The following is a 72,089-nucleotide window of genomic DNA, read 5'->3' as shown; positions in this document are numbered from 1 at the left end:
GGGAAAGCAGGACCCAGATGGAGATAGCACTGAGTTTGTACCCAATGGGTCTCCGGATTACCAGAAACTTGGTTTTAAATTTCAAAATCTGCTCTCAAATCTCCTAATGAAATTACTATTGACAATCAAATGGTGATGTACACAATTTTAAAATATCTTTAATCCAAGTAATCATGTTAGAAATGAGGAAACTGAGGTACAAAAGGCTAATGAATTCAGCTAATATCCAACTTCTAGGTAGTAGCAGAACTTAGACTAGAACCTAAGTTCTATGACTGAGAAAATATATTCTTTCCTCCACACCACACAGCTTTTATCCAGGTAATAAATGTAAAAGGAGGAGAAAAAAAATGAAGCTTGAGAAACGAGTTGAGTCTCTCTTTAGTTCTGTATTTTCTGAAGACTTGAACCTACCATACTTCAGCACACATATACAGCTTATACCAAGTTATAAAAAATGTGGTATGAGGCAAGCTTGAAAATATATGCAAAATCAGGACAAGATAACAGAAACTTTAGAGATTGAATGAGAGATACATATAAAGCACTTCACATAGACTATGGCACCTTTGCAGAGCTTCATAAATGCAAACAGTACCTGGAACATCTAGGCACACAATAAATACTTGTTTTATCAATGAAAATTTATCTCTCTTCTTATTAAAAACTCATTCTGGAATATATCACAGCTATCTATCCTACCTAATAAAATAGTAATATGCAAATTGACCGCACTTTCGCTACGCCCACCAGCCCAAGCCACACCCACCAGCCAATAAGGGCGAGTATGCAAATTACCCAACAAAGATGGCGGTTAATTTGCATACGATGAGGGAGGGAGGAGTGAAGACTGAAGACAACTTAGAAGGAAGAGGGAGGAAAAGTGGAAAGCAAGGTGGCTGCCAGAGGGAAGGGCGGGGCGAGGTGGGGTGGAGCAGGGTGGAGCAGGGCGAACGGCAGTGGCGGCACGTGGGTGCAGGCGTGGCGGCCGCAACGGTGGCGGCGGCAGCAGCAGCGCACGAGGCCGCAGCGGCCCCTTGCAGGATTCTTCCTGCAAATGGGCTACTAGTATATATATAAAAGCCAAGCGACCAGAACAACAGGAACGATTGGTCGCTATAATGCGCACTGCAGCAGCCAACCGGCCTGATTGGGGCCCTGATCAGCCACCATCCCCTCAACCTCTTGCAACCCCTCCCCGTAGCCGGCCCAGCCCAATCGGCCCCCATCAGGGTGGAACAGTGGGACCCCGCCTGTACATGAATTCGTGCACCAGGCCTCTAGTGTTGAAAATAAAGGAAGCTGTCTCCCAGTGTGAGTTTGTGTCTATGGGGAAAAATGTGTTCGCTGTGTAAATTTATTTTCAGCTCACTAACTCAGACTCTCAATCTTTAGCTAGTAGGCCAACTACATTATTTGTAGCAAACAGAGCTATAAAGTAAGAAATCAGTAAGCATTTACTAATGATAATGAATAACAATAAATTATAAACCAGCAATATCAAGAATTATGCTCACCATACAAAGACTGATTAGGGTATTTTACCTGACTTGATCAAAATGCTATCAAGTAGAAAGTATCAGATGCAGATGTAAGAAATAGTACAGAGAGATCCCAAGTAGCCTTTATCCAGTTCCCCGCAATGGTACCTATTTGCAAAGCTATTGTACAATATCCCAACCATTGACACTCAAAATACAGAAGAGCTCCATTACAACAGAGATCCTTTTATTGTCCTTTTACAGACAAACTCACCTCCCTGCTGCCCCGATTTCCTCCTTAACCCCTGGCAACCACTAATCTGTTCTCTATTTCTATAATTTTATTATTTCAAAATGTTATGTAAATGGAAACATCACGTAAACTTAGGGGATTTGTTTGCTTTCCCCTTCCCCTCTCTTAGCACAGTTCTCTGGATGTTCATCCAGGTTGTTGGTTAAATTGATAGTTCATTCCTGTTTATTGTTGAACAGTATTCCATAGTAGTTATGCATCACAGTTTAATCATTCACCCATTGAAGGACATCTGGGTTGTTTCCAGTTTGGACCTATTATCAATAAGGTGGCTATACATATTCGTGTATACATTTTTATGTGAACACAGCCTTCATTTCTCTGGATAAATGCCCAGGTTTCTGAGCATTTACTGAGTTGTATGGTCGTCAGGTTTAGTTTTTTAAAGAAACTACTGAACTGTGTTCCAGAGTGAATGAACAATTTTACTTCCCCATCAGCAATGTATGAGTCATCCAGTTTCTCCACATTCTGCCAGCATTTGGCATTGTCACTATTTTTTACTTTAACTATTCTGGGTGTAGTGATATCTCATGATGTGGTTTAATTTGCATGTCCCTAATGGCTAATAATGTTGAGCATCTTTTCATGTGCTTATGTGCCATCTGTATATCTTTGGTGAAAATTCCCTTCATGTGTTTTTCCCATATTCCAATTGGATTGCTTGTTTTTTTACTGGTCAGTTTTGAGAGTAATTTATATATTCAAGATGCTAATCTTTGTCAGATATGTGGTTTGCAAATATATTCTCCCAAGCTGTAGTTTGTCTTTTCATTCTCTTAACATAGTCTTTTATTGAGCAAAAGCTTTTAATTTGATAAGGTTAAATTTATAAATTTTCCCCTTTTTGGACCATGTTTTTGGTGTCAAGTTAAAGAACTCTGCCTGCTCCTAAATCTCAAAGATTTTCTCACATTTTATTCCTAAAAGCTGTATAGCTTTACTTTTGCACCCATTATGCATTTTGAGTTATTTTTAAAATATATTTTTTATTGCTTTCAGAGAGGAAGGGAGGGGGAGAGAAAGATAGATACATCAATGATGAGAGAGAATCATTGATCAGCTACCTCCAGCACACCCCACACTGGGGTTCAGCCCACAACCTGGGCATGGGCCCTGACCAGGAATTGAACCATGACCTCCTGGTTCATAAGTCAATGCTTAACCACTGAGCCATGCTGACTGGGCATGAGTTATTTTTTTCAAGCATAAAACCTAGATAAAGGTTCTTTCTCTTTGTAACCTATGTACGTCCATCTGTTCCAGAACCAACGCTGGAAAGGCTAACTTCCCTCCATTAAATTGGTCTTGCACCTTTGAAAAAATTCCATTTGGCATGTTTGTGTGGCTTCTATCCTAGTATTGGGTTCTTTATTCCATTCCATTGATCTATCTATGTGTCTATCCCTCTGCCAATATTACACAGTCAATTATAGTAGCTACATACAAATCTTAATATCAGTATCCTCCCACTTTATTTTTCTATGTCAATATTTTTTATTCTATGGCATGTGCTTTTCCATATAAATTTTAGAATAAGCTTATGTATATCTACAAAAAATTCTTGCTGAAATTTTAATAGAAATTATGTTAAGTCTGTATATTAGTTTGAGGAGAATTGACATCTTTAGAATATTGAGTCTTCTAATTCGTGAACAGGGTATATTCTCCATTATTTAGGCTTTAAAATTTTTTCTTTTATCAGAATTTTTATCATTTCCAGCATATACATCCTGTACATCTTTTGTTCCATTTATTGCTAAGTATTTAATTTCCTTTGAAATATTCTAATGGTTATAAACGGGATTGTGTTTCTAATTTTGCTTCCCACATGTTCGTTGTTAATATATAAAAATGCAATTTATTTTTATCTGTGGATCTTGTAAACTGATCTTTTAAGAAGCAACATTATTTAACAAATATTTATTAGTATTCCGCTCTTTGTAAATCACATCACATAATATAGTGACTATTAGAATGAAGTTAATCGTCACCCAAGGATATTTTTCCATTGCTTTTTAGAGAGTGGAAGGGAGTGACCAGGAATCGAACCCACGACCCTTCGGTGTGAGGGCCATGCTCTAACTACTTAGCAATACCGACCATGGCACTACCTATGCTAGTATTTTGATTGTGTACATACCACTTAATTTACCCCTAGCAGAGGCTCAACAAGTGAAAAATATGAGAAGATATAACTTAAGTTATATCTAAAACACCGATAGAAGTTTTGCAAAGGGATAGAAGAAACTATTGGGTAAAATGAGTCTGAAGAGTACAGTGTGGAAAGTTCCCAGGCCTAAGATTCAGAATACCTGGGTTCTAATTGTCCTTCAGAACTCTCTGAAAGACTTTGTCATCCATAAATGGTTCATATCTCACAAGTCTTCCCCACCCCTGACAGCAACATATTTTAGGATCCAATGAGATCATACTAGTAGACATGCTTCTGAAACACAGAAACACTACATACACCAACATAAGGTTAGAAAATGTTCCCTCCTCCAGTGATTTACAGAATTAAGGGCCATTTTCCACTTGGAAAATGCTTTTCAGTTTTAGCATAAAGGTGAGATGTGTCTGATCAAGGTAGTCTGTCTACAAACAGCCATGTTTCTGGGGAACAGAAGTTAATTGCATCACACCATGTATGAGTGAGTGCCCCTTCCATCCAGGCCAACTGGGCATTATTACAAGTGAGTAATTGCACTGCCTTTCATCACTCGCCTAAATCATTAGAACACAAGATTATTAAACCAAGACCCTACCAATTTAGCTGCTCAAGGTTGGAGTCTATTAGACCATCTGCTACCTTATCAACACCAGACACAGCAAGTCCAGGCAACTTTATACCCAACATGTAGCATCTTACTGCTTCCAACTGATCCATCTACTACTTTTTTAAGTGATGGTTATTTAATTGCTAGAGCTAACAAGCAATCCAACAACTGTCCTCAGCTGTAAGGTTTGCCAAAAGTGGCTGCTTGGTTCACACAGAGCCACTGCACAACAGAAGGCTATTTCAAAACATGTTGTTCAGGCTAGAGTCTGGAAAGACTATTTCAGGAAGGCACAAGTGTTAAAGACGCAGAACTGTGACCTCATCCTCCTCTCTGCTAGTGTTCTCTCACTATGTGGAGGCTCAGTTATTTTGAAAAGGTGAACAGCAAAAGAGAAATGTGGAATACAGAAAATATGTGCATTTACTTTTACTTTTTCTCTGAGTTCTTCTTCTCTACCTTATATCTTATTTCTTTATGAAGGCAGAAATCGTTTTTATATTGTTCACTATCATATTCAGCAACCAAAGGTGCCAAATAAGTATTTCACAAATAAATGAATATTGCCTAAATGAATATATAGGTATATGCACACATATATAGAGAAAGAAGTAATGGGGGAAGTGCACAGAGTTTGATGGGAGGAGGAGGGTGGATAAGTTTGCAGGAAGCAAACCAGGCAGTTCCTGACTTCTATCTCCTTTGGGAACTTCTGAGAACCAGAAAGTCTAGAACAAACATGTCAAACTCAAAGGCTAATACGGGCCAAACAAACAAGGTTTAAGTTTATGTGGGCCGCAAGAAAACAAAAGCTTCAATTTTCATAGAAACGTAGGTTTATTTTGATAGAGACGTGTTGAATACAAAGGGCTGGAATAAATGAGTAATTGTTAACATAAAATAATAGAACATTTTAATAAAAATTAGTATTTTTTTCTTGAACATTAACTTACCAGACACTGAATAAATGCACAAATAAGCGTAACACAAATAAATCTATTTTTCTTGTTCTCAGAAAGCAAAATATTTCCTGTTGTGCACACTCAACAAGTCAGTCCAAGACTAATGATGTGGCAATCAGCTGCTAAAATATTCACTGCTAGTATTAGTGGAGAGAAATGGTGTGCCTGCATGTAAGGTGCGTAAGGAAAATGAATGCAACACAATTATAGTAATCAGTCATTAGTGAGCATTGTAGTTCATTATTAATAATCCTATCTAATAAAGAGGGAATATGCTAATTGACTGCCACGCCCTCAAAGATGGTGACACCCACAGCCACAAGATGGCAGCGCCCAGTCCCCTTAGCCCTGCTGGGGCGGCAGGCGCTGTGTGCCTGCCTCTGGAGTCCCCAGTTTCCTCAGCCCCTGAGCTGCCCAGGGCCGGCCCAAGGTGCAGGCAAGCCTCGGATGGTGGCTTCCCAGCCACCCAGGGCCTCCCAAGGCTCAGGTAACCAGGCCCGGCCGAGGCTTGTGCTGCCAGCAGTGGCAGCAGCAGAGGTGTGATGGGGCGTCGCCTTGATTGCTGGGGCGCCTCTGGCCCCTGAGGGCTCCCAGACTGTGAGAGGGGGCAGGCCGGGCTGAGGGACCCCATCCTCCAGTGCATGAATTTTCATGCACTGGGCTTCTAGTTATGTATAACAAGATACGGTAAAAATTAAGTTACAAAATTTTTATTAAAATGCTTCTTGCACACCATTATATTGGCTGGGCCACAAAAATATTCATTGTGGGCCACATGCAGTCTATGGGCCGCGAGTTTGACATGCTTGGTCTAGAAGCAATGACCTGGATGTTTTAGCGGACTGACCTGCTGCCAGGGCATAGAAGGAAAACAATAATGCTTTGGGTAAAAATGGAATGAAGGATTTGCCATCCTCTTGCAAATAAATCCTGCCCTACTGTTCTTCAATGCTGCAGCTCCTCCATGGACCCCAAATATCTGGAGTAATGCGATATACCCGACTTACCATCACTTAACCACTGACTGCTTGATAGTATATGACAACATCCTAAGTTCTGCAAAAGCCTTGGTTGCATTTGTATTTCTCGAGTACACCTGGCTAAGGATATAGAATATAGATAGACCACTGCAGACTGACTGATGGGAGAACCCTTGTTTTATCATCTCAGTACTTGAGGGAGAAGTACTCTAATCACTTTCTACTAGGTTCTTCAAAGTTCAAGAGGGTAAATCACTTGACATTTTCAAATTTTCCCTTCTGAGCCCTGTCTAAGAATTAATGAATAACAGGGTCCCCTCCTTAAAAAGGATTTTCTACCTTAACATTAGTCAGATTGCTCAGAATGCAAATTGTGTATGTGTTTGAAACATTTGAAAATGTGAAGATATAACAGAGAATAGCTTCTTTGGAGTCAAACTGGGTTCAAATCCAGTCTCATTCCTCTTTATCCTGTGATGAAAGGCAAATTATTTAACCTTTATAATTCTTGGCTTCCTTGTAAATAAATAAAGTGGTAGTAATCAGGTGGCTGTGAGAATTAAATGTGCACAAAACTGTCTAAGACAATGCTTGGCACTTTGGTGATTACTAATAAATAGAGGAATTATCAATTTTGCTTAACCGCTCTGATTCTTGATTTCCTCCTCTGAAAAGGAGGGTGACATAGTAATATTCATCTCCACAGGGATATTGTGGGGAATTAATGTGTATGTACACTTGAGGGGGGAGGGAGGTGATGGTGTGCAGGGGTTATTGTCTTGATACATTTTACTCTAAGATAATGAATTTAAAGCACTATTCTCCACATTAATGCAAACACAGAGTTATATTAGAGTAGAAAGTAAAATATGCACAAAGAACCCTTTTTAAAATATATATATATATTTCTTTATTGATTTCAGAGGGGAAGGGAGAGGGAGAGAGAGAGAGATAGAAACATCAATGATGAGAGAGAAACATTTATTGGCTGCCTCCTGCATGCCCCCTACTGGGGATTGAGCCCACAACCCCGGGCATGTGCCTTGGCTGGAATCAAACCTGGGACCCTTCAGTCCTCAGGTTGATGCTCTAGCCACTGAGCCAAACTGGCTAGGGCCACAAAGAGCCTTTAAAAAGCCTAAAGAAAAACTGAAAGTCTCTGTTATGTCTTAGTTTATATTTTCAGTTTTTATAAGCTGTACCCAAACTTTGCTGTTAGAAAAATCATTATTTATCTTAATGATTTGTTTTTCCATGTTATTCAGTAAAGTATATTCATTAAAAATGCCAGCTTCCTAAAGACAAGGACTTCCTGGCTGTTTATAGCAACATCCTCACAACATGACATAGTCCCTGGAACTTCTGTTGACTTGGTTCAATTGGTTCAATTAATAAATTCAAGGCCCAGATTAAATTTGATTACTGCTATCATGACATTCCACCTTGCTACCTATAAGACCATACCTCTCCAACGCATTGTAACTCTCTTCATCTTTGCAGCTCCACTCTAGCCTTGATAACAATGCATGTTCAAAAGCAGTAAGAACAGAGAAAAAAGATTAAAGTCAACTACATTTAAACAAATATCAGAAAATACCATCTGTGTCACAATGGTCATTTCTTTTTCCTGACCATACAGTAACAATGCCTCTAATATATTTTAAAATCAAGTTATTCGTTACTACTTTCTCTTCAAGAGGTATGGATTTTCTTTCTCTCTTTCTAATCTAGGAAGTTTTGGGGCAAAAATATCTGTCTTTTGGTGTAACTTCAAATGTTAGTTGATGTTCTTTCTTTGCAATATCCAAGCCTTGACTGAATCAAATTTCCCAGTGTTCCAGTTATACCCAAACATTCTAAAATTATAAAGAACTAATCCTAATGTATTTCAAAATCTTATTAGTGTCTGGTCTTGGGATTATATAACTTTTATCTATCAAGACAATAGCTAAAATAGTGGGCCTGGATCCATTTAAACAGAAAGTGTCAACTAAATCTTATCTTCCTAGAATTCTTGACCACTTTGCTAGATGTTTACCACACTTTACTCATTTGCTTCATTAAGATAACTTAGACATTATTTTAAAATAATCATAACCATAATAATGCATCTTCTGACCAGCATATTAAGCTTCCCCAATGTTTGATTCTTTTTAATTTAGTCAAGTATTTTTCAAAACCCTGGATTAGAGGATTCATACGCAAGTACAAGACTGGGAGAAAATACCCATCTCTGCCATTGAAAGATGACTTGCTAGGACATGTGTTGGTCTAACCTGTCTTGAGGCAATACTTTGTTTTGATCATCAAATTTTCCAAGGCAAGGAAAAAGATGGCTAAGCCATCATTCAGGATCAAAATGTTCTTCTCAGATTCAAGTAGCACTTAGAAGATTCTGCCTGTTATGTCCCCTTAAAATTGTGTCCCTCCAAAATTCATATGTTGAAGTCATAAGCTCAGAATGTGACTGTATTTGGAGATGGTAATGAGGTAATTAAGATCAAATGAGGTCATATGGGTGGGACCTGATCCAATATGACTGGTGTCTCCATCAGAAGAGGTGAGTAGGACACAAAGAGTAAGACCACATGAAGACACAGAGAATACTGGACATCTGCAAGCCAAGGAGAGAGATCTTTAGGAAAAAACAACACCTTGATCTTGAAATTCTATTCTCCAGAATTGTGAAAAAGTAAATTTTTGTTACTAAATCACCTCATCTGTGGTATTTTGTTATAGTAATCCTAACAACCTAATACACTTTCTTATAAAATCTGCAGAACAGATTACTGATTAAGGTAGAAAGGAAGATAAAGAAAAACTGAAGTTTTTCAATCTCTGAGATGGCAGATGTCCATGAAATATGGCTGAAGATAGTTGCCTTAAAAAAATAAGTAGACCTTAAGTTGGATGAGGGACCTTTCCTTTTAGCCCTACTTCTATTCAGGTAAAAGCTAGATTGATTTGTGCTTTGTTCACCAAACAGCTTGCTTTAGCAAATGGCCAATGCCAAAGGGCTAGAAGAGAAGAAGGCTTTATCAGTATGCAGATGAGGGGCTTGGGGCAGGCTGCAAAACCAAGCAACCTTGTGCCTTTAACCTGATGTAGGAATTCAGCCACGTTTCTGGCCAGCAAATCAATTCATCCCAGAGAGAAACCTTGGGGATACACATTCACACACCATCAGGAATTCAAAGCCTTACCTCCTGCAAGACTGGCTTCCAACAATTTGGAATAATAATGCACCCCAACACAAAGACCCAAAGCAACAAAGCCCATCTCAGACTACTTAACCACATTTAAAAAGCTCTAAGCAGATGGTCAGCTTCGTCCCAAACTGAACAGGCTGCACAGGACCTATCAAAATGCCCTGTTAGCACCATGCTTTCATCTTCATTCCAAAATCTAATGCTCACTAAGCGTTTCCAGTTTCAGGCAAGCCCCATTTTCATTTTCTTTGGGAGAAAGATGTGAATCAGTCCTCCCCCAAATTTAGGGGAATAACACTCTTTAAAAAATCCACTAGCAATGTCATCTTGTATACCTGAAATACCTTGTGTTTTTTTCTCCTCTCAGCGGTGTACCTGGTTTATCTGATGCCCTGAGGGGATAATTTTAAACACATCCTCCTCTCACAACAAAATTATTTTCAGCAAGAATCATTAAATTAAGTGGGTAATGGCAAGAAAATAAATGCAAACAATGAAAACTTTTATTTTTCTTGAACTTTGTATATATAATCATGTTAGTAAAAATAATAGAAAATAAAATATCCAAGTTTTAAAAAAAGGAGGAAGGAATGAATTAATACCTTCTGTTAATGCAAAAAGGTCCAATTTAGTTAACTATGAAATCACACCACTAATTTAACATTGTAATGTCTTGATCATTCATTGTAATGTCTTGATCATTCTTAATTAACAAACGCAAAGGAACATCAATGTTAAGGATACTCAAAGTATTTAAAATATTTCACTTATGAACTAATGTTTGCATTTACCAAACAAAAGATTGCACCTGTGTTCCACATCCTGTTCAAAAACTCAAAAACTCCAAGTGATCGCAAAGACAAAAATGAGCAACTTCATCTTGATTGTTGTTTATATCAGATCCACCACAGGGGATGATAACTCAAATTGTGCCCGAAACTTCATGATTCAGGGACACTGGGAAATCACTCTTGAAACAAACTCATGTAACTGACTGAGTCCACAGGTATCTGAGGCCAATCAGTGAAGGGTCATTTACATTTTTTTTCTAATTTGGAGATTATATACATACTAACTGTCTAGAGCCTAGACCCACACAAAAAATTTGCAGGGATGAGAGATATTATGTCATGAAAAGTTTACAATTGTAGGTAGATGGTAATAATAAAAAGCATTCTCAGTTAAGATGTATGATTTTTAAATTTTCTACTGACAGTGCATTCCTTTGCTGCCTGTATCTGGAATGAACCACTGTCAACACCCCAGCCTTGGTACTCCACTGACATTTTCCTACTGAAATTGACAAAGGAGCTTCTGCTTTGTTCCCGCACATCTTTCAGAGTTGTGCCTCTACCGGGACCCAGACACTTGGACCTTTACTAGAGATACAAAGATTTTGAGACCAGGGATTATATATCTCTTGTCTTTACATTCCTCAAGACATAAATGCCAACTGAATAAATGAATGAATAAATTTATAAAAGATTTACTAATTTTTCATATATATATATATATATATATATATATATATATATATATATATATATATCACTATCTAGGATATGATATATATATATATCATATCCTAGATAGTGATTACATCCATAATTTGATCTAAAAGTTATATAGTATTTTCAATATTATAAATCTTAGGTAGATGAATCTCACAAAGAAAATGTTGAAGAAAAAAAAATCAGGCACAAAAAGAGTATATACTTTAGGATTCCACGTAAATAAACTACAAAAGCAGGGTTCTATTTTAAGCTGGACAGGTCTAATACCAGGACCGTCCCCATTAACCTGGGGAGGCAGGGAGGTTGTGCTAATAACTAAATGGGAGTACAAGGGAGTGTCTGTGAAGTTCTAGTACTGTTCTGTTTGTTGATCTAAATGCTGGCTGCATGGGTGTGTTCAGTTTGTGAAAGTTCCCCACGCTGAAAATTTATGATATGTGCACTTTCTAATAGGTATATTATACTTCAATAAAGAGATTTTTCTTAAAAAAGAATCACAGAAAAATGCATTATGTATTAAAGAATAAAGATATATTTTGAACACATGTAAGCAATAGATGATCAAAACCTTATGATCAAAAACCAGAGTTGGGTATACACTGAGTGGCCAGATTATTATGACCACCCCATCAGTACTTCGTTGGACCACCTTTTGCCTTCAATACTGCAGCGATTCTTCTTGGCATTGACTCCACGAGATGTTGAAAGGTGATGCGAGGAATCTGACACCATGCCTGATGAATAGCACTGTCCAGTTCTGTGAGACTTGATGGTTGTGGAACCAGCTGCCTGATGGCTCTTTTAACTTCGTCCCACAAATGCTCAATTGGATTGAGATCTGGTGATTGTGGGGGCCACCTAAGCAAGGTAAAGTCTCCCTCATGTTCTTGAAACCACTCCTGCATAATACGAGCACCATGGCATGGCGCATTGTCTTGTTGGAAGAAGCCATCTCCATTGGGATACACCATCAACATGATAGGATGAACTTGATCAGCAATAATACTTAGGTATGTTGTGCTATTCACACATTGTTCCACAGGAATTAAAGGGCCCAAATCATGCCAGGAAAACATGCCCAAACCATAACACTGCCCCCACCAGCTTGAAGGGTTGTACTCATGCATGTGGGGTGCATGCTTTCATGCTGTTTCCGCCAAATTCTCATCTGCCATCTGCATGATGCAACTGGAAACATGATTCATCGGACCACATGACTTTTTCCAATGCTCAACTGTCCAATCCTTGTGTTCCTGTGCGAATTGGAGAGATTTTATCTTGGTAACTGCAGACAGCAAAGGTGTTCGAATAGGCCTTCGGCTTCCATATCCCATATGATGCAGTGTACGGCTAATTTGCCTATAAACGTCAGGTGGTCATAATAATCTGGCCACTCAGTTTATATCTTTAATCTCTCTAGCTTTCCACAATCCTTAAGCCTCAGGATTTTTGTCAGTTTATTTACACACTAGTTAGTAATATAGGCAGAATGAAAACCTGCTCTAATAATAGTTTTGGTTCCAAACTCATCATCTTTTTATTTACACACTAGCTGACTCTGGAATGGTCTCTGGTTGTCAAAGTTTTAATTGTTTTTTTTTATCTTGGTCCTTCACTCTCCTCCCTATACTGGGCTTTCTGCCCCCAGAATAGCGATATCAATACCTTCTTTCAAGCATCCTGATTAAGTGCAGGAAAGTTTTCTCATCTAGTCCTCAAAACAACTTTGTTGATTCCCCATATGTTTCTAGATTCCCATAAACTTTAGCAGTGATGTTTTTAAGTGTGTGAATCAAGCGAAAGCCTTCATCTACTTCATTCTTATCTCCTTTCCCTTGAAGACTCCCAAATCTCCTGCCTTCCCATAAATCATACTCTTTTCCCATAAACAAGGGGGTTTTGTGAAGGAAGACAATTTGTGAGGGGGAAATGTCCATGAACTAGAGGTGAAATGGAAAGGAACTTGGGACATGAGAAAAGAAAAAGAGAGAAATTAACAATAGCAAGAAGGTGACCACAATGAGTCACAAGTTTGCCACAATCTAACACAATAGTAAGAGAACAATATTATTTACTGGAGTTTCTCAGACTATAATGACAGCAACAATAATAAGAGCAACATCAACAATAGCTGTTATTTATTGAGGGCTTTCTATATGCCAGGCACTGGGCTAAGCCCTACCCCCCCACAATAAACCATGAGGTGGGTATTTTTACCTCTATTTTACAGATGAGATAAGTGAGACTTGACTAAGTTAACAGGAGATCAAACCATAATTTGAATCTAGTTTTCATCTGATGGGTGGGTCCTTATCACCATAAAATACAAATATGACAAAAGAAAATAAAGTACACAGTATGAGCCCCAAACCCTAGAATCCATTTGAGAAGCATTTTCAGTTTCAATCAGGAGTGGTCCATGGTCACATAACAGTTGATCTTATTTCTCTATCTTAGCATTTACTATGCTTTATTGAAATTGTTTGGTTACCTGTTGTCTACCCTTTCAAACTCCTGACATAACTACTGAATTTTATTCATCTTTGTATCTGCAGCATCTTGCAGGTGTCTGACTCATCAGTAACAATTACAGGAAATAAGTCTCAAATTTTCAATTCTTGGTTTACCAAAATCAAACACACCTCTCTCATTTCAATCAATCCACAATGAGCAAAAAATCTCCACATTCTTATATCCCTTAATCAGGCTGAAAGTATGGTCCACAAAACCCATAACCAAACCCCATAATAATGATTTTTAAACTCTTTGCCAAAGATCTTGGCAGCTTTTATCGTAGGGGATTCTTTTTTGTTTACATGTTGTTTCTGGAGGACATTTTAAATTTATTCACTCTACTCCAAATTGCACCATTTCTTCTTAAAAACTTGTTTCTCTACCATTATAATGTTTTGGAGCATCAGGCAAAAATAAAACAACTTGCAGTTTGGATAAAAGAATAAAAAAGATAAGGGTCATCTGAGGATGTTTCTGTTTGTATTTTGTTTTGATTTTTTAAATGAGATGAGCAACTTTACATGAGATCCATTTTCACAAAATAAATTAGTAGCAGTGGATTTATATAGCATGGAAAGCTCAGTTTATATACATGAAAAAAACTTTTATTGACAAAAAGTGATCAATCATACTTTAGAGAGGCTGCTGATGAAGGAGGGTTAGCATGAGGTGGCTACTTTGTAAATGTATATCCTAAGTCAAATTCCACAAGAACTCATATGGCAGATTTAATGGAGAAAAGAATTGACTATAAGTTATCTTGGCTCTACAATGAACAAGGCTCCCCCCCCCCCCTTTTTTTAAACAGAAGATGGCTCTTAACTCTATAGGACATGCCCACAAAACACTCTTACTCACCACTCAGCTGGAGGCCCAAAGGGTATCTAAGACTGAGATTTGGAACTGTCCCCAGCAACAGCCTCCCCATGGAATCACCGCAGGTACCTATTTGCTGACAGAGATATCTAAAGGAAAAGACTTCCAGAATTTGTCCCAGCTCTGCGACTACTCAGATATACAAATGAAAGTTACAGCTGTCAGTGATGTTAATACAAAGAGTTCAGGATCAAGAATGTATGAATCTAAGAGTGTTTCACAGTAGCCTTAAGTCTTGAAATATAAGTGAATAAATTTACATAATAAATGGTTTACATTATAGTAAATTATATAGTTGTAGCAATATATGATATCTTCAATATGTGGCCTTTTTAGCATTCCATAGCTCTATACTCTGTGCAAAATTGCAATGAATATGGTGCATAACAGCATTTCCATCAGTCGCAACATATGCATCTGGATGCACTACTTCAGTAATTTGTGTCTCTAATTCTCCCAGATTAAACCTATGCCTTTAGCATACCTCAGAACAAGTAATTAAAGGGGTTTAGTAAGCATGCAGCCCACTCACAGGACCACAGAGTCTAGTTTTGGAAATCATGCCCCACCCGGTCCCTCAGCAATCAAGTGATTTGGGATAGTGCATCGTCCTTGTGCAACCAGGCTAGTGAATTCATGGAGCCTGTCAACCTAGAAGTTAGACATTTTTCTTTACTTTGTGAGGGTGCAAGTGACTATTTTCTTATATCAAAATATTATCTACTGAACCATCTGGTTATAGTTCCATAATCAGAACATGACCTAGGTTTCTTCTTTAGATTCACTTATTCCACAAATACTCATTGAATATATACAATATGCTACATGCCTGAGCTACATCTATAAACAAAACAAAATCATGGCAATTGTTAAGCTTACATTCTAGCAAGGGGATAAAGACAATAAACAATGAAAATGATAAGTGTATAATATAGTATATTAGAAAGTCAGAAGCAATGGGGGCATAAAGTAAAGCAAGGTAAGAGGGATGCATTAATATTTAGACATGACACATATTTGTCACTTTTATCCTTGGGAGTACCATGAGGAAAAATATCAAAATTTGTAGACAAAGTTACATGTTAATCTATAATAATATTTGAGTATGACCGAGTTGTAAGAGAAGCTATAGTTTAAAAAGGAAACTTCCATTGGAAAATTGGAGAGAAAATACCAACCAAAATATCTTTTCAAACCCCCTCCCTCCCAAATAATTACCTGTTTTTATCCTAGGGAGCCATGGTCGGCAAACTGCGGCTCGAGAGCCACATGTGGCTCTTTGGCCCCTTGAGTGTGGCTCTTCCACAAAATACCACGGCCTGGCCAAGTTTATTTTGAAGAAGTGGCGTTAGAAGAAGTTTAAGTTTAAAAATTTGGCTCTCAAAAGAAATTTCAATCGTTGTACTGTTGATATTTGGCTCTGTTGACTCATGAGTTTGCCGACCACTGCTAGGGAGAATTCAAATGTGGAAAATTAAATGAGATTTATGTTTATCACTACAGTTGGACTGGTCATCCAGAGTAAACAAACAGCAATCTACTTAGTCAACTTTCACTTTTGACTTGAAATGTTGGAACAATGAAGACACCTTGGATTTCCCTATAGTTAACTTTACAAGTCACATAAGCCAACAATTGTAACATGATTCAAGTGAAGGTTTAGAAGAATCCAGTTCAATGATATACCATGCTTATACATTGATTCCCAGAAGGAAAATGGCTGGCTCTTGGCTGGCTTTTTGGGGAACATGCTTATGAAACACAAGGACCCAATTCTAGTTTCTAATTATGTGAGGAATTGCTGTTTGAACATAACACATTTCCTGGGACATCTTTGTATATACCATCATCTCTCTTACTCAACCACAAACTGTCACACTCTGACACCCTCCACCCTCAAATCCATAATCTACAGTATGATTCCTACTGACCCAGGAACAATGGGGTTGCTCCCTCGGAAGAAGGCAAGGGGGTGGTGGAGTGACCATTGAGTATATTCTGATTTTTTTAAAAAAACTGTCATATGGCGAGATAGTAGTAGGTTTCAATGCTGTCACCTATTCAGTCAGTCCAGATGAACTAGAATCACCATTTCAGTTATATCATAGCTCCAGGCAAGAACATGTCACCCTCTTTATTTCCAGCTTCCAACAAGCTGCTTAGGCAGATGCTAAATGTGGTCCTCCCTGCCACGTTCAGTAGAGTGGCCTTTGTGTGGGTTAATTGAGCCCCCACTCCATTTAATAGGCTGTTGAAGTCTTATTGAAACAGAGCTAGTGCCGCAGGTTAAATACATTGCAGTGCTCTCGCTAATCCTCTCATTAACAGGGCTGGAAAGCTTGTTGGGAGCTGTGAGTTTGCATATATTAACAGGGAGCTCTTCACTCAAGTGCTATCAATAAAATGACAAAGCCAGTTTGCAAATAGTGAAATCAACAGTGCCACAAAGCTAGATACCTTTAAAAAATAAACAGCTTAATAACTGATAAATCTTATATTCACACTTGAGAGAAGAAAAGGATAAGCTGGGAAAGGATGTCTTTTATTGGGTCAGACTTAAGACAGAAAAGAGACTGTTGTCAAACCACTGCAGAGACTAGTGGATGAAGCTGAACTGAGAAATGATGTTAATGAGCCATAGGTAGGCCCACATCTAGAAGTACCCAAGGAGGCACAGTATGTTGTTTTTTATAGAAAAAGATAAAAAGTAAAAGAAAATCTGGCAACAGCTGAAATAGGTGAGAGAGAACAGTGTAGAGTTGCCAGCTCTCCTTGGAAAATAGCCCCAACATAACCATTTCAGAAAGCAGGTGGCATCAGGAATGGACTCCTGGAGCTCTGTGCCAGCAGGGGAAGTGGGAGCAAGGGGGAATTGTGAAAAACGGAGAGGGCCACAGGAGTATTCAGCTGAAGACTGTCCATCACCAGTTTGTATGTCATACAAGAAAATGGAAAGAGGTTAGGGAGAAGGGTATATCAATAGATGGAGTTAATGTCAAAAAGGGCTAAACAGTGTGGCACAAAGACAAGAATCCATCAAATGGTCTGACATGTTAGCTGTCCTTGATGCTTAGTGAAAAGGCAAAAACAAGGCTCCGTGATGAATTCTGAGTATATTGGGTAAATGGTATCTACATTTTAGGCAAAAAAGATTTCCCCTTGCCAACTGGTCAAATGGCAAGAATTTACATTGTCTAAAACATAAATAAAAGCAGATGAGAGACAAGTGATTAGTGATACTTTTCCTAGGACTGCTGAATTATAGGGCTCTTCTACTGTTTCCCACCCCTCCCCATCCACCTGGTTTGCTTGTCTAGAAAGGAGAAACAACCAGGTTTCCAAGTAAATCACTGACCTGAGAGTTCCTAATCTTGAGAAAGTGTGAAACTTTAGTTATTTTTGTTTTAAGAAATGTACTTTGGCCAAACTATCCAAAATATCGAAAATGCTGCTATAATGAGCTATGTTTACAGTTCTATGAGGTATTAGATAATAAATTTTACTCATGGTAACTTCCCAGTTTACAAATTTCAATAGAGTATGGACAGGGTCATTCTCATCTTTAGTTTACTTGAAGGTATCTTGTAAAAAAAGCCTTCATCTAAAAGGAAATCAATAAAGATTTGTTGAATTAACTGAAGTGATTTGCAAAAATACTCTTAAATGTTCCCTTATGAATTCTAAGCTGCTATTTAAATACATCTTTTTAAAACTGAGGACAACTACCTGGGCTTCACCCTTTGGTGCCTTGAAATTCTCAAGTTAGATTTTTATTTTTAAGAGAGTCCATACATGTGGGTAGGCAAATAACCTTACACTGAAAAAGAGGAAATCCAAGTTTCTCGAGATAATTGAAAATATATCCAAGATTACACACAGTTCCTTGCTGACAGAGCCAGGATGAGAAGGGCTGGGTTATCCTGAATGAGTGAAAGTGCCGTTCATGGACCAGGAGAAGCTGAAATTTTATTAAGAATGCAGATTCTCAAGCCTCAACATAGACCAACAGAGTCAGAATCTGCATTGAACAAGATCCTCAGGTGAACTGTGTGCACATTAAAGTTTGAGAAGCACTGCTCACAGACAGACCATCCTGCTAGAAAAGAGGTAATGCATGTGAAGCTTTCAGGAATCAAACCTTATAGGTAAATGTATTTTCAACTCATACTTGTTTAGAGGTAGTCTATGACAGAACAAAAAAACAAAACAGAATGACATTGTTAGCATCCTTCTTATTTATTCAGGACTAATCATTATTATTTGAGGTAAAAAACAAGCTCTCCTTCTACCAGCTCACATGAAAAGTCATTAGCAACATTCGGATTCAGTTAAGTCAAGCAAATGAATGCAATTACCCTTTCTCCCTATTCTATCCAAACAGTTGCTATTCTAGCCCTAGCCAGTTAGGCTCAGTGGATAGAGCATCAGCCTGCAGACTGAAGGGTCCCAGGTTCAATTCCAGTCAAGGGCATGTACTTCAGTTGCAGGCTTGATCCCAACCCTGGTTGAGGTTCGTGTAGGAGGCAGCCAATCCATGTGTCTCTCTCAGATCGATGCTCCTCTCTTTCTGTCTCTCCCCCTCCTATCCACTCTTTCTAAAAATCAATGGAAAAAATATTCTCGGGTAAGGATTAAAAAAAACAAAACAAAAAAACCCAGTTATTATTCTACTGTAGCACAGCATTTTCAAGACTGTACTAAAAACCTTCAGCCACTCCCAAACCTCACTTACTAGAATCAACTACCCTACATTTCAAATCCAGTTATCTATTAAGTATAAAAAAATAGAAATTCTCTTTAGAAAAATCAGAATTTATTTTGGTCCACAATCATATTGTCAGATTTCTAAGATATTGTTTATACCAGTTGTTGTAAAAAAATGAAATACAAAGGAATCTCATAGCCAAACAACGAAGCTGACCAACTGAATGGAGGTAGAAGATTATGAATTTCAATGTGTTCTCTCTATTCCTCCCTTCTCCTTACCTCTCCTCTACTTTTCTTTAGAAAACAGGATTTGTTAGGGAGTTTCCTTGGAGAAGCACCTTGTCATTTCACCACTCTTTAAGACAACTGTGGAATCCAAAAGGGAAATTCTGCCTAAGAATTCCCCACTATCATGTTGCCCCAAGTTGAAACTGATCACATTTATCAAACACCATAGAAGTGCTAATGTTATGCACTGTTATCCACAGTTAATGCAATCAAGGGAACACCTCCTATATTCTGTGTGGATGTGTGTGTGTTTGTGTGTGTGTGTGCCAGAGCTGATCTTTGGGTGAAGAGAGCAGGAGAGATTACAGAATAGGCTAGTGTGAGCTTTTTTTCCATTTAAAGGAAGATTTTTGGATTTCTGTATCAATTCAGTGGGATATTAACAGTTCATGATGAATTCTCTCAATGGTCAATGAAAATGTATGTGAAAATGCAATTCTCTCAATGGTCAATGAAAATGTATGTGAAAATGCAAGAGAGAGAAAGAAACTAAAGTACTTCTTAAAGTGGAAAAAAGACAAGGCTATATGCTACAGTGAGGGAAAAATTTCTACTAACTATAGCTTTGACGGAGTTGGTCAGAGAAACATAATCCTGAAATACCCACATTTCTCCTTCTGAAGCAAAAGCAAAACATCATGTATGGGCTGCAGCAGTAAAAACAGAAGGGATGGAGGGAATTACATAAGTCTACAACCTTAATTTAGCTCCAGGGTGTAAATGGAGCCCTGAACTAGACTCTAGGCACAGCTCTCTGTCCTTCACCACTAGCATGGCAATGATTTTCTTCCTTTATTAAAAAAATTTTTTTAAAGAGTCTGGGCCCAGGTCATTTTACAGGACAAATTTTCCCCTAAAGTTTAAAATATGGAAAATTTCTCTTTATAATAATCCAGCCAACGCATAGTTAAAAAAGAAAAAAAACCCACACGCAACATCATTTTATTTTCTCTCCTGAAGACAACACTGATGCCAAACTGGATAATCACCATATCCAACTCCCACTCCCACCAAGAATACAGTAGATACATCTCATGTAAAAAAAAACAAAAAAAACTAAACATAATAGTATCAAATGAAATAAAAATGATTGAAGTGGTTCTAGTTTTTAACCTCCACAGCAAACTATTTCATCCGAAGTATCCTAGGTTTTGCACAGGTTTTGTTTCCTAGGAAGCAGACAGGGTGTTTATTAAAAAGTGTCCTAGGGATCAACACCTATGGACAGAAGAGAGAAGGAATATGAGTGGGCAAAGGGAAACACTGACTTGTGATACAGGCTCCAATGCATCCAGAGCCCACAGGCCCACACAGGGAACTCTGAAGCTATAATAGCCCTCCATTCTCATGAATTGATCCAGACTTTTTACTTCCACATCAATCAGACTTTGGGTATTGGCCACCTGGGAAGGGGTATGACCTTGGTTGAGGCATCTCTCACCTCCAACGCTGGGATAGAAGGCTCCTTCTTTACTCTAGATTTGTTGGGCTTGGTTACCTGATAGCCATGCAGGAGCAGAGGACAGCAGGTCAGAAATTTCTTTGATTTCTATATTTCTTTTTTAAAAACATTTCTTATTTTTAAATATATTTTTATTGATTTCAGAGAGGAAGAGAAAGGGAGAGAGAAACATCAATGATGAGAGAGAATCATTCATTGGCTGCTTCTTGCATGCCCCACCGTGGGGATTGAGCCCAAAACCTGGGCATGTGCCCCGACCGAGAACTGAACTGTGACCTCCTGGTTCAGAGGCCAATGCTCAACCACTGAGCCATGCCAGCTGAGCATATTTTCTATAGGAATGAGAAACTGCCTGATACATCTAAATATCTTGAGAGGAGGTTTAGATGATTAATGGAGTGAATCAAAATTTGATTAGTTTTTTTTTTAACTCAAATAACCACAATAACAAATAACACAATTACTAACCAAAGAAGTAATAAAAAAGTTGTATAGGGAAATAAAAGTTAGTATAGGCTGTGGAATTTATAGTCATGTGAACATAGACTATGATATGACCAACAGTATAATATAACAGTATAAGGAAATAAGACAAGTTTATGAGTGGGTAAGAGTGAAGGGGGGGGGGGGCGTTGAAAGAGAGCTAAAACTTTTTCTTCCATAAGGAAAGTGAACAGAGAATGCCTAAAACTGAAACATCAAGATGTAGCAATATCGGCATATTACTTAGAAATATGGAGTTAAAACATCAAATAAAAACAAACTCGGCTTGGTATGACCTCAAACTCTTGTGTTCTTTTCACTACCACACACACAGTCCCTAATCAAAGAGGGTAAGGGCCATAGTGCTCCTCTGGGTGGTGGCCATAAGTAACACAACACTCGAAAGAGTCCGAGATGAGCCATTAGGAGATTGACTGGTGTAAAGGGGTGCATTGACATAAGGAAGAAGTGAAAAATATGTTTGAAAGCTGATGATATACTTGGTTTTCTTATGTAATCCTATTTGTCTACAAAGAAATAATAACACTTGTCTTTCTAAACATCTTAGCCAGAAGAATAGAGTAGAAAGATATTAACCAATCTCTGGTTTGTTTATTTCAAAGTGGCATTTGCTCCAGATGCCCACTGCTAAAGCTAATGCATACATTTTATATTGTAAACATCTAAATAGTTTGTTTAATTTTATTGGAACGTTGTAGATTCCAGAAGTGTTAGAGGCCAGGGTTCACATAGATGCTTTCTAAATACTACTTTATGAAATAAATTTTTGTATTTGTATATTTCATTTTTAGTTTATTCTACTGGATAAATCATAGGAGGAGGATTGGTTCTCTTGAAACATAACTTAAGAAAAATATATAAATGCAACAGTGAACAAGGAATAAAAGAGAGAGAACATTTGATTAGCTCAAAATGCTCCAGCTTCTTGATCCAACTTAAGGATATATTCCATAGAGTTACAGGCTTAAAGGGAAATAGAGTCTTCAGCTATATTTTATCTAGCCATCAATATTAGCAAGTTTTTTGATCACTGGGTTTCATATGCCAATCTACTTTTCATATTCTTTAAAGCAACACCTCCAAGTTGAGTTAATAATAAGAAACAAAGGATACCAGTCAAACTGAAAATCATAAAACACTTAAGGGGTGTGGATTTTCCCAACTTTAATAGGGGCTGTTAAAAAATCTAGTTTCAATCATTTCACTGCATTTTAGTCTTGCTTTGAAGCCCACATTACTCCAACTAGTTCCTGTCACTATATGAGAATCATAAAATATAGATGGCAAAAATTACAAAGTTGGGCTTTCATCTTCTGGATATCCATTGGCAGAAAATGAAATACACTTCAACAATGGACTGATGGATTTACATACACTTATCAACTGTTTCAAAATAAAACCAGAAAATGTATCCATGTAGGTCTTCATGCACCAGGGCCTTTAAAAAGTATTTTTAGTTAATTGTAGGCATATACAAATCTAGAAAACAAAGGTTTATCATTTTTTGAAAAAGAATGTTTTGTTACTACAAAGACTTTAAGACCTTCATTAAACTCCTTAGTTTTGAGATAAGGAAACTGAGGGACAGAGAAGTTGAGCAACCTCCCCAAAGTCACCTACTAAGAAATTGAATTTCAAGTCAACAAATACACAGTCTGGTGTTTTGTTGGTTTGATTGTTTATTCATTCATTCAAAAATATTTTGGAACACCCACCATAGGCCTGGAATTGGAATTTAGCAATGAAAAAAATTTCTGCATTAAGAAGCTAATAGTTTGTTGGGGAGGACAGAAAATCAACCAAGGACTATAACATTTACTAAAGAAAATAAAGAAGGATAAAAAGCTAAAAAAGAAGGTAGATTGGGTTGGAGAATTGTGGTAGGAAATGAAGTTTGGAGATGGAGTCAGGGGCCATGTCTTCATAGGCCATTGTAGGCCTTTATATTTTATTTTAAGTACTAGAGGCCTGGTGCACGAATTTGTGCACTGGTGGGGTCCAGCCAGCCCGTTGCAGTCCGGGCCCTGCCCCAGATCAGGTGGGGGGGGGGGCACTCGGGGGGAGGGGGGTCAGTGGGAGGGGCCATGGTCTCCAGTCTTTCCGCTGTTTGGTTGATTTGCATATTACCCTTTTATTATATAGGATAATGGGAAGTGAAGAAGATTTTGAGCATGGGTGTGACATAATCGGTTCCATTAACTGCATCATGTTTATTTGTACTATTAAATGTTTGGTTTACTTAATGCAATGGCTACATTTCCTTTATTTTATTTCAAAAACTTATGTCTACCTTTTATTTTTAAAGACCCAGCAAGCCATGTCTCTAGCAGAGATCCCCCTAGCTCTGATGATGTCAAGTCTGGGCAAACAAACCAGGCATATTTGCTGGGTTTGAGGGTCAGATGATCTACAAGTCTGTAGATCTAGTTCCTTCCCCAAGATTTCTGTCTTCATTAATCTAAGTCCTGTTTCCTTTTCCCCATCATTCCTAGTGATAACTAAACAGGAATGGTGACTTTCCCAGAATAGTTTGAAATCCAGTGCCCTTTAAAGATGCAATAACAGCAATGACATGGAAACAAAACTTAAAACCAACAATAAAAACTACAGTTTATCTTTTTAGAGAGTACGTATTTTCCGGCATATAAGACGACTTTTTAACCCAGGAAAATCTTCTCAAAAGTCGGGGTTCTTATATGCCGGAAAATACGGTATGTATCATGAATTTTGTGGAATAGTCCTGATTGTAAGTATTTTGTATCTATGTCCTTAAAAGATATTTATACTCATTGTTCCATTATTTCTAGTTCTCAATAGACGATAACTACTTATTCCACATTGTAAAACCAAGTGAACTAAGATTTGCTCAAAGGAGTCTTCAGTTGATCTTACAGTCATATTGGAAAAAAATATCAATATGTTTCCATTTTTTCATTATCTTGAAGAAAGAGAAAATGTCACAAAAATGCAATTATCGAGATATGGTTCAGGACCTTTTTTTTCCTTAATTTTAAATTTACACATTTTATCACCCTTGGGAATAAATATATTTGGTTTTTTGGGCAATTAACAAGTTATTTCAGCTAAAAAGCGTTTTTCATGAATATTGCTCTAATAGAAAATTTCAAAGAGAACAACTGATGAAAGAGGAAGGAGGGAGGGAGGGAGGGAGGGAAAGGGAGAGAGAGAGGGAGAGAGAGAGAGAGAGAGAGAGAGAGAGAGAGAGAGAGAAAGAAAAAACTCTTCCTCTCAAACCTCCGAGGAAATATTTTAGATTTATTTTAAGGCTCAATATTTTCTGTTCGATAAGCACTCCAAAACTACAACTTTGTTTGGCTTTTCACTTAAATCCAGCTAGAACTCCTGTCTTTAAACATATTTTGAATGTTAAGATTTGCTCATCTTTTTACAGTTCTAACCTACACCAGTAACATTTGTGTGCGGTTACATAGATATTCACTTAACAGAATATGCAATAATTAAGCCAGACATTAAAAAAGAACAAAAATATTTATTGAGAATAATCTTGGCAAGATCGAAGATGTCTCTTTAACTTAAACCCAGCTATAGTTTCAGAGTCAATCACAATAGCAATAAGACTTGCCAAATGTTCTTTTTCACAAGATAGATTCTTGTTTACACATAAATGTATCTAGTGAGCAGCTGAATCAAAAAGGGACCCAGCTAGGGGACACTGGAGTTAGCCTTTACTAGCTAGACCTGTAAACTTGAGTAAATTAATCTCTCTAAGCCCCCATTTTTCCATCTGTAAGTGGAAAGGAAATATCACACATAAAGTTGTTTAGCTCAGTATCTAACACATAGTAAATTCTCAACAATAGGAGTTATTTGTTATAAATAAGTTGGCCCCTGAGGCCACCCCACTATCCTGAGGCAGCTGTCCTGATACACAAGTGATGCATCAACAGTCAGAAGACCACAGCAATTGTGAACTGGAAAGTACCTCAGAGGTCTTTGACTTCATCCTCCCACATTTCCAGGTGAGGAAACTGAGACCCAGGTCAGAGAAATATGGCTCAGGAACACATAGCTAGTTACTGACAGAGTTTAGAGTATAAGTTTCCTGACTTCCAGACACATTATTATTTCCTATAGCTCAAGAGTCCCCGCTCATAAGGTGTTACATGTAGCAGAGTGATGCTTCACAGCATGTAACTAAAGTCATTGTCTGGGAAATTCACTAGTCAAAGAGCTGAGGCTCCAAATGGCCTCTGAGTACAGCTCACAGAATGGGCTGCTGGTCTGAAGGCTGGAACGGAGTCTTCTGCCCAGCTCACCATCTCCCAGACATCCACCTGGCTCTGCCTTCACTTTATTCACGTCTCGGCTCAAATGCCATCTCACTCCAGAGGCCTTCCCTGCTCTCCCGTATACAGAATGGCCCCTCTACCTCTCCTACTCTTCTCTCCTCTCAGCCTGCTTTATTGTTTTTCACAGCACTGATCCTTAGCTGGCATTTTGATGGATATTAATTTACTGCTTATTGTATTTCCCGCTAGAAGGTTGGCTCTATAAGATCAAGAAGTTCAATGTGTTTGCTGTTGTATCTTCAGGGTCTAGACAAGTACTCACTGGTAGGCTCACTAGTCTTTATGAAATGAATGGAGGAAGGGATGAGGGGTTAGAAGAGGGATCTTTAAGTTTAGCAGACTCTACTGAAGAATTCTGAGCTAAGATGGACCCATCAAAATCAACACTTCATCAAGGGGAAAACAGGCATCATCTTTCTTAATAAGACCTTAAGCCACCCCCTTGCTTAATTATATACATGCTTATTTTATCTGCCTCTTCTCATTCGTTTGCTGACTTCATGAGAGCAAGAACTTTGGTTCTCTGCGATGTTCCTAGCACTAGACCAGTGACTGGTACATGGTTGGTGCTCAATAAACTGAATGAATAAATCAGTAAGTACAAGTTTATAAAGAGAAAGGAAGAAGAAAAATTATGTAAATATAAAGTAGCTAGTATAGGCCTTAAATACTGGTATGAGCTGGATCCCTAACAGGCAATTAAAAAACTTGGGCTCTGTTAAATCTAAAAATAAAATTAAAAATATTAATTTTCAGAAACTGAATTTATATAATTTTTTCCTTCTTTCTTTATTTCCTTCCTTCCTTCCTTCATTCTATTTTTTCTTTTATTGTTTTTTTTTGCTATATGGGTACCCTGTTGCTATCAATGGATACTGTTTGGATAACAATTTTCTAACATTCCCTCATCTACTCAATACTGTGTTAGATACCACAAATATGGTGAGGAAAAGAAACACAATCCTTGCTTTTATTGGACTCATACTCTTGTAGAGGGAAGAGATATTAAACAAATAAACCTACAAGTGACTTAATCTTATTGCTGATTGTATCAACATCCTAAGGTAAAAACAAGATGCAACAAGAAAAAACACCAGACTTATGTGAAACACATTCTGGCAGTTACAATCCAGAGTTGTCCCTCCCTTATCCTTGAAACCAAAGGCTGATGTATGTCCTGTAGGTCTAAGAGGTACTTACAGTATCACTCACCTGAAAGGGGTTCTTTATTGGAGCACCAGGCTCAAAAGAGCCATGGTAGGGCTCTCTGTTAAACTGATACAAAACATTTACCTGAAACCTCTGAGATTTCATAAACACAGCACTTACTTGCAGTCTCAATATCAGCCAAAGCCCTTCACCTTATACAAACAATAATTATAGCAGACCCCTCTCTATCCCATACTCTGTGCCAGTGTTCTCACCTTTTTACATTCATTAACTCATTTGTAGTTATAAAGTAGCTACTATTATTATCCTCATTTCACAGGCGAGGGATCAGGCACCGTGTGATTAAATGACTGGTTCAAGCACATACATCTATTTAGCCCAGAACTGGGTCCATGCATGAATTGTTTTCAGTTGTTCATCTTTTGTAGATTAATGACCCTGGTGACTCTGGAATGTATATGGAAAGGGCAGAAGCTCACTTTTGTATTTTATTATAAACTCAAGTCTCAAACAAGTTGACATTGCTCAATGGATAGCTAAAGGTCTTACCATTCTGTATTTACCACAAGGACGAAGGCTCTTGCTACAAATATTAGTTTTCTACCTGTCATTTCTAGGCTTGACTCTGAAATATAATTCTCTTCCTCTTATCTTCCTGTGTGAAGCATTTAGAGAGCACACAAGGCTAACGCATTTCCCACCCTCTGCCCTGTCATTTTGAAGACATTCATTGACCCCATCAATCCCTCAGAGGTCCTGCAAGCAAGGAAAGTGCGAAGTGAAGCAATGTTCCAATCAGTGTGACAATTTCCAAAGAGAAATTCCTTCTTACATGTTATTTTCCCCCAAAAGGCCATAGTATTAGGAGAGAGAAAAGCAATAGTTCAGAAGGCAGTATATCTGGCAATCTAGGTTTTTAGTTAGTACTTACAAAACTCCACCACCTATGAGGAAAAATAAAGGATGTGTGTGTTTATATGATTGGTTCTCAATGTGGGGTGATTTTGCCCTCAAGGAGACATTTGGCAATGTCTGGAGACATTTTTGATTATCATAACTTGTGAGTGATATAGGCATCTAGTAGGTAGAGGCCAGGGACAAGACATCTCATAAAGCACACAATAGTTTTCCCTTAGCCCACAACAAAGAATTATCTGGCCCAAAATGTCAGTAAGGATGAGATTGAGAAACAGTAGTCTATAATAAAGTACTTGTTTCCAGTCTTCTTCCAGATGCCATTTATACACTACTTGGGGACATTACCCCAAGCCCAAGCAAGTCATAGATGTTGCATAGACCTTCCAGGATTGCATCAGTGTCCTCCTCAGTTGGCAATAGCCTAGAAAAAGGTCCTCCTCAGGTAGTGGGCCTTAATACCTGCTATAACTCCTTGATACATTGGTTGAATCAAAGAGGTGGGAGGTGGTGTTTGAAGAGAGAAACACCACTTGATATTAGGATGAAGCCCATTAATAAACGGAGGATGTCTGGGAGCATTGCCAGCAGTAAGCACAATCTTGAAAGGTGGGTTATTTAGTTATTCTCCAGACAGCTCTATACTTCTCTGTTTTACTGGCATAACAATTTAGGCAGGCATCTTGGAAAGGGAGCTGGGTCACCCATGACTTCTATTGCTCCTGCAGTACAGAGGTAGTGTGTGCTTACTGATGTACTTGAGGGCCCCGGGGTTCTCACTGTGCCAGATCTCAAAGGGTTTCATTTGTAGCCTGCAACATTGCCCCCAAGTAAGACTGTTATCCTGTCCTTAAAAGTCTCCAAACCTCGCAATGACCTGGCCTCCTTATGGATGAAACTCCTTTTAGGCATCCATTTCCAGAATAGGGGCTTTTCATCCATACTGAATATGTGTTCTGGCTAGTGATTTTTCTCCTTGTAATTAGCTTTCCTAGAATTTCCCAAAATTCTTCAGTTGCCTTCACATTAGCACTCCCAGTCTCACTACTAACTTTCACATCACATAATGAAGAGTGATTCTTAAATTGTTTAAACCACCCAGAGCTAGCAGTAAATTCAGTTAGATCCAGCCTTTTCTTTCAAAATTGTAAACAGCCTCTTTGCTTTGGCCAGGATTCTCATGGTGCTGAGAGGGATACACTTCTGTGTCTGCACATCTGATATAAGCCCTTTTTGAAGTATCGTTGTCTCATCGCCTTCAATGAAGAAGATCCTTTAACAGCTTTTGTCACTTTGTCTTTGTTCTTCAAGATTATAGATATGGTGAAACGAGATGTTCCTTACTGGTGATTAGTAATCATCACAGATTTTCCAACTTTGTAATTTTCAAGAATTACTAATTTTATTCCCAGGTCAATTACTTGATGTGGCCACTTACTGGTAACATTAGAGTGGATCTTGTATTTAGGGGCCATGATGAACAAAACAACACGAGATTAAATCAAACTCAAGAGAAAATGGTGTAATCAAGAGACTCGATAAACATGAGATGCATGAGGCTGCTGCCAAAGTAATACAGCATACTGTTTCACTGCAAACATTTTTTATAAGTAGAAACAGTGCACTCTAAAATAACAATAAAAAGTATAGTTTAGTAAATACAAAAACCAGTTAGCAGTTATTTATTATATTTATCAAGTATTATGTATTGAACATATTTTGTATGTGTTCTGCTTTTACATGGCTTGTAGTGCACATATGTTTTCACCAGCATCAGCACAGACACATAATGCATTGTGCTAGGACATTACTGCACCTACAACATCAGTAGATGGAAGGAATTTTTCACCCCCATCATAATTTTATGGAAATAATATATGTGGTTTACCAGACCAAAATGTTCTTAGGTAGCACATGACTGTATTTGAAGATCAATCAGTGTGATCCACCATGTTAACAGGCTACAAAAGACAAATGACACAACCTAAGCACTCAATGCGGAGAGAGCATGTGACAACCCAACAGCCATTCATGATAAACTAACTCATTTACATTGGGGTTGCAGATGCTTGGCACAGGTAGGGGCAACTTCTTTCCCCTACTATATTGGTGACAACTATTACTAATCAAACTCAGTACTTACTATGTAGCTCTGTGCCTAGATGTGGCCTTGGAATCTATCTCAACATAGCACTTACTCTAGGCAGCATTTGCCAATTGATAAGAATTAATTCTAGAGAAAAACCTATCATCATAAGCCATCCCCCTGCCAAATGAGTGACATTAATATCTCACCATCCTACTCCTGTAGAGAGTGGGGTTTCAGGGTTCTGGAGTTTGGTAGAAAGATCAGACTGCCGGTGTAAGGCTTCAACTGGGTCACTCTCCTTCAGAGGACTGGCTCTCACATGGAGTATTTTTCCTAGTCCTCAATAGACACGTCAGCACTCTCCCTACCTGCTGTCTCTGGCAGAGAGGAAGGGAGAGACAGGGACGAAGGACTGCCACGGATTCCAGGTGTCCCTTAATGCAGTCCAACGTGGCCACTGCAGGACCTCTCTGCTTGCCCGCAGATATCCTTTTGAGCGTTCAATTAAAAGGGACATTTGCTGACGTCCGTAGGTGGTGTGCATGGTGCTGGCAGTTTCAACATGTTGGCTTCCAGCATGGATGTTTATAAGATTTGGGAGATTTTTTTGGGTTTGTTTAAATGCAAACATTAATGTTTTATACGACCTGGGCTATTTGTATTTCTTTAAAGCCTCAGAAATAACGGGACTACTAGAACTTTCTGTAATGAGGTAATATTTTGCAAAAGTTTTCCCACGTGGCCACGGGTGTTTTAACATTAAAATTTGAGATTTAGAACCAAGAACAAAGAATAAGCAAAAACCTCCCAGCAAAATGTTTTGTGAAGTGACACCAAGAAGAAGAATTCATTTCCTTACTCTTTGTACTGTGTTTTGAGAAACCTTAGGAAAAAAAGGAGGCCTATGTTGAATCCTGGATTTCAGTTTCCTCATCTATAAAATAAGGCTAATGACACCAGAGGGTTGTTGAAACAATAAAGGTAATGAGTGAATTCTTTAAAATTCTGGAGTGTCAGAAAGCCTTTTAACAAGTACTCAAAATCCAGAGGCCATAAAAAATATTTATACAGCCGAGACCGGTTTGGCTCAGTGGATAGAGCGTCGGCCTGTGGACTCAAGGGTCCCAGGTTCGATTCCGGTCAGGGGCATGTACCTTGGTTGCGGGCACATCCCCAGTGGGGGGTGTGCAAGAGGCAGCTGATCGATGTTTCTCTCTCTCATCGATGTTTCTAACTCTCTATCCCTCTCTCTTCCTCTCTGTAAAAAATCAATAAAAAATATATATATATTAAAAAATATTTATACAGTCAAAATATATTTTTTAAATAAGCAAATCAAATCATGAAAGAAAAACTAGAAACTATCTGTACAGGTCTTATATCACAAATAGCTCATCCCTTTAATATATAAAGAGCTCCTAGAAATTGAGAAGAAAATGGCCAAAGGTTTCATAATTAGACTGCTTATAGATAAAAAAGAAATATAAACAGCTCTTATACATATGAAAAGAGGCTTACTTCCTCAGAATAAGAAACAAAACCAAGTAAAATTACACTGAAATAACATTTCTCACCTATCAGATTGGCAAAAACCCAAAAGTTGAACAACACACTCTGTTGGCAAGGTGGTAGAGAAACGGGCACTCTCATACATTGCTGGTGGGAGTGCAAAATGATACAACCCCTGCGGAGGACAATTTGGCAATCCTTATAAAAATGTTAAAAGCATTTACCCTTTGACCCAGCAATCCCACTTCTGGGAATTTATCCTACAGCTATACTTCATGTATATAAAACAATTAACACGTATTAATATGCAGCATTAATTAATAGGAAAAAAAGAAACAATCCCACTGTCCATCAACAGGGAACTGATGAAATAAACCATGGTATAGGCACTCTGTGGAATATTATACAGCTATAAAACAAAGAATGAGGGTGCCATGTACTGATACAGTAAGATCCCTGCACTTCTTCTGTATTTTTGTTGTTGCTGTTATCCTCACCTGAGGATATTTTCCCATTGTTTTTCAGAGAGAATGGAAGAGAGGGAAGAGAGAAGAGAGAAACATCAATGTGAGGGACACATTGACTGGTTGCCTCCCACACATGCCCCGGCCAGGGGCAGGGAGTGAACCTCCAACCTAGGTACGTATGTGAGGATTGGAGATTCCCCAGATGTCAGTAGTGCCCTTGACCTAGAATTGAACCTGCCACCCTTTGGTGTGTGGGCTGACTCTCTAACCACTTAACCACACTGGCCAGGGCTCTCTGGCACTTCTTACTGAAAAAAGGCCAGGAGGAGATACTGTATTTAGTGAATTACCTTTTGTGTAAGAAAGATGAGGAGTTGGGGGAGAAAATACATGTGTCTTCATTTTCAAAAAGAAATATTTGTGGTACCCAAAAGAAATGAATAGAAATAGGATTCAGGATCACAGAGCTGGATATCAAATGAATGGGAATAATGGCAGGAGCAATACTTTTTGACATATCTTTAAAAATAATGTTTTGATTTTTAACCATGTGAATTTGTTACCTTTTAAAAATAAATATTTAGAAAAAATAATCAAGTGAACATAAAATAGTTATCAAGTGTTCTAGATCCTTCTCATTATAAATGTTAATGATTGATATAATATTAAAAGGTAACCTCATAGTTTTTGAATTGGGCTCTATAGAATTCTAGGGCTGTTTCTCATACTGCGGCCTTCAAATCACTAGCATCACAATTTTCTGTGGTATGTATTAAAATGAAGATGCCTGGGTCCCACCCATTATGGGCGTGCATAATCAGAACCTCTGGGGCCACGGCCAAGGAATAGAGATTTTAAAAATCTCTCTGGGTGATTCTTATGAACCTTGAAGTTTGAGCACCACTCCGCTCTACCTCAGGTGCAGACCATGCGGGAGGCAGCAAGCATGTATGAGCACATTCTGGCCAGGACTTCAATGCCAAGTTCAAAATAGGTGTCTCTAGCCTTGAGCTCTCAACTTGCATATCCAACTGCCTATTGGCATCATCACTTACTGCGTAACAGGAATCTCCAATCCTCACATACATGATGTGATTAGGGATCTGTTGCTCTGTGTTATCCACAACATCTCTCACTATAATTAGAAGGGAAAAAAATCTGGAATGTAATAGAAGAATCAATTCCAGCTTTAGTGGGTCACGGAAACAAGTTAAACTCTGCTTTATCCTGGCCTTTCAGACTTTGGAGCAGAGGAGCATTGTAGTCCACCTTAAATCAGAGCAGCATCCCCTTTCTTCTTTGTAAACTCACCCTGTTGTAAGCGCCTATAAAATAAAACCACCAGATTCCCAGAAGATAAAAAATCCATTCTCTCTCTCCAGTTCACATAAGTGCATCCTCACATAGTCACAGGCTTCTGCAGATTTTAATAAGGTCCCCTGTGTGGGTCTCTTCAAATATGGGCAAAATACTCAGAGTGAGAAAATGTCACATCTAATCAAGGGTGCTATAAATGCAGCACTGTGGCAGGCAGACAGCTCACAAGTGGCTTGAACCAAATCACAACCTTTGCCTGTTGGTAACCAACATGGAAGCATCTCATTTTGGGTCTGCATTTTTGCAATAGTATTTAAATACTTGGGATTTTTTTAAATATATTTTATTGATTTATTACAGTGAGGAAGAGAGAGGGATAGAGAGTCAGAAACATCGATGAGAGAGAAACATCGACGAGCTGCCTCCTGCACACCCCCTACTGGGGATGTGCCCGCAACCAAGGTACATGCCCCCGACCGGAATCGAACCTGGGACCTTTCAGTCCGAAGGCCGACGCTCTATCCTCTGAGCCAAACCGGTCTCGGCAATACTTGGGATTTTTTAAGCTATATCTGAATTGGGCAAATAGCATAGCCTGCTAATGGTGAGAGACCCTCAAAACTTTTATTTCCTGGGGGGAAAATTGCTTTAGAGACCAATGTTTCTTTTAAACATAAAGATCTAGCTACATAGACACAACCACACCTAAATCCCACTGTATTGCAAATTATTTCTGACTATGCACTTTGATCTTCAGCTTGGATTTCTTCAGTCCTATGGCTGAATTCAACATCCCAGGCTATGAGGGTGTCTAAGCCATTCCTGGAATTTCTGGAGAGCTTGGTGTAGAATAGTAGTTCTTACCCAGGGAGATGTTGCCTATAGAGGATATTTGGAAATGTCTAGAACAATTTTTGGTGTTATAGCTGGAGAGGGAAAGGTGCTACTGGCATTTAGCAAGTGGAGGCTATGGATGCTGCTACACATCTGTGATGCACAGGACAGCTCCCACAACCAAGAATGATCACGCCCCAGATGTCAGTAGTGCCACGGCTGAGAAATCCTGTGGTAGGGACTTGAGTTTCTGAAGAGGCACTCCACACTGCAGGCTTCTCCTCAGTCATCGTAGGTTCTAATCTGCAGTCCTGGGACCTATAACAGGCTTAGACCTGTGCCTCTGCTGGTTTGACTGTCTGCAGCTCTGGGATCCTGTCCTTTCTCTGTGATGCTACTGTCACCATGCCAGTATTAGTAGAATGTTTAAGGGACTCGACTGTCCCTTTATTCCCCTCTGACCCAAAGCTGAGTTCTCATCTGCAAGCTCTGAAGCAGAATCCATTTCTGAGATCACTCAGGTGGTTGGTAGAGTTAATTCCTCATAGCTGTAGGACTGAGGTCCTATTATCTTGTCTGCTGCTCTAGGCTCTTATAGGTCATTCTTGAGCCATTGCCATGTGACTCCCTCAACTCAACAACAGAGAGCCTTCCTTGCATCAAATTTCTTTCAAATAAAATCTCTCTGATTTTAAGGCTCATGTGATTAGGTTAGAATAATCCCACTATCTGAAGGTCAAATTGGCCATAAAACATATCCTACTCACAGGAGCAAAACTCACCATCTTCATAGTCCTGAGGCATGTGCACTGCAGTGAGGGATGTCTAGGGGACATCTTAGCATCCTGCCTACCATACCAGGTGCTATGTACTGTACATGTCCCCCATAATTCATTTATTGAAGGCCTAAGCCCCAAATCTGACTATATTTGGAAGTGGGGCCTTTGGGGAGGTAAAGTTCAATGAGGTCATAATGGTGGAGCCCCAATCCAGTTAGACTGGTGTCCTCATGAAAAGAGAGATACCAGGACTGTGTGCTCAAAGAGGAAAGGCAATGTGAGGACACACAGAGAAGGTGGTCATTTGTAAGCCAAGGAGGGAGATCGTTGGAAAAACTAAACCTACAAACACCTTGGACTTGAACTTTTATTCTCCAGAAATGTGAGAAATAAATTGCTGTTGTTCAAGCTACCCAGTCTGTGGTATTTTTCTATGGCAGCCCTAGCACACTAATACACCAGATGATAATGCCAATGAGAATCTAAGTTTTAAAAATTTGAAATTGGGATTGCAAGATCCTTTGATGAAGTTTGAAATGCACTCATATACAAGCCAAATGAAACATTCATGTGACAGCCAGGGGGATCAGAATGTGAGGTGAGCCCGGCCGGCGTGGCTCAGTGCTTGAGTGTCAACCTATGAACCAGGAGATCACAGTTCGATTCCTGGTCGGGGCACATGCCCCGGGGCACACGAATCTTTGTATACTACGGGAGGCAGAGCAACACAGAGAAAGGACAGAATCCCACACAGAGTCCAATAGATAGACTGTTTTTCATACTTGCTGTTTATTATCACGTTGGAATTTACGTGATTTAGAAAGTAGGGTTGAGATTTTTGTAGGCTTATTATTTCTCCACTTCAAACATTAGCACCTTTAGAGGAGATAGGCAAATCCATGATGATTTTTTTCAGAAGAAAAAATATAATCAATTAATAACTGAAAGTCCCAAATTTTCTTCCTTGCATTTAGTAATGTAATTGGGTATAGGCAAGGATCCCAAAGTATACTAGCAGATCACTTCATAAAACACATTTCTAGCTAGGAGCCTGAGACACAGTTCAGAACTTTCGTGAAGGCGGATAAAACCAATGTATGTAAATTGGCCAGAGGTTTTTCTTTTTTCTTCTTTCAAAATGCTTTGAAAAAGAAAGAGATTTATTTTGAAATTAGCTGGAAGGAAGGTGGGCAGGGAATAGCAAAGGTTATGCTGCAGGAGGTATGACTAATCCTCAAACTATCTTCTCTCACAAGGTACTAACCTTACTCTGAGCCATGGGGGTTGCCACTTCTTTTATGTGTCTTTGAGTCACATGTTGTGGGTGAACCCATACTTCAAAGACAAGATCAACGAGGGAGAGTGTTTCTGAGTGTAAGATTTCCTGAAAATGGGACTTACATGGTTTCATGATGCAGGGCTCATAGAAGAAAGGCTGCCTCCTCAGGGAGGTTTGGAGTGGGCCCCTTGAAAGGGACACTTGGATTTTCTAGTAGATTTAAAAGACATAGCAGTTGATTTCCCATGTAGCTTCTAGAGTCTCATGTATTTCCCCTCTCCAGCAGCAGCCAAAGTCCTGGCCAGCCGCCATAGCTTGCAGAGCTTCATGTGTATAAACTGATGGCCTTGAAATGCAGAGCTTTTTCCTAAATTCTGTTTGACCCAAAGGACTGCATGTAGAGATCACTAGATCTCTAGCTCTCTGACTTCCTTCTCCCAGAGGAAGGCACAGTTGATCTCTTAGCCACGATCACATTCCCCCACCCCCTTTTTTCTAGCCAACAGCTAGAGATGTAAATTTTAGCTGATAATCCTATATAATAAAGAGGTAATATGCAAACTGACCCTCATGCCATAATGCCATCACAAGATGGCGGCGCACACAGCGGGGGCAGGACAGCAGGGGCGCCCGGAGGCAGGGCATCCGGGCAGCACTCCAGGACTCAGGGCCATCACACTGCGCACTGGCCATGTGGGGCGGGACTCCGGGACTCAGGCGGTCCCATGGCATGGGGGCGGAGGGGTCCCGAGTCTCACGTGATTTTGTGCGACGGGTCACTAGTATTAGCTTGAAGGATGAATGAATGGATGAATGCTGGCTGGCAGAAGCCCATGACATAGGCACAAAACACCCTTCTCACACCTCCATTCAGTAGCTTCACCACACATTATACTGGTGAGTTTACTGCCACAATTATCCACTTCCAGGCATTAGGCCTCACAAAAATGAAAAAGAACTTCTATTCATGCAAGATTAGGATTCACCCCTTAAACAGTGTAGAGGGCACTGATAAATTCAGATTAGCTTCCAACTGCCAGTTTTCGATAGCTTCTTTGGCATTTACACAAATCTTTGTATACTACGGGAGGCAGAGATTTTCCCCATTTTTTTGTTCTTTTGATATCTTATAAAAATATGTCCATTTTTGGAACCTGCATGTTTATGCTGCAAGAAGTTTGTACAATAAATTCTATGCATGTTAACTAGAACCAAATATTATATGGTTCTATATATAGAAAGAGAGGGAAGATATTTTGGTTCCTACTATCCCCTAAACTGCACAAGACATATGGTTCTCTGCATTGGGTATTTCTCCCCCCTTCTCAGCAGCACAGAAGAGTTGTGGCACATCGCCCACAAAAGCAAGATGTATGACAGCTAAGAATCTCTCATTTGCTGTCCTTGTGGACAATTTTTAAACTAGAAGAGGGAGTTTAAAAGGAGTAGGATTTAGTTAACCAAGTCTGAGAACTGGAGAGCAGATCCTCTCCAACTGGGCTAGTGTCCCTCCCGGCCCTGTGCATGTGACCACAGCTCTTCCACAAGGCAATCGTGTTGACCTTGCAACCAGCATCTACTTAAGGTTGAAACTCAAAACTAAACTTACATGCCACCAAAGCCCATCACAACTGAGAAAAAAAGAAAAAAGGAAACAAGGGAGCTCGTGTGGACAGAAACTGTCAAGTTTCCCATTACTTGTATTTGTCAGCATCACATCAGAAGTCCCCACCCACCGACCCTTCCTCCCTCCTTCCTGAAGTGATGCTGAGGGAAACACATGCAGCAGAAATAGGAACATGTGCACAAGAGAGAGCACTGCGGGGCTTTACCAGAATGGTTTTGACCACAGCAGATCATTTACCCAGTAATGCTTAATACAACTCGTTTCCTTAATTTACTCTCCTTAGAGTTAACTTTCAGTACTTGGCAAGTGACATTTACTTTGCCTTCTTTGAAAGGGCACTTAGAAGCCATTGCCTCTCAGTCCCCAAGCTGCTTTCAGGACTTGAATTTGTGTGAGAACAAAGGGCAAGCCACATAGTACTTTGCCTACCCTACTCCCACATATGGAAACCCAGGTCAATCTGGGCTGGTCTTTAGAATGTCTCATTGCCAAAGGTATACATTCCCTAGGACTCCAAAAGAATGAAAGCACAGTGAAAGTTCATCATGAGCATATACCTAGCATAGAGCGCTTATAACAGCCAGGCCCTGTGCTAAATCCTGGATAAGGATGAGGCCATTTAATCCTTATAACAACAACCCTGTAACATAGAGGAAACTGAGGCACAAGGAGGTTGAGTTGCCTTCCATGCATAGTCTAATGGGGTCCTTTCAAACACAGCATCAGGATGCTGGCAGGATGTTTAACAATTTATCGCTCCATCCCAATTACAATTTGAGACGACTAGTTCACTAAACATCACTCACCAATTATTGGGGTTTCTGAGGAATTTTCTTGGGAAAGGTATGAACCTCAGTAAAAAGTAAGCCCTAGCCTTTTCAGATCCCAAAGTTTGCTTTCTCCAGCTTTATTCTGAAAGGGGGCAGGAGTGGCAGGTGGGAGTGATAAGAAAGAAGGGAGAATTGAACAGCGAGAAAAAAAACCCTCCAAAACCCAGAAAGGATCTCTTCATCTCACACTATTTTATAAAAAGTAACTTACTATCTTGCTTTGATTTTTCTCCCCACAGCCATCTCTGTTGTCATTGCAATTTCACAGACAACAAAGGAAGGAAGGCATCTATCTCATTATTGAGACATGCACCCTTCTTCAGAAAGTAGCTCATTTTGACACTTTAGGGGATGCAAGACATAACCACTCAACAGCAATCTTGTGCATTTGTAAGACCATTACTTTACAGGACCAACTGCCATCTACTTCCTTTGTTCTTCCTCCAGAGAACTTCCACTAACCTCAAGGAAAGTACTGTGTGGGTGAAAAGGAAAAGATGAGGACAGAATTTATTGTATTATATTTTTTTATTAAATAGGTCCAGTAAAATCAATGCTAGAAGGCCTTAGACATCATTCAGGGCTATCTTTTCATTTTGGGGACTAAGAATGAGGCCCAGATACGAGTCCTGAATATGCCCAAAGCCATGCATTATATCAAGGTTTGATCCTACTCTGAATCTCACTTCATTCCTCACTTTACTGCATATTTTACACTCCCCCACTAGAGGAAGTTGGCAATACACTATTTAACATGAGAAAGGTGGTTCTGAAGCCTTCACTGAATCAATATAATTTTAAACTAGTATTCTTCACTCTAGTGTCTTTCTAAAAAGACCTAAAACAAAAGTCATTTAAAAAAATGTGTGACCACCCAGCCCATTTAGCTCAGTTGGTTGAGCATCGTCCCATACACCAGGAGGTTGCTGGTTCCATTCCTGGTCAGGTTACATGCCCAGCTGCAGGCTCGATCCCCAGTGGGGGTTGTGCAGGAGGCAGTGGATCAATGATTCTCTCTCATCATTGATCTTTCTCTTTCTCTCTCTCTCTCTCTCTCTCTCTCTCTCTCTCTCTCTCTCTCTCTCTCTCTCTCTCTCTCTCCTTCCTCTCTGAAATCAATAAAATATATTTTTTTAAAAAAGAAGCACAGGAAAAACAACTGGAAATGTGTATCAGATGGGAAAACACTCTAGCTACTGCCACCTGAATGTTTTTATTCCGCCTCATATTTTACCAAAAGAAACTTTAAAAGAAGTACATTGAGCATCCTTGGATAGATCTAAATATATGGTCAGCTTGTTTTCTTTATAGAAATGCAATAAGATGTTCCCTCGTTCCCCCACAGCTGTGCCTGTCTAAAACATTTACAATCAGCAGGCTTCTTACAGAGCCCACTTAGGAGGAAACCCAAGACAGTGCTTTTAGCAGCTGGGTCCCAGACCCAGGCTACAGGTCTCAGTGTAGCTTGTCAACCCTGAAGTGTGAGGCAGGGACCCCGGACTTGGGTTATGCCTTCCGTTGTCTGCCTTTTACTGTCACAGCTACTGTTTTTGTTAAGGGTGACATCTAAACAGGCTTCTGACAGTGGGGAGAGAGAAGACTTGCACAACCCAGGAATGGCGGGGTTTCTCAGAGGGAATGAAACTTTCTCCAGACCTCTGGTATCATCATCAAAAGACACCTCTTCTACAGAAAATTACCACAAATCCAAGACATTCTATTTGAGAGTCTTCAGTTTATAAATCAAACAGTGTTTTCAAATGCAGTATTGAACAGATGGCAATATACTTTAGGAGTAATTAAGAAAGTAGGTTGAAATTCTGGATCTACCTCTTATTAGATATACAATCTTGTACCTGCTTCAATTCTTTGTGCCTCAATTCTTTTTTTTTCCTCTTAGCAATACAGTGTTAATATCTATAGTCAGCAAGCTGTACATTACATCTCCATGACTTATTTTATAACTGAAGCTTTGTACCGTTTGATCCCTTAACCCATTTCTCCCACCACTCACTCCCCACCTCTGGCATAAATCAATCTGTTCTCTGTATCTATGAGCTTGGTGGGCTTTTGTGTGTATGTGTGGGTAGATTCCACATATAAGTGAAATAATATGGCATTTATCTTTAACTTATTTCCCTTAACATAATGCCCTCAAGTTCCATCCATGTTATTTCAAATAACAGGATTTCATTCTTTCTTGTGACTAAATGGTATTCCATTATGCACCATATATTTTTTATCCATTCATCTATTGATGGACACTTAGGTGGTTTCCATAACTTGGCTATTATAAAATACTGCTGCAATGAACATGGGGTTGCATATATCTTTTCAAATTAGTGTTTTCTACTTCTTTGGCTAAATATTCCAAAGCAGAATCAGTGGATCATATGGTGGTTTTATTTTTAATTTTTTAAATGTATTTTTATTGATTCAGAGAGGGAGAGAGAGAGAAACATCAACGATGAGAGAGAATCATCAATTGGCTGCCTCCTGCCTGTTGGGGATCGAACCCATAACCCGGAAGTGTGCCCTTGACTGGAATCGAACCTGGGACCCTTCAGTCTGCAGGCCAATGCTCTATCCACTGAGCCAAACCAGCTAGGGCTATTTTTAATTTTTTAAGGAACCTCCATACTGTTTTCTATAGTGGCTACACCAATTTACATTTCCATCAACAGTGCACAAGGATTCCTATTTCTCTATATCCTTGCCAACACTTATTTCTTATCTTTTTGATAACCATTCTAACACTCTAAGATGAGGTGATATCTCAAGGTGGTTTTAATTTACATTTCCCTGATGATTGGTGATGTTGAGTATCATTCATGTACCTGTTGGCCATCTTTGGAAAAATATTTATTCAGATGGCCTGTCCATTTTTGTAATTGCATTGTGGGGTTTTTTGCTATTGCATTGTATGAGTTCTTTATATATTTCAGATATTAACCCCATAGATATATAGTTATTGGATATATAATTTGCAAATATTTTTATCATTTAAAAATATTTAAGGTGCGTTTTTATTCACTGTGCAGAAGATTTTTAATTTGCTATAGCCCAACTTGCTTAGTTTTGCTTTTGTTGCCTTTGCTTTCGAAGTCGGATACAAATAGTCAGATTGATGTCAAGGAAGTTACTGCCTATGATTTCTTCTAAGAGTTTATGGTTTGGGGTCTTACATTCAAGTCTTCAACCTATTTTGAGTTAATTTTTGTGTATACTGTAAGATAGTCTAGTTTCATTCTTTTGCATGTGGCTGTTCAGTTTTCCCAACACCATTTGTGGAATTCATTGATTGATTTTCTATTTTTTACAACATGATAAAATAAGAACTTTGGATAAAATAAGAGCTTTGGCTCAGCACCTACCCATAGGCTTGTTATGAGAATCAAATGTGGTAATGCATTAAAGCATTCGTCACGTACCTAGTTCTGGTACGTAGCAAGTGCTTGATCAATTGGTTTATGTTACTGTTTCATTCATACTCTATTATCTCTTTACTTTCATTCAGGCAGAGCCATCCTTTCATGAGCATACAATGTGAGCCAATGAAGGCAAGATAGCATTTGGTCAGCCAGGAGGAAGAGACCATATGGCCTAGGTTACATTTACAGACACACACCAGAAAAAGCTGGGCTACTATGAATAACATAGCTTGAAAATTCACTATAGTAATCAGGAATGAAAAAAGCAGGCTTAGTACCTACCACTTGCTGTTGGGTCAGCTGAGGGGACATAGCCTGGAATCAGATGCGAATTGAATCAATCCACATTCCTAAAGCTTCTTTACAATAATCTGGAAGAAAACAACCCCTTCCTTTCTGGCAGGCCAATCCAAGTTCAGGTCCATAACCCAAAATTATATGATCTACAAGTCCTGCTGGAAACATGGCATTGAATGGAGTCTTCCCATTGTTTTCCTGACCTACTCCTTGCCCCCCACCCACTTTTTTAATGGTTCAGTGTTCCGCTGTTCGCTAGGATGTGGAGAACTAGAGAGAATAGCTCTGCTAGCCTAACAACAGAAAAGCCTGAATAAATTACAAAAACAACTTTTTAGAGCTCTTCAGATTGCTGCGGTTGCAGGTCCAACTGTAGCCTGAGATCCAAGGAAAGGAAGGCTCTTTCAAGGAAGGATAAAGTAAGAGCTTTGGCTCCCTTGTAGCAGACCAAATAAAGGTGATCGTAGCAATGATAAAACCCAGACTCAGCTCATATCATAGCTCAATTCTAGACTGATTGACTCAACCACCGAATTAATGGTAACCCCTCCTCCCCTTGCCTCACTACCACCACCCAAAAAAAGTCTTGAAGTCTGGTCTTGGATGGAAAAGGAACAGCTGGACAAAATTAATTGCATTACAATTTTGCTGTGTTGCCCTTCTGAGCATACATTATAGAATCATAAAATGGTGCATTAAAGGAAATGGCTGATTTCATAGGGTATCCCCCAGCAATTTCTGTTGATGGAACATATTTCTCATAGTTGGGTCCTTGACACCAATCTAGGCAGGAAATACATGTGGCAAGAGTTCATATCAGGTCAGAAGATTTGGTGACATATTCTCTGGAGAATTTCAGAACTGGGGCTTCCTTATTATGTAATAAACAACAGCCTCTCAAATTTCTATAGTAAGCTTCTTGCAAAACACTAAGTATCTTGTATTTGTTTTTCTTATTAGTCTCCAAACATCTCCTTCAAATTAGGAAAACAATGGATACATCACCATTTGCCACATGTAAAAGTTAAAATAGTGGTGCGGTAGGTTCTTACTTGTTTCACAAACCCAGTTAAATAAAATGATCAAGTTAGAAGAAAAGATAATGGAGGCTTAGATTTTGTTGAAAACCCTCTAGTAAGAATCAGCATTATGTATGTGGGTAGGACTCAATAAAATACACTCCTTTTTTCACTAGAAGGAATTTGTTCAGGAGCAACCTCGTTAATTTTATCTTCTGAAAAGAACTTGGCCATCAAATTTATATCAAATACCAGAAGGCTGTCTTTTGGTTTTGAAAGGTGTCTGAGTCACTTAAGAATCACAGAGTTCTGTGCTTGGGGAAGACCTTTGGTGTTGAAAGGTGTCTGAGTCACTTAGGATATGTAGAAAGATGGCTCCCTGCCAGCTCGTGGGTTATCTAACATCTGAGCAGCCCAAAGTTCATGTTGGCTGTTTGCATTAATCACCGTAATTTGACTAACAAGCCCGAAGTGACAGCTTAGCATCAGCATGGCACCAGGGCCACAAACCAAACAAAGACAAAAAGAAAAAGGGAGGTGGTGAGGCAGAAATCCCGTTTCCCTCCATGGTGGTTGAGGGTTTCCAAAGTGTCAGTAGAGGCATCAACAATTCAAGCACAAAGAGATCGTGAAGGGAAGCCCAGGTGGGAAGAGGATAGTTCCAACTTCATGCTCTGCCAGCTCTGTTTTTACCTTTTTCTACAAATTTCAGCCAGTGTCTCTCTGGTACAGCCATGCCTGGACATCCAGGTAACCTTGGCTTCCCTTGCCATGCTCAAGAATTCAAACTGGACACTTTTGATTTCCAATAGATTTTATTTTTAGTTTTAAAATATGTCATCCTTCTAAGACCCAGGTGAAAATAGATTAAAAAAGAATGTTAACAAAATAGAAATGAACACATTATTTATAAGGAAACTGGGGGAAGAGCTGCACCTCTCACCACCATGACCACAACCAGATTACTTATTTTGTAAGTACCTAAACTCAAGCAATTGATTACCTTTGCTTTCTTTGCTTCTTTTTAGTAGGAAATTTGACCTACGGGTCGAAAGACCACGCTCCTCTCCACAATCAAGTACTTTTCCAAAAGTTCTCTCCCATTTCCTGAACTGAATTCACAGAGTTCTAGTTTGTGGGAATCCCCTTTTCAGCAAATTTTAACAAGAAACAGGGCTCCTTGGGACCTCTTGCATGCTTGTGTGCTTTGTGAATCTCCACAAGCCAATACGGCATGCATGCTTTCTCAAACTTCTTTGAAAAAGGAGCCCTTTTATTTCTCTCATTCACAACATCTATTGTTCCATATAACACAGCTCAGAAATTTCTGTCAACTTCATAAGTTAATTTTGTCTCCCAATGACAGGAGAGACTACTTCTTGTTCTAAAACCCAACACTGTATTATATCCTTTGCTCAGAACCCTACCTCCAGCTCAGAGTTCATTTGCTGAACAGGCTTACTTGAGTCAGCTGAGTCCAATCCCTCCTGCCATTATCTGCATGTCCCCAGGTGCTAACATAAAGATTAATATGCTACACAAAATAAGCCAGTCAGAGAAAGACCAATATCACATGATCTACTTACGTGTGGAATCTAATGAACAAAATAAACCAATGAACAAAGCAGATCCAGAGGCATGGGTACATGGAACAGACTGACAGATCTCAGAGTGGGAGAGGGAGGAAGGACAGGAAGAGACTAACCCAAGAACATATATGTGTATGTGCATAGCCCAAGGACACAAACAATAGGGCAATTAAGGCCTGGGGTGGAGCAAGGTTGGGTGGAAGGGGGATAAGGAGTGGGGGGAATGGGAGACATCTGTAATACTGTCAAGAAAACAGAAAAAAAAGATACCACTCTACAGCAGAGGGGACTTTCAGAATTGGATTCATTATGGTTATTCTTTATGGTTATTACACACATATGGTAACATCAAAAAGAGGGTGCTCCCATATTCCCCCAAGTTAACTCATAGCCCAGGAACATATTACGTTATCTCCTCACCAGATACTCAGCTTGCTTCCTTCTGCTTCGACTTAACAAACAATAATTTTTAAATCTATGCCTTAGAGTTTAGCCATAACACATACTTCATGGAAGATCCTGGATATTTAATAAGATAGAAATAGATATGCCCATACTTTTCCTTCAAGACATAGCCACCAGGCTTGTTCATAAACTGAAGTGTGATTTCAAAAAAAAACAGATGCCCTTCACAACTGTAAGTCTGCATGATCAGATTTTAAATTTTGATTTCTGAAAACAAGGAAATTCAGTGATAGACTCCTCTTTCAATTGTTCACTGAAATGTATTTCAGTTTTTTTTTAAAAAATTAGAAATGGATCAGGTTTGGAGAAATACTTATTTTGATCAAGTCAAAAGATTCTTTACCTATTTTGCAATTATGTATTTTTTAAAGTGTGCATTTGGAAGAAAACAAAGATAGCTGCAGGTGGGAAGAGGTGTCTCCTCTTCTCACAGAGATTTCAAAGCTTGAGTCATCCTTGTCATTTTCAGACTCAACGGCCCAAAGCTGAGTCACAGGGGTGGAATGAAGTGGGGGTTAAACTGAATTTTGAAATCAATCCAACAATTTTAATAGGTGGTCACCTGTGACATCACTCACAGAGGCTACTTCATTCATTGTCACCTCATATACCTTTTCTGGTCCTTTCCATGGCTCCCCAGAAAAAGAATACGTTAGGCTCTGTTCATCTCCCAGAAATGTCCTCTCCTCTGAGAGATAATGTGCTTACTAGCAAAACAGCTCCAAATATCTGGACTTGTATAGTTTAACACCCATATATCCTAAAGTTCTTATTAAAAGATCGACCATATTTTTCAAAAAAAATTTTAATTAATTTCAGAGAAGAATGGAGAGGGAGAAGGAGAGAAACATCAATGATGAAAGAGAAGCATTGATTAGCTGCCTCCTCATGCCCCCTACTCAAGTCCATAGCTCAGGCATGTGCCCTGACCGGGAATCGAACCATGACCTCCTGGTTCATAGGTGGATGCTCAACCACTGAGTCACACTGGCCGGGCAAAAGATCAACCATATTTTATGCCTATCTCTTAGAGTTCACTGTAAGGAATAAATGAGTTGGTACATCTCAGGGGATTATGGGCAGAGAACTAACCAAGCCTACTATAGACTCTATGTACCTTCTTCCTCATTATGCCCTTTCTCTTGTCTTTCCTAGCACATAAATCGTCCACCATCCACAGAACTCTTGAGATCACTTTCCCTCATTTGCCAAGACCAATAGGTAACCAGTCCTCTCAAGTCTACCTCTGCAAAGGTTCTCAAATTTGTTCTCCATTCGCCATCACCTTGCCACTGTTCAAGTTCAGAGTTATACCATGCCACACTACTGCCTTCCCCCCAACTGCTCTCAGCTCAAACCCTGTCTGCCACCTGTACACACCTGTTACACACAACAGAAGAGCAAGAAAGTCCCCTGCTCTTCCATGCCTTTCCCAGTCCTTCCAGGCAGAAATGGTCATCTGCCTTCTGTTCCCATAATAATACTTCTGTACATTCTAGGAGTGAGACATTTGTCTTATGCTAGTGTTGGTCATTTACAGGATCCATTTATCCAGAGATTTGGAGCCACTCAGAGATAAAAACTGTGGTTGCATTTCCTGCACTTAGCATAGATTAGGGGCTCGACAGATATTTATTAAATAATGAAATTATCAACTCTAAAGTACTTCTAGTTAATTTAACTTATGGACAAGTGTTATGAATCTACTAGATGCCCAGTGCACAAAATTCATGCATGGGTGGGGCCTTCATCCTGGTTGGTGATCAGGGCCTATCGGGGCCATCTCACCCAGTCCTGATTGGGGCCGGGCCGGCTGGGACCTGCCGGCTGCCAGCTGTCAGACGAGGCCTGCCAGATGGGGCTTGCCAACTGCCAGACGGGGTCTGCCGGATGCGGGAAGGGACTGGGGAAGTTGGATGGCTGTGGGAGGTTGGCTGTGGGAGTGCACTGACCACCAGGGGGCAGTTCCTGCATTGAGTGTCTTCCCCCTGGTGGTCAGTGCGCATCATAGCGACTGGTCGACCGGTTGTTCTGGTCATTTCGGTCCTAACAGTCATTTAGGCTTTTATATATATAGACTAGTGGCCCAGTGCATGGATTTGTGCACATTGAAAGGAAATCGGGAGTCCGTGCCCGTGTGCCCAGGGAGTTTCCATGTCCCTGTGAGCCGCTGGGAAGTTGTGTGGGGAGTCTGTCCTCCCCCCCCCCACAGCTTCCTGAAAAAATATTTCCAAGTGTCCCTTCTGCAGCCAGGGTTGCACCATGCCAGCCGGGAGGTCCCCAGGGGACGCCTTGAGCAGTGCTGGATGCTTTCCACCGCTTGGAGCTGGATAAGAGATGCTCCAAGGTGAACAATACAAAGTTGGGGATCTTGGAGGGTGAGGTGCTCTCTCGCCCATGCCCCCACCCTGCAGATCCATCTTTCTGAATTTTACCCCAATTACCAGTCACCACCTTGTGGCCACTTTTATATTGCTGCCTTCCTTTGTAGCCCCGAGGCAATCAATAAGGGATGAGATTTGATCTAGATGCCCAAGGCAGAGTTCCAGGAGCCTGACGGCGATATCAGGCTCATCCTGGTTACTCCGAGTGTCCACGCTTCATCCATTCCCTGGAGATTGTACCTGTAGGCTTATGGGGTATGTGCCTCATGGCAACTTCTGGCTGAGCTGTGGGTGTCCTTGGGGCCAGGTACCAGCACCACCAGGGTCCGTCCGCAGGAGCCGCTGTCCATGGGCCTACCCGCCCGCCCGCAGGAGCCGGGAAGGGTGTGATGGGCTCGGCCACGGACACACGTGGGAGACCTGCTCATTGGATTGGGATTTTCTCACTTTTTCCGGAACTCTCTCCAGAGGTGGGGACTGGTCCAGCTTGGAAGTGGCAGCTGGGGGTGGTAGGAAGGAAGGAGGGAGAAGGTGCATTCCCGGGTAAGGTGCATTCTTAGTATTTCAGTTCTGCATCCGAAGGAACATGGCAATAGCTAAGGGGTGGAGTGTGGCCCTGATGACTGAGGGGGAGGTCCAGGGGGCCGGCGTAAGTATCAAGGTCGTCCCGGTCACATGTGAACGTTCCATGCTGCATTTGTTTGTAGTAGATTGTACCTGCAGGGTATAGGGGGTGATTTTTCCACACAACTCCTGGCCCAAGTGTGGGGCTGCCTGAACTGAACAGGTCAGGCCAGCACCTGCTGGTGCCCCTCCACCCACCGGAGCTGACCAGCGCTCTGCAGGGATCCAGGAGCAGGTATTTGGTGCCAGGACGCCGACCTTTCCGGGAGATGGGGCCAGGGCCGGGTGGTAGGTGGAAGTTGCGAAGGGCTCACCCGCGGACATGCATGGGTGTTGGTCATTGGGCTGGACTTCACCGGCGCTCATTCTCGAGACAGGGGCCAGCCCAGGCAGTATGTGCATGAAGCACCTCTGTGGGTTTTTCCCGAGCCCGGATCTGGAGACCCAGAGGGCAATAGGTAAGGGGTGTGGTGCAGTCACAGGGTCTGAAGGGAGAGTTCCAGGGGCCAGCGGCGGCTGATCCATGGTCATTCTGGCTACACCCCCACCACCCAGGCATTGGGAGTGCAGTCTGTTCATTGGAGATTGTGCCTGCCAGAGGCAGGAGAGGCTGTGGTTGCCAGCCGTGAGCCTGGCTTCTGGCTGAGCAGTGCTCCCACTATTGGAGTGCACTGACCACCCGGGGGAGCTCCTATGTTGAGCGTCTGCCTCCTGGTGGTCAGTGCGCATCATAGTGACCGGTCATTCTGGTCGTTCCACCGTAATGGTCACTGGGCTTTTATATATATAGACTAGAAGCCCGGTGCATGAAATTCATTGCCGAGGTGGGTGGGAAGCATCCCTCAACCCAGCTTGCACCCTCTCACAATCTGGGACCCCTCGGGGGGTGTCTGACTGCCGGTTTAGGCCCTGTGGGATAGGCAGTTGGACATCACTCTCGCAATCTGGGACCGCTGGCTCCTAACCTCTCACCTGCCTGCCTGCCTGATCACCCCTAACCACTCACTTACCTGTCTGATTGCTCCTAACCACTCTGCCTGCCTGCCTGATTGCCTCTAACCCCTCTGCCTGCCTGATCGTCCCTAACTCCTCGCCTGCCTGATCACCCCTAACTACTTACCTGCCTGCCTGATCACCCCTAACTGCTCGCCTGCCTGCCTGCCTGATCGCCCCTAATGACTCTGCATGCCTTCCTGATCGCCCCTAACCACTCTGCCTGCCTGCTTGATTGCCCCTAACTGCTCGCCTGCCTGCCTGATCGCCCCTAACCTCCTCTGCCTTGGCCCCCGCCACCATGGCTTCATCCGGAAGGACCTCCAGAATGACGTCCGGAAGGTCACTCAGCTGTCCGGTCTAATTAGCATATTACGCTTTTATTATTATAAATACTTATATTTAATAAACTCAAGGATGCAAACACTACACTTCAAGAAAGAAGGAAAAGGGTGAGACATTGTACATAAACTTTTCCTATTTTCTATACATGAAACCTCATTCATTTGCCATTTGGCAGATTCTCTCAACTGCTTCCGAAGACTATTTGGAGTCTTTAATGCAAACAATTCCCTCAAGAATTAGACACATTTAATAAAGCACGTAACAGCTATGGCCAATAAATAGCTATTATTTTAGCTATTAATCACCAATTTTTATATTCACTGAATACTTGAAACTGTTTCCTAAATACAATCCCTGAAAATAGATGCTGTTTGCTTTTACTAGTATATCCCTGAACAAGTGCAACATTTGTAACTTGAGTAATTAGCATCCGGTCTGTTCTTTCTAAATTGCGAGTCTCTCCCTCTCTCTTGCTAGTGCTCTCTCTTTCTCCTTGTATCTCTGGTTTAATTAATGCTAATGCATACTGCCCTACAAGAATTTGCAAGCTGTACTGAGAAATAATGCAGTGTTAGTTTTGTAATTTAGTGCACAGAGCACATTTGTGCAAAAGCTTTGTAAACTGGGCCTGTGGTCAAAAGGAGCAATTAGCACTTTGTTAGTATGCAATGATGTACTAATCTGTGCAGTCCCCAAAAGCAGTTGTCTGTTCCATTTTGCCCTCATGTGCAAATTTTTTCCAGTGTATACAGCACTGCTCCAAAAATAACACATTGCACGCCTGGTGCTGCAAATTGGGTTCATGATGATAAAGACATATCAATTAGAAAATATTTGTAGGGGGGAAATGCACATGAGTTTGGCCCTACAGTTTCCAGCCAAACAAGGATGTTGGTGCACAGCCTTTTAGGGGAGCTATAGTTCTCTGGTCCTCCCTCAAATTTCACAAGTGAAGTTGTCTTCACCTTCAGAGAAGACTATGGGAAGGGCATTTGGTGGGAAGCTAAGACCTCAAACCAGAATAGTTAACCCAAAATCACACTAAGGCAGACTTCGTTAACACTGCAGACTGATTTGCATTTAAACAGACACCATCCGTTCCTTTATTTAAATAGCACAGAGGAACCATCTAACAATATGTGTATCCTTTGGACTTCTCAAGTTCTTAGTGAAGCACATGACCATGTCAGGTTAATGATGAAAATAATAATAATGTATTATATTTTTACAGTGATTTGCAGTTCCCCAAGATATTTCATGTACATCGGCTCATTTGTGTCTCACCACACATCTGTGGGTAGGCATCACCATCACCACTTTGCTGATGTGGGAATGTGGGCTCAGAGAGGTTGGTTAACTAGCACAAAGTCACACAGGAGACAGTACTTTGTAGTGGTTCGAAGCATAGGCTCTGAGGCCAGGCTGCCTGCAGGCACATTTTCACTCTGCTTCTGTCTGACCCTGTGAACTTGGCTTCACCCTTCTGCACTCCAGGTTCCTCATCTATAAAATGGGGATGATAACTATAGTACCTACCTCAGGAGGTTATTATGAGGTTTGAATGTAAAGCACTTAAAATAATGCCTGATGCCAATATGTGCTATAAAACATAAGCTATTGTTATTATTATTTAGCATATAAGTGACAAAGCTAGGACTTATTCTCAGATATGGTGAGCTTTCAAAAGAGTCAGAGGTTATCTAGTAAATATAACTATCTTTCATTCTCAGGGATTTATTTTTCAGGCTATAAAAGTATCAGACATACTAGTATTTGTGAAGATAAGAGAGAGCTGAAGGGAAAATTAATGCTATTAACTTGAGGAAAAGCTACTGCAGGGAGGATATGGAATACTGTTCTTTATTATCATCAAAGGAGAATACAACAAGCTGGAACTCAGCTGAAGCATGCTTTTGATTTAATAGAGAGAAAAAGCCTGACAGTGAGAAAGGGGATTCTCAAGGAGTGTGGCGGACTACAAATAATGACCACCCTCCAGCACCTTTCCTTGTATCTATGGCCCTTGCGAGGTAACTGTGCATCTCCCACCATCAAGAGGTGGAGGCTATTTCCCACCTGGGGTTCTAGGGTGACCTTGTGGCTTGCTTGGGCACACAGAATGTAGTGGAAATGATGGTGTGCCAGCTCTGCATCTAGACCTCGAGACACTTTACAACTTCTGTTCTTGTCTTGGAAAGCCGACCAGTTAGCTAGAGGATGAGAGAGCCCATCACCCCCTTCCCCCAGAGGGTAGCTAGAAAACTTAGGAGGCAGCCATCCAGCCACTGGCACCTGACTGCAGGTGCATAAATGAGCCCTGCTGAGCCTAGGCCAGATAGCTAACCCACAGAAACATGTGCTCATTGTGTTGTTGTTTCAGGACGCTAGGGTTTGGGTGGTTTGCTGTACTGGGAGACCATGGCACATTTGATCTTAACAATCCTAAAAGACAGAATAGATATTGACACTATCTAGAAAAAACTATATGGTATAAAAGGACGAAATTGGAGACTAGTGTGTGCTTTTTTCTAAAACACATGCTTCTCTGAGTTGATGAAGTGGAGGTTTAAGCTCCAGCTAAAGGATTACTTCCTGTTCATAAGCAAACAGCATAATATTTTAATCATGTGTTTACTAAACATTATTGAGCATCTTCTATGTGTTAAATACAAAAAAAATGATTTCTTTCCTAGAAAAATAAATTGTGACAAGTATAACTTAACTATATTTTGTTCACTAGATGATATTCAAAATCAAGGCTTTTTTAAAAAAAGAAATAAATTACATTTCCATAGTAATCATGTAAGCTTAATGACAATATTACATGAAAAACAAGTTTAAAAATGTGTCAGCGCATACATAAATCTAAGTGTACCTCCTTGTAAAAAGCTGAAATTCTAAAATCAGGCATTTAAGCAGATGTCAGGCCATGTCATTATTTTATTTTCCCCACCAGAATTTGGTAGAACATGACTGAACCCTTCAACTAAACTTTTGCCAAAAATGTATATACCAGCCAACATTTCCTGTCATACAGATTTGACACATCAAAGCTGGGCTATCTCATTCTCTATCTTCCCTTTGGCATTTGGTAACCACAATTTTATTCTAATCCTCATTCTAAAGAAATTCCTCTTCCTTCACATTTCTTTTCCTCTAGATTTGTCAGCTGTGGTTGGGGCCACTGACCCTCTCCCTTCTGGTTTCAGCACTGGTGCTATTTTCAATCATGGCATCATCCTGGTTTGGGGATCAACCTCCTTACACTCAGGGTGTAGCAGGATGGCATGAAGCCCTCTTCAATTTCTCACTGTTGGCTTCACATGGGAGGCTTGGTGTCTCTTGTAGTTGCAGAACAATTATTTAATTTTTCTAATTGCCTGGAGCATAGTACCTAATCCACAGTGTTCTCTCGTTCATTCTCTTGTTCGTTCACTCAACAAATAACTATCAATCCAGGCAATATGCTGGACATCGTAAGACAAAATGTGAGCCAAATATGACCTTGAACCTTTATTTATGGAGTTCAGCGTCTAGTAGAAGAGTCAGGCCATTTTACAATAATCACAAAAGCAAATGTAAAATTGCTCCTGGGACAAGTGCCACTTGATCTGAATACTTTATAACAGCTTTCATGAGGTGGTTTGTTAAACATGCAGATTTCAAGGCCTCATCCTATAACTTCTGGTCCAAATCTATGAAGGTGAGACCCGGAATCTGTCCTGTGTTCTGAACTACCCATGACTTAAAAAATTATATTGTCTAAAGCAGACAGGTAAGTTGGAAAATGATGAGGCTGAAACTATTCAAAACCCTATCAACTCCTCAGCCTGAGCCCTGAGCAAATAGAAGAAAAGACACAGGTACAGTTAAAGAGCTTTAGACGTGAGGCCTCTTATAGGCCAAGCCAGCTCATCTCCCAGTGCCCTGGAGTTTGTCACAGGACCTCTCTGTGCCTGTTTTCTCACATCTGTACCACACTGCCAAAGCTTCCAGCAATTAATGCTACATTCTAAACTGATGGTCTATGGTGACTCCTATTTTTCTTATACACTGTGATATCAAGCATTTCACCTTACTTGCATTCTGGTTGCCAATTGAGACTTTCTCACAGTACTATAAATCAGGGTTCAGCATGTTGTAATTCATGTGTCGAATCATAAAACTATTTCATGACATAATACAATTATATGAAATTTAAGTTTAGTGTTCACAAATGCAGTTTTATTGGAACGTATAATTATGATTAGTCATTTATATAATTATCTATGGCTGGTTTTGTTCCAGCCATACCCTACACAAAGGCACAACTGAATAATTGTGATAGAGACCATATGGACTACGAAGCTTAAATATTTACTCTAATTTTTTTAAGACAAAGTTTCTGACTCATGCTTTAAATTAACCTCGCAGCCTCTTTAGTCAACTTACTAATAAATTACCAAGCTCCTGTGAAGCAAATCATTAATTTGTAATGCAAATAATTGCCCCATACTTGAAATCCTTCATAAGCTTGACTTTTCATATTGAATTTTCTCAAAGCTAAAAATGCCCTCATCTCTATGTAGTTATGACTAACCTACTGTTATTCAGGTAAATCAGAACATGTACAACTTAGTAAAGCATCTAACATACTTATCAGTCCACTGCATATTGCCTACTTTTCTACAAATAGTAAGACAAAAATCAGCACAGAGTCTCTACTTCCAATTCTAATTGATTTATCTGAAACAGAATTAATTACTTTTGGCTTGAAAACCACTTTGGGTTAATGTTATACATTTGAATGATAACATTGTATGAATATGCAAAATGCTTTTGAAAACAGATAATTCACACCAATGACAAGGAGGCCCAGGACAGATTAGCACATTGCTTGGGAGAGAGGATTAATTGATTTAAAAAATGATGTAAGTTTATAGAATCACCTTGTAAACTGTGCCCAGAGAGACACACGCTGTTGACAACAATCTTTCAGTAAAGATACCATAACATATTTGGTAAACATAATGGGAGTTGCACTTGCAGGAGACCTCATTACAGCTCTTGGCTATGAAATCTTGGTGGGGAAGCGAGGTGAGACTGCTGGGTCTTCTGTGATAAGTATTGAGTTTGTGGACTATTAAGGAGGTGAGAACCAGTAAATAAGTAGGGTTAGGCTGCACAGCACTTTTCAAAATTCATTCTGTCTTTGATATTTAGACTGCTAGAGACATGCATTCACAGATTCAACTAGAGACTAGGAAATACATTTTAAATATAATTATTATTTTAGTTGGTTTTGATTTTTTTGTGTGTGTGTATCAGATACTACTCCTTAAAGCAGTAAAATCTTTTAAAGGAGAGAAATTAGATTTGAGGAGAAACAAAACAGACAGCTAATAAATAACCTTTGGATATCACCTTCCATACCTTTCCCATCTCTTAATAGGCTCTTGAGGGAGCAGAAAAAAAAATTTAAAAACCCAGTGGAAAAGAAAATTAAAATTAATTCCTCTACCATGGGCCAATCCTAAGCAATCTAATATAGAAATCAACATTTTAAAAAAAATTTATACTCCTCAACCCAGAATTTGTTTTGTAGTAAATTACTTGCTTATTTCTTGATCATCAATTCAACAAGTAGTTACTGAGCACCTGAGAAGCACCAGGTAAAATTCCTGGCAGTTCTACAGAAAGCTACTTTAAGAAATAGAGCCTGCTGTATGAGGATAGGAGCGATGCTATAACAAACAATGCAAATATCTCACTGAATAAACATAATATGAGTTTATTTCTTTCTCATGTAACTTTTCAGTGTGGAAATTGGGTCCCAGGCTCCTTCCAGCCTGAAGCAGCTGCCTAGGTGGAATAGGAGCAAACAGATTGAAATTGGAAATGAAGTTGAAGGGCTACATTTGGTCACTATGTTCCAAGAATCTCCCTTGTACAGATTTCTGGATTATTAAGCCTGATAAACTCAATGTTACTTTTCAAGAAAGATGTTAAAAAGATATATCCATCGCTTCATCCTGGTTCAAGCATTTAGTGACTTGGTTTCTACATTCCCCTACTCTCATGCTCTATCCAATCACCCACCTTAACTAATTGGAGTCTCAACCATCTCAAAATGAACTTTACACTGTAATGGGGGTTCTATTTCATAGAGAACTTAGCCAAGAAACTTAAAACTTACATTAAGTAAAAATTATAGAATTGACTAAATTATTCATGTAAAAAGGCACATCATGCAGAATTGATGGCATCATTAGATTATTGTTGGAGGCTGAAGACCAAAGTATATTACATGATACGTTAGCTGGTGTTCAAAGATGGTCCCCAATGAATAGCAACCCCAGTCTTTCCTCCCTTGTGCTATCCTCTCAAAGACTGAATCTGGGCTGGCCCTGTGACTCCCTTCAACTGTAGAATGCAGGGGAAATGACACTAGGACAGTTCCAAGCCCTACGTCAATAAGAAGGCCTAGCAGCCTTGAGCCATAACACACGTAAGATGTTCAGCTACTTTGCTGGAGAGACCACATGAAGCAGAGATCAACTGAAGGAGAGAGAGAACCAACTGAGGCCCAGGCTTAGGTGTCCTTACCTGTCAGACTTGTGAGTGAAGAATCATAAATGCTTGAGCCCCACCCTCAACCTTACAACAGCTACAGAGACCCTAAGTGAGACCAGCGAAAGAACCATCTAACAAAACCTATTTAAATTTAATGGGAGAGAAGATGATGGCTTTTTCTCATGATGGTCTGTAGATGTCACTGTGGGGAGTGCCAATATGCCAATGGTTTAGCTGATGCCAGGAGAAGTAGGAAGCTCTTACAGGGGATGGATGTGTCTTGTGGTCAAAGCTTGGTGAGAAAAATTAGATTATTAAATTTCCAGGGTCCTCTAAGACGGGTTATCAACCCCTCTCTCATGGCTACCCTCTCCCCAATGCAGGCTCCCATTTCTTTACAACTTTATTTCCTACCACCATTTGCCTACCTGGTTCTTGAGGTTGGCTGGACGTATCAGGTAGTCACAGCCACTAGAGGAGAATAGGAAGGAGAAGGCCAACATCCTTTACTGAAAGAAAAAGCGGCTCCATGAGACTACAGAAACAGGCTGAAAAGAACGTGGAGAAGAAAACTGACAGATACACAGAGGTCCTCAAGACTCATGGACTCCTGGTCTGTGCCCAATAAAATTGACTGTTAATTCCTTATAAAATAAAACTAGTGGGAGAAATAGCATGCAAGTGTTCTCTGAATTCGGTCTTTGTTAAGGCTTAAGCTGGCCTGGATCATTTGAATAGCCACTCTCCAGAATGACAACCCACAGAATATACAGAATAATTAAACGGCTGTATTTTTAAGCCACTATATATTGGAGTGGTTTGTTCTGCAGCAATCCTACATAATAAAATGGTAATATGTAAATTACCATCACTCCACTACGCCCACGATTGGGCCAGCAGGAGGCGCAGGGGGCGGGACTCAGGGTGGCCGGGGTAGCTGATTGGGCCAGAAGGACGCTGAGCTCGCGGTGCCTCTGGCGCCGCGAGCTCAGCGTCTGTACCATGGCTGCCGGAGGCTTTCGGAAGGCCTGGGGTGCCTGCGGACAGCCAGCCGGACAGGTCCCCCGCGATCAAAGGCCAAAGCGGGGGACCTGGCCGCCTGTCTGCTCCGGCGCAAGGCCTTTCGAAAGCCTCCGCAGCGCCGGAGGCTTTCGGAAGGCCTGGGGCGCCTGCGGACAGCCAGCCGGACAGGTCCCCCGCGATCAAAGGCCAAAGCGGGGGACCTGGCTGCCTGTCTGCTCCGGCGCAAGGCCTTTCGAAAGCCTCCGCAGCGCCGGAGGCTTTCGGAAGGCCTGGGGCGCCTGCGGACAGCCAGCCGGACAGGTCCCCCGCGATCAAAGGCCAAAGCGGGGGACCTGGCCGCCTGTCTGCTCCGGCGCAAGGCCTTTCGGAAGCCTCCGCAGCGCCGGAGGCTTTCGGAAGGCCTGGGGCACCGGCGGACAGCCCGCTGGTGCACCAGGTGCATGATTAAATCATGCACTGGGCCTCTAGTATATATATAAAGGCAGGCATTTAGAGTGAATATGGGGACTCTCAAACCCACACAACAATTTCTTTTCAGAGCTGGGATTTTCCATTTTGTTCAATGGTTTCATATCTCTAAGCAGCGCCTAGCCACTCTGTTACATTAAGACACAAATCTTAAAATATTTCACTTGGAAGATTTGGGAACACTCCTGACTCCCAGAGACTTAAGAATGCTTTTATTTATTTATTTATTTATTTATTTATTTATTTATTTATTTGAAATTAAATGTGAATTTCATTGAGATCTTGAGATCCAGTAGAACCTATAACTGAGAATGCAGACAAAAGCAATCTTCTAAGGTGGACTCCCCAACATATGTGCACCCACCACTGCTGAAAGTGTGGAAATGTAGTTCCTTTCTCAAAAGCATGAGGCTTTCTGAAACAGGCCTTCAATCCAGTGAAGTGTCTAAAAGAGTAAAATAACCCACTCACACAGGCTCATGAAATCATAATAATAATAAAACCCCTCAGATTTTTTTTTCAGCTCTGAAGCAGCACCTGCCATTAGCTGTGGTGGTTCCTATTTTCATATTGTCTGACAGTAGCAGTTGGATCAGGTTTGAGCCAGTGTGACTGAGAGGCAGGCTCCCTGCTTCCACAAAGCTGAATTTAATAAGATGAGAACAGCATGCCAAGATGGGGAGCTCCCTCCCTAACACTTATCCTGACACCAGCCCCTCAGCGGGGCCGTATTGCTGCGGTAATCTGGGTGAGCCGGACAGAGCGTCCTGCTTACAAGTTCAATATAATGGAACAGCAGGGGGTGAAGGGCTGGCAGAAAAGCTTAGCAAAGTTAAAGCCTATTACTCTATGCTTGAGGAAAAATGAGTCACAAAATATTACACCCAGAGCAAGACTTGAACCTGCCAAATGCAGCAGCAACACACGCTAAGCCTTGTTCATAATAGTGCATTCATTATTCTGTGGTCCAGGATAATGTGGATTTAAATGTCTTTAACCCTAATGGAAATGTATATGCAAATTTTCCTATAAACCCATCCCTCCCTCGCTTTTCTTTTGCCCTGTTTGAATCTGATAGGCAAGGTGACTGTACTCTACATATGTCAAAGAAAATGATGCCTTTTTAATCTGCCTTCAGTAGCAAAAAGAAGACAAGAAACTGAAATTGGACAGAAAGAAATCTCTCAGCTGCATATATGGCCTTTGTTGTTGTTTTCTGCCTCTTGTGGTGTGGAATTTAAAACCAATGGGAGAAATAGCAAGCAAGTGGTCTCAGTGTTCAGCTGGTTTGAGGTTTAGGCTGACTTCGCTCATTTAAATATCAACTCTTCATTATAAGTGAGTTCTAACACAAAATCTTCCATACTAGTTAATCGAATCTAACTCTTAGATTGGAACAGACTTGTCTCATACTTTCAATGGACCAATGCCCCAAAACCAATCTAGGACTCCTTCTAATTAAAGACCATTATTTAGAATCCTGATCATTAAACTGTTTGAGGACTGGTTTTTGGTTTTTTTAAGAGTAACAATAGAACTAAGAGGGGATTCCTTCTGCTCACCCTAGACTAGCTACAAGTTCTTATTACAATAAAGACCACAGACCATCAGGTGTGGTGTCAATGACAGCAGCCACCAATTACTGAGCTCTTACCACCGGCCAGGCGCTTGGTTTGATGCTTTATAGTCATTACCTCTAATCTGTATGTAGTGGGTTATATATATGGTCTCACTGTTTCTCGATGTACAAAGACATTTCAGCTTCTTTATTTATAGATGATCTCATCTTCTACATGATCCTCCCATGGGGAAACAACATCAAACCTCAGACTTGCCAAATTGTCTTTTATTCCCTTCTGGTTTCAAGTCTGTTTGGATATGTGTTGTCTCTTAGTCTTTTAGAGTTCCTTCCCTTTTTTTATGCCCTTCAAAGATGGTGTCTGGATCTGATATGCCAATTGCCAGTGGAGACTGAAGGCTCCAAGAATTCATGAACAGAGTTAATAGTCAAGGACCACAGTGAGAAGCTCGTAATAGCCAGTTAGGTCCTGCTTGCTCTCCAGTCCACACAGCCGACGGGACCAACCATCCCTGCAGGGATCCAGAAGTTACCACCGAAAGAGAAGTGGGGAAGTGAGAGAGGAAAGGGAAGGCAATTATGCATTATAGGTCAGTTTCCACTGTGAGCAACTAGACCTTAATCCCATGGGAAAAATCTGGGTGATAGAATAGAGAACAGAATTATTCACCCAAGGGTTGAGGAAACTGCAGCATTTGTACACCGATTCCTATCACTCACTGGTTGAGGACCACGCCCCCTGGGATGATGAAACTGTTCTTATATAAGTGTAGAATGAAGATATACAGATGGCAAATAAGCATATGAAAAGATGCTCAACACCATGTGTCATCAGGCAAATGCAAATTAAAACGAGATACCACTACACACCTATTTGAATGGCAAAAATCCAAAAAACCAACAACAGGATATGCTGGTGAGGATATGTAGCAACACATTCCCATAGGTAGTCAGAATGCAAGATGATACAGACATGTTGGGCAACAGTTTGGCAGTTTCTTGCAAAACCAAACATATTCTTACCATATGTGATCCTGCAATAGCACTCCTTGGTATTTACCTAAACAATTTGAAAACTTACATCCACAAAAACCCACACACAGATGTTTATATCAGTTTTATTCATGATTGCCAAAGCTTGGAAGTAACCAAGAAGTCCTTCAGTAGATGAATGGATAACTAAACTGTGGCACATCCAGACAATGGACTATTATTCATCAATAAAAATGAACGTGTCGTGAAGCCATAAAAAGACAGGGAGGGCCGAAACTGGTTTGGCTCAGTGGACAGAGCGTCGGCCGGCGGACTGAAAGGTCCCAGGTTCGATTCCAGTCAAGGGCATGTACCTTGGTTGCGGGCACATCCCCAGTAAGGGGTGTGCAGGAGGCAGCTGATCGATGTTTCTCTCTCATTGATGTTTCTAGCTCTCTATCCCTCTCCTTTCCTCTCTGTAAAAAATCAATAAAAATATATTAAAAAAAAAAAAAAAGACAGGGAGGAAACTTAAATACACATTGCTAAGTGAAAGAAGCCAATCTAAAAAGGTTACATAGTATATGCACCCAACTAGACAACATTTTGCAAAAAGTGAAACACTGGAATCACTCAAGAAGCTTTCAAAATTATTGACGCCTGGGTCCCCTACCATGGATTTCTGATTTACTAATAGGTCAGGGTAAGGCCTGAGCATTGGGGTTTTTTAAAGTTTTTCAGATAACACAAATGAGAGGCCAAGGCTGAAAATCATGGCCCTAGATGCATGCTAGTAGAGCCTTGCATCTCAAAGTGTGGTCTTAGGTCAGGAGTATCACCAGGGAGCTTGTTAAAAATGAGCAAACTTGAGCCCCACCCTGACCTAATAATGAGAATCTGCATTTTTAAAAAATATATTTTTATTGATTTCAGAGAGGAAGGGAGAGGGAGAGAGAGATAGAAACATCAATGATGAGAGAGAATCATTGATCGGCTGCCTCCTGCATGCCCCCTACTGGGGATCAAGCCCACAACCTGGGCATGTGTCCTTGACCGGAATCAAACCAGGGACTCTCCAGTCCACAGGCCGACACCCTATCCACTGAGCCAAACAAACTAGGGTGAGAATTCCCAGAGGATTCATGTTCACAGTAAAGTTTGAAAAGCCCTGAAACCGAGTTCTCCTACCCACCTGATTTCAGAGCACTCATCACCAGATCTCACCTTTTCCTCACTTGAGCTCCTCCTTCCTAGGATGTCAGGATTTAAGACAAAACCAGGAACTCACTACATCTGCCCTTTCTCCAAAGGGTGTGGTTCTTACCTTCTACTTTGCAGGCATGAACCTGAGGAGTCTTCTCTTTTTACCCTACCCTGTTCTCCTCCCCATCTTCCCAGACTCAGTTGCCATCTTCAGACACAGCCTTCACTACACCTAGTATTTATTAACACCAAGGCTCCATACTTGAATTCAAGTAAAGACAGGAGGCAGAATCAATGTCTTAGGGGGATTAAAAAAACCCTTTTTCTTTAAAAAAAATAAGTTAGCTACTGGTTTCTCCCTAAATTGCCGTAACACAGAGATGTGTTGAGATGGTATTAAAATAGAATCTTATCCACTACAGGGTGGAAAGTGAAAAGTAACATGGAAGGGATGTCTAATGATTTGGAAAAAGAAAAAGATCCACCCGCATTAGTAAAAAAATTATGAGGTGTCTATGAACAGAGAAACCTGAAATGTGCTAATTGAATGCCCTCGGATGCCATTAGCGGGGCAGTCCTCCATAACTAACAGCACAAGCACATCTGAGCAGAAACCTGAGCTAATAGCAAACAGGACTGTCTTGATGGCCTAAGAAGGATTCTGAGTGCATGAGTCAGCAGGTAAGGAAGGGTCTTTGTGTTCATCAGGAATCCTCCACAGACAAGAGGGAAATTTTCCTCTGGTTGAGTATGCCATGCCATGGTCAAAACCCAAAGAAAAGACAAGTTTGATTTTTAGGGAGAACAATAACACCTTTTCGTAGGAATATGTGCGTGCACACATGTACTCATGTACACACACACACACACACACACACACACACACACTCCAACTCACAACTCTTGCTACTCAAGATGTGCTCCATGAACCAGCAGCATCTGGCCACAGCGCCACACCTACTGTTTAAGACTGCACATGGAGAGATCCAAGATGGCGGCATAGGTAAACATCTGGGCTGCTGCCGTCCACAACAATTTACAAAACTACAACTAAAAGACAGAACGTCTATCATCCAGAACCACGGGAAAGCTGGCTGAGTGGAAGCTCTACAACTAGACCGAAAGAGAGGGGAGCAAGCAGGGCACAAACGCTGAAAAACTGAGGTACAGGGAACCGCGCGGGCGCGATACGGGCTGGTGGTGAAACCCAGCTGGCGGCGGGCGTTGCTTTCTTCAATCCGAAGAGAGATAAGCTCCCAATCTCTCTGAAATCCAGTTTCTGGGGAGAGACTGGGCTGTCTGCCATTGGGTCGGAGAGTGAGGGTGGCTTGCTAGCAGAGCTGCATGGAGGTACAATTGTTGGCTGCGCTGGGGCGCGAGACTGCGGGGACGCGGTTGGAGGCGGCTCACTGCCAGTCATCGCTGTTTGCCATGCCCTAGCCTAATGACGCCCTGAGACTCCACCCCGCACAATCTACAAACACACCCAAGCTCCTAGCAGCGGCTTTTGCATATGAATGGCCTTCTCTATTGCAGTTTAAGCTAGTAAACTTGCAACCCGGTGCAGACAGCTCCAAAGCCTCCAAGCTCCAACCAGGGAGTAGAGGATGGCAGTTCTCGCTGTAGCTCCTGCAGGGTGGCCTCAGACAGTAGCTGAACTGCTCCCCATTGGAGATCCAGAAGCCAGTATACCTAGTGGTCAGTGTGAGACACCAGATTTCAACTCCTCACATCCATAAGTGACACATTTGGGAGGCGGACTCAGTGAGCACTAAAGCCCCACTGAAACAAGTCCTGTACCATAAGCATGTCTCCAGTGCAGCAGTGCTTCCATTATAGACACAGCGGGTCCTCACAGCTAATTGGCCTGGAGGTCAATTCCTCCCAGTGCACCAACAGCAATCAAGGCTTAACTACACCAAGACTTTGCACTCAGCCCACAAAAGGGTGTACCAAGAGCGACCACCTAGGGTGATTGGGGAAGCTGAGCTACCGGCCCCTATAGGTCACTGACCACACAAAGCCACTCCATCAACACAGGGAGGCATCCAAAATGTGGAGACACCGAAGCATGTCACGAATAGGAGAGATGGAGGAAAGTAAACTACTGGACGACACAGTGTTCAGAACCACATTTATAAGGTTACTCAAGAATATTCTAAAAACCGCTGAGAAACTTGAAGAGACCTACGAGGAACTTAGTGAGACTTTCAAGGACCTTAATGAGAATGCCAAAGAAATGGAAAAGGACCAGTCAGAAATTAAGCATATGCTATCTGAAATAAAGAATATACAGAAACTCAACTGTAGATCACCGTACCCCAAGAGTCAAACCAAAGATCTGGAATATGAGGAAGCAAAAAACACCCAACCAGAGAGGCGGAAAGAAAGAAAAATCCAAAAGTGTGAGGATAGCGTAAGGAGCCTCTGGGACAGCTTTAAGCATACCAACATCCGAATTTTTGGGGTGCCAGAAGAAGAGAGAGAGCAAGATACTGAAAACCTATTTAAAGAAATAATGACAGAAAACTTCCCCCACCTGGTGAAAGAAATAGACTTACAAGTTCAGGAAGCGCACAGAACCCCAAACAAGAGGAATCCAAAGAGGACCACATCAAGACACATCATAATTAAAATGCCAAGGGCAAAAGACAAAGAGAGAATCTTGAAAGCAGCAAGAGAAAAACAGTTAGTTACCTACAAAGGAGTACCCATACGACTGTCAGCTGATTTCTCAACAGAAACTATGCAGGCCAGAAGGGAGTGGCAAGAAATATTCAAAGTGATGAACAGCAAGAACCTACAACCAAGATTACTCTACCCAGCAAAGCTATCATTCAGAATTGAAGGTCAGACAAAGAGCTTCACAGACAAGAAAAAGCTAAAGGAGTTCATCACCACCAAACCAGGATTACATGAAATGCTGAAGGGTATTCTTTAAGAAGAGGAAGAAGAAGAAAAAGGTAAAGGTAAAAATTATGAACAACAAAAAGACATCAAATACATACCTACCAACAAGTGAATCTAAAAATCAAGTGAATAAAAAATCTGAAGAACAGAATGGACTGGTGAATATAATAGAATCAGGGACATAGAAAGGGAGGGGACGAACAATTCTCAGGGGGAAGGGGGTCTGAGGGGTGCAGGAAAAGACTGGACAAAAATCTTACACCTATGGATGAAGACAGTGGCGGGAGGTAAGGGCATGGGGTGGGGTGGGGAATCCGGTGGAGGGGAGCTATGGGGGGAAAAAAAGAGGAACACCTGTAATAATCTGAACAATAAAGATTTATTATTTTTTAAAGAAGGAAAAAACCCCTGCACATTAACAAGGACCCCACGTTATTTGTATGCACATCAAAGTTTGAGAAGAATGGCTCTAAACCAGTGGCTAGCAACTTTGGCTGCACACTGGAATCACTCAGAGATTTCAATATGCAGCCAGTTTGGAAAACTGTTGATCTAAAATAAAAGTTAAAAATATGCCCTCTCTTTTCCCTTCATATTGAGCCTTTTGACCAGTTTAAAAATAGAGGAACACTTCAAGACTGCTGTTGGAACACCTGGCTTATAACCATTTTAAAGACTAGTCTTATTCTGTTTTGGTAATTAATTATCTCTCTATGTATTTGCTTCCTGAGACCAAGGACCTTGTCTTTGTGTCTGCTATCCCAACAAAATTATTAGTAGAGTCCCTTTTCAATCCCCAAAGTGTTCAGATTGGACAGTACTGTCACCCTAAGGAGAGCTGACATCTATTGACCTTTTACCTTAGCTAAGCACTCTGTTAAGCAAATTATTTCATTAAATCCTCACAACATGCCTCAGAGATTATGTACCATTATTATTTTCAACTTATAGGTGAAGAAACTGAGTAGTAAACAGTAAAATCTAGATTGTAACCTATGAAAATGATCCTAAAAGTCAGAATGCTTAACTATAATGTTCCATCTATTAATGAAAACTTGCAGTTAGAGTAAGATACCATGGAATTGTCTGTTCTGCTTGGGAAAATAATGTGTTTGGTAGAAGGTTAGGAGACAAGGATAGAAAGATAATTTTATAGGCAATGTTAGTTTCTCATCTTTCTCTTCTTTAGTTGGCTTAATCTAACATATGAGATGAGGTAAAAACATGTATTTCCAGAAGGTGTGTACATATATGTACATGTCCAGAGATATTGGTGGAGAAGAGGTCATGAAGGAGCTGAGATGGCATTTGCCACAGAGTACAGAAGGCTTACGATCCTACCTTTGGCTCTCAAGCTTCACTGAATCACCAAAATGAAGGGAAGTCTTCAGCCATGGCTTCAGACTGAGGCAAGATGGGAACCTCATCAAGCCTGTGTTATTGTTGGAGGGTTGATTCAAAAATAAAAGGCCTAAGTTTCAGCTGGTCCCAAACTATGGAGAATCTTATCTACACAAAGCCCCCATTTGCCAATGCAAATCTGGTAATTGGACTCTTAATTACCCTATTTGCACACATAAATGAGGGGTGTGCCTGCAGAGAAATCAGAGCCTACTCTTAAAACTTTGGCCCCAAGCAACGAAATCACATGCTTTTGTCAACAGGAAAATTGGTTAGAATTGTGTTTATTTCTGCTAGTGTTAGGCCACATGTATTTTCACTGCAGCCTGATGTCTATTGAGTGAAAGCTTAGTTTAAAAAAAACACACACACAAAAAAAACAATGTTATGCATGCAGAAAACCTAGATAGTAATTGCCAACTATGTGCCAAGAATCCTTTCATTGTATGTAGAATGCAAGACCTGAAAAAGAAAACCTTTTTGCAACTTCATATGCTTGGGCACACTCAGCAGCCTTATAGTCATAATAAAGACAGAAGGGCCTTTTAAAAGAATACTTTAAACAAAATATCCAGCATGGATTAATCTCTTGAATAAATGATTTGGGCATTGAAATTTCTCATTTCCCTAGGGCAGGTAAACAGGTGAATTTTCTCTGAATATCTTCTAGCTAGACAGTGAACTAACAATGTCCTTAGGGAGAAAATGTTCTTTGATTTGGAAGCATGTATCGTGAGTATGTCCATCTGGGTTTCCTCTCCATGAATCGAAACAGTCAAGATTTGGCTGTCTCTTAATCTCTGATTTATATATAAGACCTGGGTTCTAGTCCTGGCTCCAACTCAAACTAGCCACATACTCTTAAGGATTGATTAAATTATTTATTTGAACAATGGTCAAGGGAAAAGGGACAGCTTGTCAGGGAGAGTCAAGCAGTGTGTTGGGAAGTAGAGGCAGGCCATGGGAGGCCACTAAGGTGTCAAAGGTAAGGGAAGATGAGCAATAAAGAATGATCAGTGGGTTCTGTGATTTGGAGTTCAATAATAACGTTATATTTGTTTTGGTCACTAGATGCTCAAGAAATACTTATTCAGTGAATGACTTAATTACCAGCATCATTTATTGAGCCACTTTGTAGGGAGCATTATGTGAGGAGTCTGAAGTAATTAGGAAAAAAATTGAGACCGTGCCTACAAGGTTATTGAAGAGCAAAAACCCACCAAAGTGCAACAATATCAAATAAGACAGAGTTGAAAGAGTCAATGTGAGAATTAGGAGACAAGATGACCTTTGAATTTCTACATGGCATTAGGACACCTACTATGTATTCCATAAAAGGTTCCCCTACTGCCTGGGGTTCAGGAGCTTAGACTATGGAAAGACTAGAGCTGGCTTGCCTCTTCCATGGCTGTGATCTCCTTAGGTTCAGCAGATGCCAACCAATGTAGAAGAACTATGCACCACGGACTGCCCCACCTTAATACAATGAAAACCAGAGAACTATGAAATCAGTCCTTTTCTGATGAGTTAGTTACACTGATTAAATTAGTTCATTGAAATAAAGCTTTATAGTATAGAATCCTTGACTCAATGTAATAGTAGTTCATAAGTCCTTTTCATCAGCTCTCCTTATCCAAACCTCTCTGTACATGGAAGGTTAATGGATATGTAATGAGATTTCAGAATGCTGAACCCCGAACTTTACAGAAATAACTATATCTCCCCAAATCTGGTTTTTGCCCATCTGCTTTATTGGCTGATGACAAATAACAATTAGAATTAAAGTCCTCATTTCTGCTTTCTAGACTCATTGAGAATCAGAGAAGTTCCAAGATGGATTTTGTTCAACATTTGCACAAATCAGGTTGGCAATCAAATTTGTTCAGGAAAACAAAACTTTACTATTAGAAGTCACTGCCATGTTCTACCTCAAGCACTTACCAAAATCAGATCTCATCATAAGCAGAAAAAAAATGCAACACTAATTATTCACTAAAAAATTATTGAGTATCTGCTATGTTCTAGGACAAGAACTATGCTGGAGATAAGGGAAGAGAAAAGACAAACATTCTTCCATCCTCATGAAGTTTATAATCCAACAGAGACTGAGGGCCATGCTATCCTACCTAATAATAGACAAATATGCAAATTGACCGTACCTTCACTATGCCCACAATTTGCCAGGAGGCGTGGGGGGGCGGGACTCGGGGTGGCTGGGGTGGCTGATTGGGCCAGCGGGACGCTGAGCTCGCGTCGCCAGCAGCAGCGCGAGCTCAGCATCTGCACCATGGCTGTGCTGCAGCACAGAAGGGGCCTCTGGGGCAGGGAGCTCACATCCTGCCGCGGACCATCAAAAGCGGGGGAGCTGGGTGCCTGTCTGCTGGTGCACCAGGCCTTTCAGAAGCCTCCGGCGCGGCGCGGCGGCCGAGGCTTCTGAAAGGCCTGGTGCCGGAGCGGACAGGCACCCAGCTCCCCCATGATCGAAAGAGAAAGCGTGTAGGGGATCCTACACGTGCATGATTTAATCATGCACTGGGCCTCTAGTTTTGTATAAAACTGCACACAATTGAACTCCTTATGACTAAAATTTTACTCAAGAATAGAGATCAAACTAGTGTTTGTGTGGTAGTATCTTCAGAGTTCTGAACAAGCTTGAAAGATATATGGGAAATGGCCCATAGCGCTTGAAAGTGTCACTTTTGAGTAATTTACTTCTTGATTTTTTCTAAAATTCAAAGATGAATAATACCCTAATTCCATCCAGGACATTTAAGTTAATGGGCAGACAGGCATATAATACACAAAACATGAGAAGTGCCTGGCACAAAGTAAGAAACTCAATAAAGAAAACAAACCTTTTTATTACTGCTTACTAAGCATAGAAAGGTGTTTGGCACTACAATGGGCCTCTGGTACACAGATTAAACCACCTGCTTCAAGGTGGTTATGCTGATGAAAAGGACTTATGACAGAAGACTCAGAGTCAGACCATTTGGATGGTTCTACTCTGCTCAACTGTGAGCCTACTAGTTATAAGATAATGATGACTTTGACTTCTCTGAGCCTTCATTTCCTTGTCTATTAGAATAAAATTAGATAATAAGAATACTTCCCACCCCCCAGAGCTGTTGTGATGTTTACATACAATAATAAATTTTAATGTAGTGAGAAAATATGTTGTGTAAATGTGGGAGTTATTGTTATGACGCAGCAGGACTAATACTGAGTCCCTTTTACATTTATTAGATCATCTCCCAAGACCTGGGAGGAACTGAGTTCTCAATCAAATGTGCCTTCCCTGCCTCCTCTAGCTTGCTCTATTGTCCCCAACCAAGGTAAATCCAACATCCAACATTCTGATGAAATGGAATCTAAGGTTGTGTATTATTCCCATTTGGAAGCTTGAGCTTAAATGTGGGTTATTTTGTACTCCTTCTACACTCCCCAATTCCCACTCCCTCTATCTCACCCACCAATTTGGTTTAATTCTTCTGGTGTTAAAGTGATCTGATCCCTAAAAGCTCTCTCTTGTTGCATTCTTTTTTTCTCTTTCTCTCTCAGGGTTCATAGCAGAGTGACTTCCATAGAACTGGTGCTCGATATTACAGTTAAAGGAAAAGGAATCATCCTTTGGGGGATGATGTTCGGTAAAGTTATTTCCCACACTGTTTGGTGCAAGCTTCTCATGCTTTCTGATATTTCACAACTAGTACCCAACATTAGCCAGAGGGCCAATTCATTTGTTCTATCAAATCTGTTGAGTTCAGACTACTACATTGATAAGTGTTGGGGATACTTATCAAGAGTGAGCAAAAATATACTTGTCTGTTGTCATGGCATTTAAGGTCTCTTCATTATGCATGGTAAATGAGGACATTATAAATTGTAAATGAAGACAAAAAAAAAATCAGCAGTCAGCTTGGAATTCAGTGATAACACACAGATACAGCTGTGCATATGGCCAGAATCCATTCCAGTCAGTTGTTAGGCCATACTTTTCAGAAATTATTTTTTATTATCTTTTGTAACCAAGTATAAACTTTTAAATTAAAAATGTCTACTGCAAAATAGTTTTTTTTAAAAAATACCACCACTGATGTAGTCACCTGTAAATAGAGTGTTTTTAGTGTTTTGATTTACACTATCTTATATAATAAAAGGTAATATGAAAATAGACCCTAACGGCAGTACGACTGGTCGCTATGATGCGCATTGACCGCCAGGAGGCAGACGCTCAACGCAGGAGCTGCCCCCTGGTGATCAGTGCGCTCACACAGGGGGAGCTCTGCTCAGCCACCAGCAGGGCTGAAGGCTGCAAGCGCAGCAGCGGTGGCAGGAGCCTCTCCTGTCTCCTGGACAATGTTAAGTGAAGCCATTAGTTAGACATCACCCGAGGGCTCCCAGGCTGTCAGAGAGATGTCTGACTGTAAGCTGGCAGGTGGACTTCCCCCGAGGGGTATCGGACTGTGGGAGGGCACAGGCTGGGCTGAAGGACCCCCCCCCCCACCCTGAGTGCACAAATTTTCGTGCACCAGGCCTCTAGTTAGATATAATATGACTCCTCAGCTGAATGGCCAGTGCCAGTCTCTTGCTGAACACAGGTTGTAATGCAAATGCAGATTCATGTCCATTGCAAATGTACCCACATAGATAATCTCCGTGACAAGGACAAAGCCCTGTGGCTTCTGCCTGGTTCAAGGGAGCATGACTCCATTTCCCAAGGTACGTACTTTGTCAGTTAACCCCAAACTTAAAGAAAAGTTTAATATGTAAGAGAGCATGTGAAGGCCCTGAGAAGTCCTGCAATTAAAATATCTATTTGTGGGATCTCAATAACAGATATCAAACAGTATTACAAAGCCACTGTTCTCAAAACTGCCTGGTACTCGCACAAGAACAGACATATAGAACAATGGAATAGAATACAGAACCCAGAAATTGACCCAAACTGTTATGCTCAATTAATATTTGACAAAGGAGGCAAGAACATACAATGGAATCAAGACAGTCTCTACAATAAATGGTGTTGGAAAAATTGGACAGATACATGCAAAAAAAATGAAACTAGACCACCAATTTACACCATACACAAAAATAAACTCAAAATGGATAAAGGACTTAAACATAAGATGGGAAACCATAAAAATGCTAGAGGAATCCACAGGCAGCAAAATCTCAGACATATGCCAAAGCAATTTCTTCATTGATACTGCTCCTAGGGCAATGGAAACTAAAGAGAAAATAAACAAATGGGACTATATCAAAATAAAAAGCTTTTGCACAACAAAAGAAACCATCAACAAAACAACAAGAAAGCCCACTGCATGGGAGAACATATTTGCCAATGTTATCACTGATAAGGATTTTATCTCCAACCCAATAAAAAAAATGGGCAACGGACCTAAATACTTTTTGAAAGAAAACATAAGAAAGGCCAAGAGACATATGAAAACATGCTCAAAGTCACTAAATCATCTGAGAGATGCAAATCAAAACAACAATGAGGTACCATCTCACACCTGTCAGAATGGCTATCATCAACAAATCAACAAATGACAAGTGTTGGCGAGGATGCGGAGAAAAAGGAACCCTCGTGCACTGCTGGTGGGAATGCAGACTAGTGCAGCCACTGTGGAGAACAGTATGGAGTTTCCTTAAAAAACTAAAAATAGAACTCCCATTTGACCCAGTGATCCCACTTCTAGGAATACATCCCAAGAAACTAGAAACACCAATCAAAAAGGATATATACACCCCTATGTTCATAGCAGCACAATTTACAATAGCTACGATTTGGAAACAACCTAAGTGCCCATCAGCAGATGAGTGGATTAAAAAATGGTGGTACATCTACACAATGGAATACTATGCTATAGTAAAAAAGAAGGAGTTCTTACCATTTGCCAACAGCATGGATGGAACTGGAGAGCATTATGCTAAGAGAAATAAGCCAGTCAGAGAAAGATAAATATCACATGATCTCACTCATTTATGGAATATAATGAACAACATAAACTGATGAACAAAAACAGATCCAGAGACAGAGATGCATCCATCAGACCGGCAATCATCAGTGGGCAGGTAGGGGAAGGTGGCG

This window comes from Cnephaeus nilssonii (genome assembly GCF_951640355.1).
Source record: "Cnephaeus nilssonii genome assembly, chromosome: 17".
NCBI lineage: Eukaryota > Metazoa > Chordata > Mammalia > Chiroptera > Vespertilionidae > Cnephaeus > Cnephaeus nilssonii.
This window is presented reverse-complemented; position numbering follows the sequence as displayed.